General features: G+C 43.3%; 4 protein-coding genes across 4 annotated transcripts in view; 2 read left to right on the top strand and 2 right to left on the bottom strand.

Moving 5' to 3' along the window:
* The window catches only part of LOC118389986 (frizzled-9), a 2,968-nt gene extending 666 nt beyond the window's left edge, over positions 1-2,302 (bottom strand). The window contains exon 1 of the mRNA XM_035780074.2: positions 1-2,302. This exon is cut by the window's left edge and continues 666 nt beyond it. Coding sequence (XP_035635967.1) covers positions 1-1,641 — 1,641 coding nt within the window. The 5' untranslated portion in view covers positions 1,642-2,302.
* Positions 2,303-40,066: 37,764 nt separating this feature from the next.
* LOC118389985 (E3 ubiquitin-protein ligase rififylin-like) lies at positions 40,067-56,123 on the bottom strand. The gene is made up of 6 exons (XM_035780071.2): positions 55,980-56,123; positions 47,468-47,646; positions 46,534-46,671; positions 43,947-44,273; positions 43,436-43,646; positions 40,067-41,515 (listed from the first exon to the last, which is right to left on the bottom strand). Exons 2-6 carry the CDS (start codon positions 47,636-47,638, stop codon positions 41,334-41,336), a joined length of 1,029 nt encoding a protein of 342 aa, XP_035635964.1. The 5' UTR covers positions 47,639-47,646; positions 55,980-56,123; the 3' UTR covers positions 40,067-41,333.
* LOC127933111 (uncharacterized) lies at positions 51,051-52,078 on the top strand (the record flags this gene model as incomplete). Its single annotated transcript, XM_052529819.1, has 1 exon — positions 51,051-52,078. A coding segment is annotated over one exon (894 nt), but the record flags the coding sequence as incomplete, so codon positions are not given.
* A 75-nt stretch (positions 56,124-56,198) lies between the features above and the next one.
* Positions 56,199-62,590, top strand: rfc2 (replication factor C (activator 1) 2). Its single transcript, XM_035780070.2, has 11 exons — positions 56,199-56,350; positions 57,003-57,072; positions 57,175-57,216; positions 57,359-57,465; positions 57,618-57,719; positions 57,819-57,919; positions 58,184-58,341; positions 58,597-58,662; positions 58,769-58,849; positions 61,807-61,920; positions 62,087-62,590. Exons 1-11 carry the CDS (start codon positions 56,241-56,243, stop codon positions 62,195-62,197), a joined length of 1,062 nt encoding a protein of 353 aa, XP_035635963.1. The 5' UTR covers positions 56,199-56,240; the 3' UTR covers positions 62,198-62,590.
* Positions 62,591-72,089: the final 9,499 nt, after the last annotated feature.

Here is a 72,089-nt window from a genome sequence, read left to right as displayed (position 1 = left end):
CCTGCTAGTCCGCACCGCCAGCTTCCTGTTGCACAGACCCTGCCAGGTCTGCAGGGTCTTGGAGCTCCACACCCACACACCGCTGGTGATGCCCACCACCAGAGACATAAAGATCTTCAGCATGAACACCGCCACGGTGGGCACCGACTCCTCCAGGGAGCAGTCCTCGTTCCGGCGTCCAGGGAATGAAACACACTTGCTTTCCAGAACACGGAACTTCCAGTAGTCCATGTTGAGCCTCTCATAGAAGTAGCATATGATGACGCAGGTGGCGGGCACCGTGTACAGGATGGAGAACACACCGATCTTCACCATCAGCTTCTCCAGCTTCTCCGTGTTAGTGCCGCCTGTCTTCATTATCTTGCGGATGTGGAAGAGCGCTACGAAGCCTGTGAGGATGAAAGAGGTGCCAATGACCAGGTAGCAGGACAGAGGGATGAGCACGAAGCCAGTCAGGGCGTTGACATCCATGCTGCCTACGTAGCACAACCCTGTCAGCTCGTCCCCAGCCACCTTCCTCATGGTGAGGATGACTATGGTCTTCATGGCTGGGATGCCCCAGGCGGCCATGTGGAAGTAGCTGCTGTGGGCCTCGATGGCCTCGTGGCCCCACTTCTTACCAGCGGCCAGGAACCAGGTGAGGGTGAGGATGACCCACCAGATGGATGAGGCCATACCAAAGTAGTAAAGGATGAGGAATACGATGGTGCAGCCCGTGGACTCCAGCCCCTCCTGGATGATGTAGAGCTCGCCATTCTCCCGGTCACAGGCGATGTTCTCGGCCCCGGCCACCGAGCGGATGACGAAGGCCACCGAGTAGACATTGTAGCACATGGAGAGGAAGATGATGGGCCGCTCCGGGTACTGGAAGCGCTGCGGGTCCAGCAGGAAGGTGAGGACGGTGAAGGCAGTGGAGACAAAGCAGAGTGTGGACCACACCGCCATCCAGATGAAGGCAAAGTCCTTGTCCTTCTTTGACCAGAACACGTCTACTGCAGAGGAGCAGCGTGGGGCGCACGACTGGCTCTTCTCCACGTACTGGAACTTCTCCGGGTTCTCGCAGGAGCCCAGGCTGGTGCCAGAGCGTCCGCTGGTACCTGAGCTGGGCTGCCTGGGTCTGGGGGGCACCGGGAGCATGCCCTCCCCCTTCTTGGTCTCCTGCTTTGTGTCATTCTCAGGTGCCTCCATGCACAGGGAGTTGGGGTCATTTTTAGTGGGAAGCTTGGAGCAGTCCAGTGAGTCAGGCCAGCCGAAGCTGAACTTCTCCATGATGGGAGAGCACTTCTGCCTGGCCTGCTCACACATTGGTCGGCAGGCAGGAATGGTGGTGGACACTTTGTCAGTGCACATGGGGACGTAGAGGGAGCAGAGGAAAAAGCGCAGGTGAATGTCACAGCCATATTCCACGAGAGGGGAAAACTCATTCAGTTTGATGCTGGCCTCTGCTTGGCTTGCATATTTCATGAAGTTGGGCATTCTTGTCATATTGTAGCCAATGCCCTGGCACATGGGGATGGTGATGGGTTCGCATTTTGCATGTCTGCCTCTCTCTAGATCATAGGCTCCGATCTCCAAGCTGGATGCAACAATAACAAATTGGCACCACAGTAAAATGGCAATCCTCAAATTAAAAACATTCATGGTGATATCAGGAAAGTGTATGTATCACGAAATACTTAACGTATTAAAACAGAAAATAGAAGTTAAATATTTCATCCCATGAGAAAAATTGCTTGGAGGAAAAAAACTGGTGCCCAACGTGTAAATTTCCCCACTGTCAAATCTGATGAAACCATTGTAGCATATCCGTGAGTTCCAAGTTGGCGAGATAACTTTAATACTGATTAAAGTTATCTCCTATGGTCAAACCCCGCAAAACGTTTTTCCTGTGAACAGTATGCGAATTACAAAGGGGGATAAAAAATGTGCTTGTTACAGTTCCAAATCTAGTCGATTTTTTAAAAGCACGATACGCTTCACATGTTTACCAAATTGAAGGCAACAATGTTATGAAAGTTAGAATGGAAAACAATGAGTCTATAATTTACCACTGGTAGCACGCATATTAAAATATCAAACCAGGCAGTTGAGTTGAACCGTTATTTGCCGTAATAATCCTCGGTAATGTCCTTATTTTCCGAATAGATTTTTAGTTGACAGGCAATTCAGAATCCCATGTTAGTAGGCTCCTGTTTGTAACCACACACGCGCACAGCACGGAGGGATACTGTCTCGTTTAAAAATAGTCAAGTTGTTCAGCTCTGTCTGTCTTCCTCTCCCTCAATCGCTTGAGTGCATTATCTTTTTCTGTGCTCGCACTCTGCCTCTTCAATAACGGGGCGGGAATTAAGTGACGAGCTTGTGTCGCCCCGCCTAAAAAAACTCATTCTCAAATGACTTTTTCTTACTGGCTTTACGCAAAAATTACGAGATGGGAATTCAATCATGGGCCAAATTCATCTATTGGTCACCTAGCGCGGTTGATGTAATGAAAGTGCGTATATTACTCCCGGTTAAAAAATATTTTTATCGACATTCCACGCGGTGGCCTTAAGTGAAAATAGCTTAGGTTGTTGTCACAAGCTTAGGTTTTGTGCATCCTGATGGTGAACATGTACTAATATTGAGAGCCAATCAATCTATGGTTCAGTTTATTTTCACCATTAAAATCAATAACAACAATGATATAATCTACATTTCAATTAGTTTCAATAGGAATGTGTGGGACAAGGACTTTTTGGGGGACAAGAATGATATATATCATAGGCTATGTAATAAGCATGTTCCATAATGCTTATAAAACAACAAGCTTTGGTCAAGCATAAGTAGTCCATCACCTGAACTATGTCTTCATGAAACATGACCTTTCATAACATACAGAAGACATTAGCATTCCAGTCAATATGAACTATTTTGTACCATGTTTTGTGCTGCTACCATTTTGTGTTGCCACCATTTTGTTGTCATGTTGTGTTGCTACCATGCTGTGTTGTCATGTGTTGTTTCCATGCTATGTGGTTGTCTTAAGTGTCTCTTTGTGTAGTGTTGTGGTGTCTCTCTTATCGTGATGTGTGTTTTGTCCTATATTTTTTAAAGCTTTTTGTTTAAATGTAATCCCAGCCCCTGTCCTCATCAAAATAGATTTCAATTAGCATAGAGCCTGAAAAAGTCCTTTCTTAGGATACTGGGCCATTCCCTATTATCAAGGGGCAGATGATTGCAATCTAAATGTAAATAAGGTGTAAGCTCAATGAACTTTGAACTTTAATGATGGCTCTTTCTATTTTCTCCATGTCAGATAGCTGTGTCTCTCTTACTGAGCAGTGGCTGTACAACATGGGTATAATTGGAACAGTTAGAGTTGAAGACCTGATAGGCTATTGTTCCCATCTAGTGGTCACTTTCCACACAGCATCCATCCATGGTGCATTGCACACATAGAAGAAAGAGGAGTCATAGGCTTCCACTAGTCATTGATCAATTTCTATAGTTAACCCAGTGTATGAACTGCAGCATAAGGCCTGCTTTGTATGAATTTGTAAATACTTTTGTGCTTGAACTCAAATGCCATCTCATCTATCAGTTTCTCAAAAACAATTGAGAAAGTGATAGTTGCTTATTGTGGTCGTGCAAAACCATCTGTTTGCAACAACATCACCGTCTGCCTAGTACTGAGAGACTCTGAAGGGGAAACAGAATAACCCATGATGTTCTCCATATAGGCTCAGTCAGAACCCCCTCATCTCTCCTCCTCCTCCTGAAGCATACAGCCTTGTGTTTTGACAGTTTCCAATTAATGGTACAGTAACAAAACCTATAGAAGGTCCTTCTATACACAGGGTTATTCGATTGTCTGTTTTGTTTGGACAAAATCACTAGGGCCATGTTTTCCATATGAAAACCTCTCCATCTCTGGGCCTAGGCCTACATGAGGCCAGGGTACCTCTCTATTAGGCTAACCCATATCAATTCCCCTCTTGACCAAACTGCGGGTCGGAGGGGTGACAAGAGCGGCACCTGTTTCCCAGAACCCATCTCTCAGCTCCATTGTCATGCTAAGCAGCCTTGCACAGGAGAGTGCACTCTGAGTGCCAGAGCTAGACTCCCCAAAAAACGTCCCCGTTCCTGAAGGCACTTAGGAAAGCAGGCCCACTTGTCACGTTCCCACAGACTACAGGATCGGTTCACCACTCACTGGCTTTTTTTTTCTTTCTTTCTCCGACGGGTCAATTTCCTGCTCATTTAAATGAAATGGGATTCCTTTTGGCGGCTGTTTTTGTTTTGGCTGAGAGCTGTTTAAGCAGAGCTTTCCACGTACTCCGCAAGTCTTCTTCAGCCTGCCATGAAAGGGGCTATTCTTTGCGCTTGCTGGATGAGGAGAAAATAAAGAAAGGGAAACCACAGCTACAAGAGCAATCAGCCAATGTTAAAATTGTAGGTATCAGGATGGGGAAGAGCTTTTTCATAAACTTCACCATTAGCTAACTTATTTAAACTAACAGGCTGATGCACTGACACAAAGGGTGTGTGTGTGCGTGTGTGTTTCAGAGGACTAATCTACCATGTTGGTCAAAGTCACAAACTGTGGGGGCACTGACTGATGATTCTGTAGTTCAAGAGAAGTTTGGGTTATATACGCAGAGAATAAAAAATTAAAACATGTATATTTTGATGTGGTGCTAGAGCCTGGGTCAGAGACCACATAATTTACTCATCTCTGATTGTGTTACTATTAGTAGGTCTGCCTTTATGGTTGTGGTAGAGTTAAGAAATATAACACACAAAAAAGCCATACATAAGTGAGGGAACAATTTTGACAATGTCAAAATGACATGTTATATGACATGCTTAAAGCTAGAATCTTTCATTTAAAGAGAGAAATGTAGCGACTCTCAAATCCATAGACAGAGCTATGGATGCAAGAACTGACCATCCATTATATCAACATTATAGTTTAACCATGTTTTGAGACTATACAGTGCTTGTTCACATTTACATAGTTGTCATGACTGGCCTGTTTGGGTCAGGTTACTGTGGACCACACCCACCAGAGTGGGAGAGATCGAGAGGTATGGAGGTGGGGGGGGTTTATGACACCTCACGCCCATTGTAAATCTTAAGGAAGCAGACAAAATCCCTTTGTCCTCTCACTGTGGAGGAATGGAATGTATGATTGGCCTATGGAGAACCTACCTCCGAACAGTAACATGCAATAAATGAACTTTCGGACAATATGTTTCGTCAGCCAAAATGGTAGTAATGACGATAGATGGCATATGAAAATGAATGTCGTTTTTGTTATGTTATTAAATGTTAAATGATGACGTTATAACGAAAACATTGTAACTTGGAAGAGTTTTCACAATATACACATGATGTTTGCATAATGTACGTTGTGTGAAAATGTCCAGATCAAAGAGGAAGTTTTTGTAAAGATGAAATGTGATGTTAGTTGTCTAAATTGGATCTGAGTAAAATCCAGACCTTGCCTCGTAACTAGTTACGCCCAGAGAACTTGCCATAAAGGCAGAAACGCCAATTTCTGCCCCGAGGGTACAAAACATGTGCGTTAAGAATTAACATTATGACAAGGTGACCTCGGGCTGCAGTCAAGGTCTGATTATTTGTAACCCCAAAACATGGTTGAAGAAGACAAAGGAACCGTTTAACAGTCTGTGTTACGGATGAGTAGCTGTGTCTAAGACGGTGAATTCAAGCAGGACCACCCTGTTATTCTCTCCAAGGTATCGTGTGTCTACACTGCTTTCATTCCCACGCTGGAACCACCTATATGGCTGATTAGCTGTCCTCAGAAGACCCCTCTTTCAGAACAAGGGCGAAGAAACAGGCCACTAAAGACAAAGGACACTGACATCGTGAGGACAATCAGAGAGTTAGACCCGGTAACCAAAGAAGTGCCGTCATCAGAGAAGAAGGCGAACCCGGTCCACGAAGAGATACCCCATCAGAGACCTTCGACACGTAATTACATCATTATATTCTGACCCATAAGAGCGGCAGTTCAGGGCAAGGTTAGGGCTAAACTAAACATAGTTTTAAAATGTACCCAAGTGTGCTTTTCTCTCTTTTGAAATCACCATTTTGTGTAACATGTGTCATATTGTGTTGGCCTGCTAGGGACCTGTTTCATTGTACTAAGTTCTAATCAATAGCCCAGACTGTGTGTTTGTGTATCTTATATTATCATTTTAGCTTGTTAGTAAATAAATAATCAACTCAATTGGTGTGCTACGGACTTATTTAGTGGGACTCGCGTTTGTGCAGACTCCCGGATTATGAGACGTTCAGAATGAGACTGTAGAGGAAATTAATTCATTAGCGGCTGTTGTAAAATTGATATTCTGATATTCTTTGAGTTCATTTGGGAAATAGAAACTCAATAAAGCCAAACTTTCCCATGGTGCCGTAGTTTACTGAGTTAATAATTACCTGATTCATTTAACCATTGAATTATAAACAGTTAATCATTCGATGAACAGCAGTCGTCACACTCAATCCAACGTCACTACGTGGTTTACAAACATTGGAGTAAAACAAGCTAATATTTTGGGTTCTGATGGGCTATGACAGTTGAACTAAGCTCATGAGGCATTTACAAGTTATATTCTTCAAGAATCAATGGGTAGCCTACACAGTATATCATTAATTTAAAAGTAAAAACATTGATGTAGCAACTAAGGATTCTAGCTTGAATGGAAATGTTAAAAATCCTACATCTACACTCCATAAATTTTAGGAGTAGCAGTTGGAACCATAACTTTTTTTAAACCTAGAGAAATGTGACATTCTAATTGGTTGACACCCATGGTAGCCACTAGGATTTCAAAGGTTAATCTTTTCACCACCCCATTACCCATCTGCCAGCTGTCATACTCTCAAACACTAAAACACAACTGTACTCACAGCAGAGCACAACGCTGCCCTCACAAAAGACCTACTGTCTCGTCATAATAGTTGGAATTAGTTCCAAGACAGGTAATTGGTCAGATTCATGAGGTAGACATGAGAACAATGTACTATTCTATACCAAAGCTTGGTGAAACAAGGCTATAATGTTGTATCAGATCTTAGCTTTAGGGTGCATACATGAATATGAATGAAGAGAATCGATAGTAGCCTAGTCATTTAACTTCTTTCAGTAAAATTAAAACTACTTGGTTGGAGATTCAAAGCCAGATTTGCACAATTAGCCCTGACCACATTTTGTCTAGGTTTCAGAAGATGAAGGTTTCACACAGTTTCAAGGAAAAACCATTTCAAACCAAGAACATACAGGAAATATTTGACAAAGGCTAATTGATCTGTTCAGAACCTATTTAGGAAGACTGCTCCACCCAGAGACAAAGTTTAAACAAGATAGTTTCCATCTTGGCTCAGTGAAAACTCAATACCGGTATTCTGACTTGAAAAGAACATGTTACTTTTACATTGTGTCTCCAGACAGACCTGCCTTTTACAACATTTGTGGTGTCTTTCCCCTGGCACTTATTTTCATTAAGGACGAGCGTGTTTGTGTAGCGTCTCGCTCTAAATGCTTTGCACATAAGTCATCAATTTTCCTAATGAGTGACAGGCCACAAAAGCGTCCAATTCTTTTGCTTGGAAAACACATCTGTCTTCTCAATCAAACCTGGTGTGGTACCACAGTGACCTGTATGCCTTTAGGGGCAGATGGTGAATATGCCTATTTCAACCACAGGCCAAGACGACATGGTGTTTGCGGTCTTCTGTTGGCTTCTGCCCTGAAATAGTGCAAACCTGGCAGTAGCTGCACGCGTTTGGCCTCCTTAGAACTATGAACAGAATGCAGGATGCCAAGGAAAGCAAATATTTTGGGAAATTTGAACAGAAATTGTCAGAAGGAGTCTGGGCTCTAGATGCAGCAGACTCCATTAAATAGTCTCCCTCTTGTTACTAGAGAAATCAGACATGAGAGGGAAAAAATCTTCAAATGTGAGACTTATACCAGCACAGTGTGGAATATAGGCCTACAGCCTCCTTCTTCTTCCCATTTGCTACAAACTCAGTTTAGGTAAAGGAGGGGGCAAAACATCTCAGCCCAAGAGGTCTCTACTAAGCAAACAGACACTCACTCTCATGTCCCACGAGGACCTGAGGGATGGAAACATACGTATGTGGCAGCAGGAGTTAAGGCATCCATAGTTTCCCAGACTAAACTGTTCGGGAAACAGGTTGTGCATAATGTATATTATGACTACATTTTGTGACATTTTTGTTTGTTTTGGTCTTCGGCAAGTTTTTTTTTGCTTGTTCGTGCACAAATGTTACTCGAGGCATTCTCAAGTCTACGGCCCTTCGTCTGTGATTGGTCAACAGTAGGGATTCTTCAACAAAGTGTTTCTTGTCATTCAATGTGAGACAAATAATTTATGTACATTTTTTCACTTAAGAAATACTTCCCCAAACATCTTAGTTAGATTTAAAATTGCACAACTAAGATCTCATCTGCAGAAGCGGGAAGAATATCTGGAAGGGGTGCTTCCGCCTCACTTGTCATCGCCTCTGGGGCCGCCTCTTTACTCAAGGGCAGTGTCTTTACGGGACACAAACACACACACACAGTCCCGTCTCTCATGCCTGAACAGACAGCAGATATTTATATCACAGCCACGGGAATACATTTAGAGCATGAGCCTGGCTTGTCGACTCCCTAGAGGGGCTAGACGTGTGAGCTGTAAGCTCTTGAGCAGTGCACAGCAAAATAGTTCTTGAGAACAACCTAAAAGAAAGAAACAGTGTAGACAGCTGACTGAGCATGCCCGTGCAAGTTAATATAGATTATAAAAGTATTCCGATAATTATCCTAATTTGTAAAGTGTAGTCTTGCCCACAATGATCAAAAATAAGCCACTTCCCACCATCAATGTTGAGACTATCAGTAAACCACAGCTATAAACCCTATAGACCTATATTGCTATTCAAATAAAGTCAATTGATTAGACATGATTTGGAAAGGCACACACCTGTCTATATAAAGGTCCCACAGTTGACAGTGCATGTCAGAGCAAAATCCAAGCCATGAGGTCGAAGGAATTGTCCGTAGAGCTCAGAGATTTGTTTCGAGGCACAGATCTGGGGAAGAGTACAAAAACATTTATTGATGTTCCCCAAGAACACAGTGGCCTCCATCATCCTTAAATGGAAGAAGTTTGGAACCACCAAGACTCCTCCTAGAGCTGGACTGCTTGACCAAACTGAGCAATCGAGGGAGAAGGGCCTTGGTCAGGGAGGTGACCAAGAACCCAATGGTCACTCTGACAGAGCTCTAGAGTTCCTCTGTGGAGATGGGAGAACCTTCTAGAAGGACAACCATCTCTGCAGCACTCCACCAATCAGGAATTTATGGTAGAGTAGCCAGACAGAAGCCACTCCTCAGTACAAGGCACATGACAGCCCGCTTTGAGTTTTCCAAAAGGCACCGAAAGACTCTCAGACCTTGAGAAACGAGATTCTCTGGTCTGATGAAACCAAGATTGAAGTCTTTGGCCTGAATGCCAAGTGTCACGTCTGAAGCGTGGTGGTAGCAGCATTATGCCGTAGTGATGTTTTTCAGCGGCGAGGACGGGGAGACTAGTCAGGTTTGAGGGAAAGATGAGCAGAGCAAAGTACAGAGAGATCCTTGATGAAAACTTGCTCCAGAGCGCTCAGGAGCTCAGAATGGGGCGAAGGTTCACCTTCCAACAGGACAACGACCCTAAGCACACAGCCAAGACAATGCAGGAGTGGCTTCGGGACAAGTCTCTAAATGTCCTTGAGTGGGCCAGCCAGAGCCCGGGTTCTGAACCCGATCGAACATCTCTAGAGAGACCTGCAAAAAACTTTGCAGCGACGCTCCCCATCCAACCTGACAGAGCTTGAGAGGATCTGCAGTGAAGAATGGGAGAAACTCCCCAAATACAGATGTGCCAAGCTTGTAGCGTCATACACAATAAGGCTTGATGATGTAATCGCTGCTAAAGGTGTTTTAACAAAGTACTGAGTAAAGGTTTGACTACTTATCTAAATGTGATACTTCAGTTTTTTTAAATAAATTAGCAAACATTTATAAAACCTGTTTTTGCTTTGTCATTATGGGGAATTGTGTGTAACGTAACAAAATGTGGAAAAAGTCAAAGGGTCTGAATACTTTCCGAAGGCACTGTACATGTACGTAAGGGTAAAAGTGTCTAAGCAATCAGGATATATAATAACCAGAGTAGCAGCAGCATGTGTAAAGAGTGTGAAAGTGTGTCAATATGCATGTGTGTGTGTCTGTATTGCTGTGTCAGTATGGTATGTGTGTGTGAGTAGAGTCCAGTGAGTGTGCATTCAGCCAGTGCAAGAGAGTCCATGCAACAACAAAAAAAGCGGGTCAATGGAAACAGTCCGGAAAGCCATTTGATTCATTGTTCAGCAGTCTTATGGCTTGGGGGTAGAAGCTGTTCAGGAGCCTTTTGGTCCCAGACTTGGCACTCCAGTACCACTTGCCCTGCGGGAGCAGAGAGAACAGTCTATTTGTATTTGCATTTATTATGGATCCCCATTAGCTGCTGCCAAAGCAGAGGGTAGTGCGGGCCGTACGCACTACCCTCTGTAGCTCCTTGTGGTTGGCCAAGCAGTTGCCATACCATGCGGTGATGCAGCCAGTCAAGAGGCTCTCAATGGTGCAGGTGAATAACTTTTTGAGGATTTGAGGGCCCATGCCAAATCTTTTCAGTCTCCTGAGGGGGAAGAGGCGTTGTCATGCCCTCTTCACAACTGTGTTGGTGTGTTTGGGCCATGATGTGTCCTTAGTGATGTGGACACCGAGGAACTTCAACCTCTCGACCGGCTCCACTACAGCCCAGTCGATGTGAATGGGGGTGTGCTCAGCCCTCCATTTCCTGTAGTCCATAATCAGCTCTTTTGTCTTGCTGACGTTGAGGGAGAGGTTGTTGCACTAGCATCACACTGCCAGGTCTCTGACCTCCTCCCTGTAGGCTGTCATATCATCGTCGGTGATCAGGCCTACCACAGTTGTGTCATCGGCAAACGTAATGATTGTGTTGGAGTCATGCACGGCCACGCAGTCGTGGGTGTACAGGGAGTACAGGAGGGGACTAAGCATGCACTCCTGAGGGGGCCCCCGTGTTGGCGGATGTGTTGTTCCCTACCCTCACCACTTAGGGTCGGCCCATCAGGAAGTCCAGGATCCGGGTGGAGAGGGAAGTGTTTAATCCCAGGGTGCTTAGCTTAGTGATGAGGGCACTGTGGTGTTGAAAGCTGAGCTGTAGTCAAGCTGTAGACAGCATTCTCAGGTTCCTTTTGTCCAGGTGGGAAAGGGCAGTGTGGAGTAGATGTCTTCATGGATCCACCTGTACCCGAATACACGAGACCCGATCTGGGACCCGAGCGTGTCCGGATCCAGAATCCTAAACAACGTCACGGGTCTGGGTTGGGGATGATATGATAGTCACAGGTCTCAGGTATGTGTCATTTTAACTGACTTGTCCGAAAGGGCCTTACACATTCAAAGGCAACTGCTGCAGTTGAGAAATATATATTTGAACATTTATGCTGGTGCTAATGCTTTTCACAAGAATGGAGAGTAGCTTGTTGTTGGCCAATCATAAGTCATCAAAGCGGCAATAGGCTACAGTCATAGAGACTCCATGTGTTAGAATACCAGCAGCATACCACCCTGCATCCCACTGCTGGCTTGCTACTGATGCATAGCAGGGTAAGCCCTGGTTGGTCCTGGGATGGGAGACCAGATGCTGCTGGAAGTAGTGTTTGGGGACCAGTAGGAGGCACTCTTTCCTTTAGTCTAAAAAAAGATCTCAATGCCCCAGGACAGTGATTGGGGACATTGCCCTGTGGGGCTGTCTTTCAGCTGGGACGTTAAACGGGTGTCCTGACTCTCTTTGGTAACTAAATGATCCCAAGGCATTTATTGTAGGGGTGTTAACCTTGGTGTCCTGGCTAAATTCCCAGTCTGGCCCTCATACCATCATGGCCACCTAATCATCCCCAGCTTCCAATTGGTTTACTCACCTCCTCTCCCCTGTAACTATTCCCCAGGTTGTTGCTGTAAATGAGAATGTGTTCTCAGTCAACTTACATGTTAAAATAAAAAAGTAGATATCTAATAGATGGAATGAGAAGGGTAGGCTAAAACGACCAAGAGCTAATAGGTAGGCTGTTACTCAATACTCTGAATGGAGTTGTTATCTGTAACGGTAGAATGAGGAAGTGCATGCACTGTAGCCTAACTAGCTTCTCCCGGTTTGATGCAGTCAAGACAGGTACTACCTAATCATATTTGATGATAAATAACCTAATTATTGCAGCTATTAGTCCACTCTAGTGTGAGTCGGCTTGGTTGGTTGCTGTCCCTGCTCACAGTATGGCCCCTCTCCCATCTGATAGAGCTGCACCTCTCTCCTCAACCTGGTCTCAGAGCATTTTGTATTATTCTTTCCTTAATCCATGACACTGCATTTAGCATGATATCTTACATTTTGTATGGTATGTATTAATTTGTGAATCTCCAGCACCCATTTTGTATGATATGTTACAAATTACAATTCATATTATATGTTACTAATTTTCAAAAAGTACAAAAGTAGTAAGTAGTTGAAAAGTTACTAGTTAGCTAAAATGATAAAGTTGTCCATGATGAGATTCGAACTTGCAACCTTTAGGTGGCTAGACGTTCGCATTATACACCCACCAATCACCCTTCTTTCGTTTTTGCTTTAAGTAACCATCTGTCTCATGTAACCACACCAGACGTAACATAGCATACTAATTTGAGTGTCCCGGATTTACATGTACTATGTTATGTCTGCTCTCCCTCATCTTGCGCTTTATCAGCTCCAGTTTATAAAGTAGCTTACTTTAACCCTCCAGTTAATAAATTAGCTTATTTTAACCCTCCAGTTAATAAAGTAGCATACTTCAACCCTCCAGTTAATTAACCCTCCAGTTAATAAAGTAGCTTACTTTAACCCTCCAGTTAATAAAGTAGCTTACTTTAACCCTCCAGTTAATAAAGTAGCTTACTTTAACCCTCCAGTTTATTAACCCTCCAGTTAATAAAGTAGCTTACTTTAACCCTTCAGTTAATTAACCCTCCAGTTAATTAACCCTCCAGTTAATAAAGTAGCTTACTTTAACCCTCCAGTTAATAAAGTAGCTTACTTTAACCCTCCAGTTAATAAAATAGCTTACTTTAACCCTCCAGTTAATTAACCCTTCAGTTAATAAAGTAGCTTACTTTAACCCTCCAGTTAATTAACCCTCCAGTTTATTAATCCTCCAGTTAATTAACCCTCCAGTTAATAAAGTAGCTTACTTTAACCCTCCAGTTGATAAAGTAGCTTACTTTAACCCTCAAGTTAATAAAGTAGCTTACTTAACCCTCCAGTTAATAAAGTAGCTTACACTAACCCTCCAGTTAATTAGCCCTTCAGTTAATAAAGTAGCTTACTTTAACCCTTCAGTTAATTAACCCTCCAGTTTATTAACCCTCCAGTTAATTAACCCTCCAGTTAATAAAGTAGCTTACTTTAACACTCCAGTTAATTAACCCTCCAGTTAATAAAGTAGCTTACTTTAACCCTCCAGTTAATAAAGTAGCTTACTTTAACCCTTCAGTTAATTAACCCTCCAGTTTATTAACCCTCCAGTTAATAAAGTAGCTTAATTTAACCCTCCAGTTAATTAACCCTCCAGTTTATTAACCCTCCAGTTAATAAAGTAGCTTACTTTAACCCTCCAGTTAATTAACCCTCCAGTTAATGAACCCTTCAGTTAATAAAGTAGCTTACTTTAACCCTCCAGTTAATAAAGTAGCTTACTTTAACCCTCCAGTTAATAAAGTAGCTTACTTTAACCCTCCAGTTAATAAAGTAGCTTACTTTAACCCTCCAGTTAATAAAGTAGCTTACTTTAACCCTCCAGTTAATTAACCCTCCAGTTTATTAACCCTCCAGTTAATTAACCCTCCAGTTAATTAACCCTTCAGTTAATAAAGTAGCTTACTTTAACCCTTCAGTTAATTAACCCTCCAGTTTATTAACCCTACAGTTAATTAACCCTCCAGTTAATAAAGTAGCTTACTTTAACCCTCCAGTTAATAAAGTAGCTTACTTTAACCCTTCAGTTAATTAACCCTCCAGTTTATTAACCCTCCAGTTAATTAACCCTCCAGTTTATTAACCCTCCAGTTTATTAACCCTCCAGTTAATTAACCCTCCAGTTTATTAACCCTCCAGTTAATTAACCCTCCAGTTAATAAAGTAGCTTACTTTAACTCTTCAGTTAATTAACCCTCCAGTTTATTAACCCTCCAGTTAATTAACCCTCCAGTTTATTAACCCTCCAGTTAATTAACCCTCCAGTTAATTAACCCTCCCGTTTATTAACCCTCCAGTTTATTAACCCTCCAATTTATTAACCCTCCAGTTAATTAACCCTCCAGTTTATTAACCCTCCAGTTTATTAACCCTCCAGTTAATTAACCCTCCAGTTTATTAACCCTCCAGTTTACTAACCCTCCAGTTAATAAAGTAGCATAAATCAACATTTATGCATATTGAGTTTGGGTGAGAAAGTCCCAGGTACATTTCGTTCCAACTTTTTGGACCCGTGAAGACCTCTAGTGTGGAGTGCAGTAGAGATTGCGTCATCTGTGGATTTGTTGGGGCACTCGTCCTATTGTTTTATTCAGCTTGGGGCCCAGCAGGGGATAAAGATGGGAGCAGAGGTGAGAACAGGGGTTGTGGAGACAGGGGGGCTTATATTAGCCCCAGCTGAAGGAAAGGCCACTGGCACATGAGACTGACTGCTGGAGGACAAGAGAAGCCTGACGCGACAGTGGCAGATTAAGATATACTGTATCGCCCGCCTCTTCCTCCCATTTACTCTCTCCTTCTCCCTCCCCCTCTGCTCTGGTTCTCCCTTTTTCTCCCCCTCCTAACCCTATCACCTCCCTCCCCGGCTTGGGTTACCAGCAAGGCAGGCATGCCAAACAAGTCCTATTAATACAGTGTGGACGGACAGAGGGGCCAGGTGGCATCTCCATGACCGGCAGTGAGTGGCTGGTTTTGACTAGATGGTATACAGCTTACAATTCTGTATGTCAGAATGGACTTTTCAGGTAAGGAGAGGAGAACGGGTAAGGAGAACATACACAGCAGGATAGGAAAATTAGGTTAAGGTTAGGAAAAGGGTAAGGGTTAGGTACAAGAACAAAAAATTTGACATGAACTGTATGTCATAGAGACATGACCGGAGTGGCTGGGCCAGGGCGTGGCAGGCAGCAGGGCCCACTAAGGGGGCAGATGGTAACAGGGGGGCCAGATATGTGTCACAGAGGACACGCACAGCTCAGGCCAGACGGACTGTCACTGGGATGTGACATTTATTAGAGAGAGGTGTAAATGGGTATAGACCTAGACTCACATGAAGCGGGGAGACACAAACACAAGTCCACAGCCCAATATCAACTCCATCTCAATGTGTTGTCCAAACTGACAGATTCATTCAAATTAGAAAGCTAAATATCAATCATGTAAAGCTCAGTTCACATTGATTAATTTTCAACTGATAAAATTGTGCAAAATCAAACTCAATCTGTCAATTCAAAAACTTTCAGATCATGTGATGAATGTTTTATATTATCTACACATAGAAAGACTGATGGACACACATGCACACACTGTACACACACACACCAATGCACAGTGTACAGTAGAACCAGTGTCTGTTTCCTATCCCTACTACAGTGTTCCTCTCAATGATGTCTTTGACTTGAGCCTCGGCGCCATCACCCCTGCTCTCAGGGTTTTTTCCTTGGAGCTACAGGCTCCAACACACCGCTCCAGGTTCCCAATGTCCTGTCACTCAAAGAGGTCTTTCTCTCCCACGTCCTCTCTCTTTTTCGTCCCTTCCTAAACGCGATCCCTTTTTCTCACCTTCCTTTCTCTCCTAATGCTGTCCCATTTGTTCCCCCTCTACCAGTGCTTTTGCATAAACACCAGGCCCTCACTAGCATAAAGTTCTGATCCTTCTCCTCCATATTGAAAAGAGGGGGTACAATGAGGAAAAAGAAAACATAAACTGTGGCCAAAAGTATGTGGACACTGCTCGTCGAAACTCTCATTCCAAAATCATGGGCATTAATAGTGAGTTGGTCCCCCCATTGCTGCTATAACAGCCTTCACTCTTCTGGAAAGACTTTCCACTAGATGTTGGAACATTGCTATGGGGACTTGCTTCCATTCAGCCACAAGAGCATTAGTGAGGTCAGGCACTGATGTTGGGCGATTAGGGCTGGCTCGCAGTCGGCATTAAAATTCCTCCCAAAGGGGTTTGATGGAGTTGAGGTCAGGACTCTGTGCTGGCCAGTCAAGTTCTTCCACACCGATCTCGACAAAACATTTCTGCATGGACCTCGCTTTGGGCTTCCGAGCCATTGGACTCAGTGGCACAGTGGAAACACGTTCTCTGGAATGATGGATCACTCTTCACTATCCAGCAGTCCGATGGATGAATCTGGGTTTGACGGATGCCAGGAGAACGCTACCTGCAACCAATGCATAGTGCCAACTGTAAAGTTTGGTGTAGGAAGAATAATGATCTGAGGCTGTTTTTCATGGTTTGGGCTAGGCCCCTTAGTTCCAGTGAAGGGAAATCTTAATGTTACAGCATACAATGACATTCTAGACGATTCTGTGCTTCTAACTTTGTGGCAACAGTTTGTGGAAGGCCCTATCCTTTTTCAGCATGACAATGCCCCCATGCACAAAGCGAGGTCCATACAGAAATGGTTTATCAAGATCGGTGTGGAAGAACTTGACTGGCCTGCACAGAGACCTGACCTCAACCCCATCGAACCCTTTTGGATGAATTGGAATGCTGATTGTGAGCCAGGCCTAATAACCCAACCTCACTCGTGCTCTTGTGGCTAAATGGAAGCAAGTCCCAGCAGCAATTTCAAAACATATAGTGGAAAGCCTTCCCAGAAGAGAGGAGGCTGTTATAGCAGCAAAGAGAGAACAACTCCAAATTAATTCCCATGATTTTGGGATTAGATGTTTGATGAGCAGGTGTCCACATACTTTTGGTCATGTAGTGTAACTTAGTTAAAGTAACACGAAGATATTTACCTAAACAACTTATGGTGCTCTTAGTTATTGTGTATGGTTCAAATCTTACCTTTCTGACCAACTATCATTTGTGTGGGGGTTTAAAAATACTAATGCCAAGAAAGGTCATTTAAAAATAAAACCACAGCCTTGCAGGTCACTACAACTGGACATGTGATTGGAACAATTATTTATCTTTTTATTAAGTGGCCCCTTTTTATAGGTCTATTGAATACAAAGTGTGTATTCAGTTGGAGCCAGCAGAAATGGGGCATTTATGCTGCAGGGGGCATGTAAAATCAGAAACTTGTGTTTCTCTTTTAATTGTTCTAAATACTGGGGACTAGAGTGGGCATTTAAGGGAGAATGGAGGCGCAAACATCGGAAACAGACCTGGGGCTATGTTTCGCCATGCTGTTTGCTACATATCCCATGAGAAAATGTTGCATTTTCATGTCTCCACACAGAGGCTGGAGCTGCATCAAGTGGTCTCAGAGGGCCAAGGGAAGCTATGCGGGGTAGCTTTGGCATGTGGGAAAATGACCTCTCTGTAGGCCAATCAAAGGTTGATTGAGATGAGGACCATATACAATATTTTTCCTGCCTTGAAGGGTACATTCAACCCCCCTGATTCATTGTTTTACTTAAAACCAACCTCTTAGCCTTAGGACAAATATAAATTCAAATGCAGCATATTGTATCATTAGTCGCAATTTCTCAACAAAAAAACAATTCAACTCCTTGATAATATTGGTGATAAGATTGACAGTAGGATGTCAAAATCGACCCAGCAATAACCTTTATTTGTTATATCCTTTCTGCCCATCTCATCCATCAACCTTCTCCTCCTTCTGTATCACTCCATCCATCCACAGTCTGGCAAGGGACTGTGCCTGTGCCATTTAACCCTGCTCTGCAAGACCAAATAGCTCACCACACCAGAGAAAGCAGGAAGCATAATATTTACATCAACAATGACCCTCTGTGCCCAACAAGGTAACCATGTCGGCATTAGACTACCCAAAAACCAATCACCCATTTGAAAAATAATGTTCAAGATGAAAATGTTGTAGTCTTTGGAAGAACTCGCTTCAGCTCCATTTGAAATCCTTCTAGAAAAACATTGGGGGAAAAGCTGAGCTGTCAAGTCTGCAAGTAATTATACAGAGGGTCCGAGAGAAAAAAAAGGCCCCTTCGCTTTATATGCAAGGAAAGAGGCCTGAACAAAAACACCACTGTTTTTATGACGTCCCCTTGTAGGTTTCTCCGCCCCTCGACATATAAGCCTACATATACTTGACCCCCAACAGAGAGAGGAGCTCTCATACCCTGAGGAGGAGCCCTCATACCCTGCTTGTGGTGGCAGGAACCGAATCTCCAAGATATGGTGATAAGCAATCAGCTCCTTAACAAAGCCACTTCTGTATTGGAGGGGAAAAGAAAGGAAACATCCTCCTTCTCTCTATCTTCAGAGCGCTGCAATTCCAAACAGCAGGGAGTGTGTTTAATCAGAGGGAGAGCAGCGAGAGGAAAAGAAAACACAACCTTTCCTAAACCTGAAAAAAATGGGGGGATGGCGGCACCACTTTAGATGTTATGAATAGGACATTGATCCACCAAATGGGGCTGAGAGGAGGGGATCGAATGTACGCAAACGGCCTAGGAGTGTTTTCATAAATTATTACTCTACGAATCATAATAATGCCAGGCAGAGTTGATTTAAGAGTATGGTGTGTTTCTTCTTTCTCCTCAGCATGTTCCCTATGTGCCTGGTTAGACATGTTTCAGAGGCTATAGCGTGGCTTTCGTCTTGGCCCTGATGCTGGCTGGGGCTGAATTGGCTAGCTTACTTGGCTGGTTCTCTCACCCAGTGTGTGCCGCAACCATAATGCTCTCTATGGCTCATTGACACCTGGGGAGTGAGGGCTGACACACACACACACACACGCCAGTGAGCGCTTGCGCATCTCAAAGGCCATGTTTCTGTCAGCACCACTGGTATATTAAAGTAGACCCAGCAGAACAGGCATGGTAGGTAGACTGTGCCCCTCTGGTCATCCAACTCCCAGGACACAACTAATCTTAGACGTTTCTTGGAGCTCCGTTTGATGTGCCATCATCACCTGAGTGATTTTGACCGTACCTCCACCTACCCCAAGAGAGCATTGGCACCCATGGGCTGTGTAACTAAAAGCATAGGCCAACAATTACTTCTGATGTTGCTGTAGGTTTGGGAGTGTTTTTAACCCACTGCATCCTCTTCATCTTTAAGTACATACAAACTGTCAAGTGTGTCAAGCCCCTAACGTCATCGTCTCAGCTCAGTGTGGTCTACCTCACCCAGAGAGTAAATGGTATCACAGTTTCTGATAATATCTTCATTGTTGCTGGGTGGCTCCGTTGGTCCTGCCTCTCTGCAGACTCCATGGCAGCGCTATCTTATCTGGCTGGCCTTCCTCTATGGATCCTCATTGAGTTCCATCGTCTCCTCCTCAGGAACAAACTAGAACTCAGGCATAGAGCTGATCCCTTTGTGTAGACCTTATCGGCTTGTTCCATCTGAAGGCGCTATCTGCTCAGAGTTTGCACGAAGGCCTGTGTACACAAACATAACTGCAATGGGCTTGTACTGTCTAGACATGCAATGGGCTTGCATTGTGGTAGGTCGAAAACTTAAGTAGGCGTTTAAGCATCTTCATTCTTAAAACCTTTTTACACTGCTCTGTGTAGGTTGCCATCTTTCGGATGGGACGTTAAACGGGTGTCCTGACTCTCTGAGGTCATTAAAGATCCCATGGCACTTATCGTAAGAGTAGGGGTGTTAACCCCGGTGTCCTGGCTAAATTCGCAAGCTGTCCCTCATACCATCATGGCCACCTAATCATCCCCAGCTTACAATTTGCTCATTCATCCCCCTCCTCTCCCCTGTAACTATTCCCCAGGTCGTTGCTGTAAATGAGAATGTGCTCTCAGTCAACTTACCTGGTAAAAAAATATATATATAAATAAATAACTTGAATGTAAGCACAATGAGTGGATAAAACATGCCTGATAGACTGACCAATCCTTTGACAGGGTGTCAGCCTGAAGAGAACTACTGTATCAAGACAAAAACACACTGCTCTTTGCTGCCAACCGTTGGCACGAAAAAGAAGACAAAAAGAGGACAAAACTTTGGGACCGAGTTATATGGATGTGGTGAGAGTTCAGACACACTCTCCAGCGGGCTTAACATACAAACCCTCAGTGTATCTAACTCATATAATTGGCAGTCTGCTTCTCAACTTAAAGGGGAACTTATTAGGGGACTAATTGACTTTGACAAATCTTGGATGATAGGTTGATAGGTTAGATGGAGCGTCTCAAAAGTTTGAAAAGGAACGTAGCCAGCGGTTGGGTATACATAGGCACTGAGCCTTTTGCACAGGAAGAAGTCTTCAGAGAAAGGGGGGTGACAGGTGAAAACTGCCTTTGTACAACATTACATCAGGTTATTTTATCAACTTAAACTAGAATGTGTATTTTCAGGAAAATATATAAAAAAATATCAGAAGTTAAATCATCTGAAAATGAGCACATTCTGAATGTTTCTGATACTGATATTGTGGGTGTGCAGTTATGCCTTTAATGTGGATAGGGTGAGAGGGCACAAAAAGTGGAGGGGTACGCATTTTACCTTCATAGGATGCCAACAAAGAAAACTAAACCGCTCCATTCATTCAGCAAGCCTAAAATATCCAGTATTTATTTTGAATCAATTGCAATTACGACCCCAAGGAAAACAGGGTTAAGTTTACCTCAGCTTCAAAACCTTGGGTAGGATAAGCAGTTTCTTCAGCCCTCTGCAAAACAGCCTCAGGGAACCCCAAGGAACTGAAGAGGGGCTTGTCTGACTGGGTTTACAACGATGACCTCCAATGCTGTGCTTTGCGTGAGTGAGAGTATCCAGTTTATAAAGGCAGCATTATATGGTCTGACCTTTGCTGAATGTGTCAGAAAGGACATTATCACACACCATACATGACTGTAGAGCAACCTAAATGAGAGGTTTCACACCCGCACTGGCTAATGTAATGGATGCAAATATATTCACACCAGACTAAAAACTCTCCACGCACAAAATACCTAAATCCAAGCCTTTCAAGTCCCAAAGACGAGAGTACAAAGCCTAGTGTTCCGTCTTTATCACTCAAAGACAAGCACTTCAGATACTTTAGAGGAAATGTTAATGGTTAGACTTCCCAAATCCTAACTAATTCCCCAAACCCTACCTCAACAACACTCCTCCGCCATTCATTACTCAATATATATTCTCAATAAATATAATGTAGTCATCAACCCCAAATAATTACTCTAAACCCATTACTTGGATGTGATATTTCAGATTCCATCCTGTATCTTCATACATGAACAATAACAAGTCTAAATATTACACTTTCAATACAAGGTAAATGGATACTCTTAGCAAAAAGGGTTCCAAAAGGGTTCTTTGGCTGTCCCCGTAGGAGAACCCTTTTTGGTTCCAGGTAGAATCCTTTTGGGTTCCATGTAGAACCAAAAATAGTTATTCAGAAGGTTCTCCTATGGGGACAGCTGAAGAATCCTTTTAGGTTCTAAATAGAACATGTTTTTCAAGGGGGTAGACTCAGTGCAATCCAAAGCACTTTAGATGCTGACTGAATCACGCTCAAAACATCTTTTATTTTATTACAGACTATACTGTAAACATAATTACTCAACAGCATTCATGGATTCTAAACAAATGTGGTTGCTCACCCTCTAGCATAAACAAATCTTAAAATATCATAACTTTGCAATTGGACAGACTTTTGAAAGTCATAGTAAAAGGAATTTGGATGTCCTGATTCAAATATAAGCCTGCACTCATTCATTTAAAGTCAAGAGGACAGGATCACAGAGGGAATGACAACTAAAACGAGAGGCAGAGTACATCCCTGTGGACCAGAGCAGGAGTCTCGGTCTTGCATCTGTGTATGATGGAAATACATAAATACCCACACAGATTCCACATTTAGCCAGAAGTGCACAATTTACACAGCAACAACCACGTTTAAATTATTGCTACTGATTTTCTTACTGGGACTCAAAAGGAACCGGGGATGCCCTGCAAACACAAACGTCCAAATTAACACCTAAAATGACAAATGCTCGAGCTGCTGCCTTTGATGACGTGTTAAACGAGTAGCTGTCTTTTCTACATGCAATATGAAGATGGCCGTTTTGTGTCTACTGAACATGACCAGAATAGTTGAAATATGAAGCATAATAGCCAGCGATAGCATTAGCACCAGACACTTAGTCTGCAAAGCCTCAAACAGCCAGAGCATGGAATGGCGACACCAGCAAAACGGCATCAACCAAAGCCACTCAACACATCTGTCACGTTCTGACCTTAGTTCTTTTATTATGTCTTTGTTTGAGTATGGTCAGGGCGTGAGTTGGGTGGGTTGTCTATGTTCCTTTTTCTATGTTTTGGGATTTCTGTGTTTGGCCTGGTATGGTTCTCAATCAGAGGCAGCTGTTTATCGTTGTCCCTGATTGAGAACCATATTTAGGTAGCCTGGTTTCACTTTTGAGTTGTGGGTGATTATTTTCCGTGTTAGTGTTTGTTACCACACGGGACTGTTTCGTTTGTTTCACTTTGTTATTTTGTATTTTTGTAGTGTTCAGTTTGTCTTATTAAAATGGACACTTACCACGCTGCAAATTGGTCCGACCTCTCTTACTCCTCATCAGAGGAAGACGACGAACGTTACAGAATCACCCACCACCAAAGGACCAAGCAGCGTGGTATCAGGCAGCAGCAGCAGCAGCAGCAGCGATCTCAGGACTCCTGGACATGGGAGGAGATTCTAGACGGAGAGGGACCCTGGGCACAGGCTGGGGAATATCGCCGCCCCAAGGCAGAGCTGGAGGCAGCGAAAGCCGAGAGGCCGTGGTATGAGGAGGCAGCACAGCAGCGCGACTGGAAGCCCGAGAGGCAGCCCCAAAAATGTATTGGGGGGGCACACGGGGAGTGTGGTGAAGTCAGGTAGGAGACCTGCGCCAACTCCCCGTGCTTACCGTGGCGAGCATGGAACTGGTCAGGCCCCGTGCTATGGGGTGATGCGCACGGTACCACGACGGAGTATTCACAGGCCAGTATGCTCAGTGCCAGCGTCCCGCATTTGCCGGGGGAAGCTGGCATCCAGCCAGAACGGGTGGGGCCAGCTCTGCGCTCGAGACCGCCAGTGTGCCTCCACGGCCCTGTGTATCCGGTGCCCCCACTACGCACCAGGCCTCCGGTGGCAGCCCCACGCACCAGGCTGTCTCTCAGTCTCCTCCCTCCCGCCTGTCCGCCCGGAGCTGCCAGAGTCTCCGAGCCGCCTGTCCGGCTGGAGCTGCCAGAGTCTCAGAGCCGCCTGTCCGCCCAGAGCTGCCAGAGTCTCAGAGCCGCCTGTCCGCCGGACAGACACCCACCCAGACCCTCCCCTATAGGTTTAGGCTTTGCAGCCGGAGTCCGCACCTTTGGGGGGGGATATACTGTCACGTTCTGACCTTAGTTCTTTAATTATGTCTTTGTTTTAGTATGGTCAGGGCGTGAGTTGGGTGGGTTATCTATGTTTCTTTTTCCACAAAACACAGGTGGGTGGGGAAATAGCTACCTAAATATAGAATATAGAATAGAACCAAGGGCTCTCTATGGTCAGGGCGTGACAGCAACTGCACTGGGTGTGGGCCACACCATTGAAAAGGCCTGAAAACCTACAGAAAGGTAAACTGTGGTCGTTCTGTAGCTCAGTTGGTAGAGCATGGCGCTTGTAACGCCAGGGTAGTGGGTTCAATCCCTGGGACCACCCATACGTAGAATGTATGCACACATGACTGTAAGTCGCTTTGGATAAAAGCGTCTGCTAAATGGCATATATTATATTATTATTATTATATTATAACTGTAGTATGCAGTAATGACAGAAAATGAACCAAGTTAAGACCTAGATGTGATAAAGCCTGAAAATGATTTGCAAAGCATGATCTTTTAGCCATATACAATCCCATCAAAACATGTTTTAAAACGTTTTGCAACAGAAAACAAAAATAAGCCTTTCTTATTGAACAGATAGGCGTACACAACTTCCCGGCTTGTTTTTCTGTCAGGTCAGGTGTTCTCCGCTGGGAATGATCTAATTGTAGTTAGTGTTGTTGTGGATGTAACAGTCAGAGAGGAGAGTTGCTGCTCTCCACATGATCTTCCCACCCTATTTCAAACACCTGATTGCATGGGCCTTTTCTCAATTAGACTTGCTCAACTCTTGTGTCCTCTCTCTTCTCCATCCTCTCTGTCCTCTTTTTGAAAAAGGTCAAAGGTAATTGAGGAGAGGCGGCAAGGAGTGTGAAAGTAGACAAAAATGTGCTTGTATGAAATGACTACTCCAATCACGTGTTACAGGGTGGAATCCCAAAATAATTCTAAAGTAATTAAAAACTAAATGTGCAAGACATTTTATAGAGAAAGGGATAAGTAACATAGTTTTTAGCCAATGTTTGCAATGATAATGAAAAAAATAACATTCAATTGCTCATTAGATTGCGAGGCTGTCTTGCTTGTGTTTGATATGCTGCCTAGATAGCTGCATGTAACTCCCCACTTGAGTATTGCACTGGGACAAAAAACTATCTGCGAGTTTGTACAAACATGATGACCATGTCTTTTGTGTACAACATGAAGTTTATAGGCTGCACCAGACAAAGTGTTCATTGCTGATCAAGGAGGGGGAAGCTGCAGTGTAACACTGAGCAGCAGCTACGTGAAAAAAAACCCTGCAAATGTCTTTAGCCATGGCTAAATCATCGGGTTTACAGAAAATCCGGAACCACAGCCAATCCGTACATAATAATGGGTTGCCTCCAACCTGCACCAATGACTATAGACCTCGACATTGAAAAATGAGTGCCTCTAGCCTATTAGACTAAATTGACTAACTCCTTTAGCAGTAAAAACATGGTTTCCCTTCCAATCATAATACAGAGTAATTGGAATGGCTCTGCGTCCGTTATAATGAGCGAGCTATCTCGTGATCATCTACCACTTTAAACAAACACCGGGTGGGAGAGTTTCTCTGCCTCACTTGTGGTTAAAAGCCAAACACTGTTTAGCTGAGGGTCTCCGACAAAGATCTTTGGTGAGGCACACTCGCTAAACACACATGGAAGGCTCACTCCTGGACAATGATGGTAGGCGGAAATCACATTGCCTGCAGAGTACCCGGCAAGCATGCCCCACGGTCAGCTAAGCAGAACAGGTGAACATTTAGGATAGATCTCGGGTGTAATTTGGCTTCTTCCCCTTCTTTCCTACTCCATCTACACACATCTGAAAACACAGGTAAAAGCAATATGGCAGACACCCTACAGGAATTTACGTTCACTTGTCCAGTTCTTTCACACCAGTCTAAATAGCAGGTGAGTGCTGGTAGGGTAGACCGAGCAGGTGAGTGCTGGTAGGGTAGACAGAGCAGGTGAGTGCTGGCAGGGTAGACAGAGCAGGTGAGTGCTGGCAGGGTAGACAGAGCAGGTGAGTGCTGGCAGGGTAGACAGAGCAAGTGAGTGCTGGCAGGGTAGACAGAGCAAGTGAGTGCTGGTAGGGTAGACAGAGCAGGTGAGTGCTGGCAGGGTAGACAGAGCAGGTGAGTGCTGGTAGGGTAGACAGAGCAGGTGAGTGCTGGTAGGGTAGACAGAGCAGGTGAGTGCTGGTAGGGTAGACAGAGCAGGTGAGTGCTGGTAGGGTAGACAGAGCAGGTGAGTGCTGGTAGGGTAGACAGAGCAGGTGAGTGCTGGCAGGGTAGACAGAGCAGGTGAGTGCTGGTAGGGTAGACAGAGCAGGTGAGTGCTGGTAGGGTAGACAGAGCAGGTGAGTGCTGGCAGGGTAGACATAACAGGTGAGTGCTGGTAGGGTAGACAGAGCAGGTGAGTGCTGGTAGGGTAGACAGAGCAGGTGAGTGCTGGTAGGGTAGACAGAGCAGGTGAGTGCTGGTAGGGTAGACAGAGCAGGTGAGTGCTGGTAGGGTAGACAGAGCAGGTGAGTGCTGGTAGGGTAGACAGAGCAGGTGAGTGCTGGTAGGGTAGACAGAGCAGGTGAGTGCTGGTAGGGTAGACAGAGCAGGTGAGTGCTGGTAGGGTAGACAGAGCAGGTGAGTGCTGGTAGGGTAGACAGAGCAGGTGAGTGCTGGTAGGGTAGACAGAGAAGGTGAGTGCTGGCAGGGTAGACATAACAGGTGAGTGCTGGTAGGGTAGACAGAGCAGGTGAGTGCTGGCAGGGTAGACAGAACAGGTGAGTGCTGGTAGGGTAGACAGAGCAGGTGAGTGCTGGTAGGGTAGACAGAACAGGTGAGTGCTGGTAGGGTAGACAGAGCAGGTGAGTGCTGGTAGGGTAGACAGAACAGGTGAGTGCTGGTAGGGTAGACAGAACAGGTGTTTGGTGGTTGCAGCCCTGTTCCACCCTTTTATGTTAATGTGTTAATATATTCAAATACACCCGGTGTATTTTTGTGCAATAGTTCAGTCAATATCTGATGAATTACAACAATGGTATCAAGAGATTTAAACAAAGAGAAGTATATCAACTCTGCCTTGTAAAACCAGAGTTTTGTTTATTCAGACAAGACAATGGTATGTTTTGGAGAGGCTTTACCTCTTGAATATATCTCAATAAACAACAATGGCCCTTGAAAATATTGTAACAAGATGAACACAAACACATTTTTTATTATTAAGACATTTCACTGTGTCCCAACTGCAGTTGGATTTAGTGTACAGAATAGCTTTGTAAATGTTGGTACATAATGAACAAAAACACTTGAAATCAAAGTGAACATATTTACATAATATATTAAGGCTTGTGTGAGTCTTCGGTGTTGACTTTAAGTTATCCTTACACCATCACCTGCAACAGAATGTGAGTCCAAAATTTAGCTTCAGACATTGCTCCTCTCTCTCTCACTCTCTCTCCTGGCAGGCAAACAGGGCAGATCCCACCTTGTGATACAGGGAGGATACCTCAGCAAAACTGGAGTGTCCTAAAGCTCTGTAGAACGCCCAGAGCATGTAGGCAACATGATTCCCAAATTACACTCAGAAGCCTTTGATCTTGAGAGAGCGCTGCCATTTGAAGATGAGAGTCTGGAGTTTGGATCCTTGCATAGGCAAATATTTATGTACCTCTGGAAAAAAACAGGTTCTGACAAATCACACTGAAGTTTTGGTTGGTCATCCATTTGGGAACAGATGACTGCAATATCTCTGTGAGCTGCCTGTGGATATAATATTGCATCTTCCAATTCCACATGAAAACATGACTATACAAATATGCTAGATGATTGCATTGTCTTAGATGGGCACTGATGGCACTGCCTATCTTATTAAAACAAAGTGAAAAGGGGCAACTATCTGAACTGGATACAGATAGTTAGCAATGTATGTGGCAAACATCAATCAATGCTTTGAATCTGTTCATACGGCGCCCTCCTGTGGCTTGCACAGAAATACAAGGTTACCATCCGGCCTTTTTACGCGAGTAAAGTACGTCAGATAAAAAAAAGTCACGACAGGCCTGATGGAAACAGAAAATGTGTCCGTAAACGTTCCAAATGTCGACAAAACAAAATACACTAGACAAGGTGGGCTCCCCGTGTTGGTAAAATTAATTATGTGAGAACTTTTCAAATGGTGGTGGAAATGCCTTTATGCGCAATGGACTTCTGTGGGCAAATGTTCACCTTTGACAGCCACTGGCACACTGGAGATGAATCTCAGTTTCAACTGTACCGGACAGATGGCAGACAGTGTAGTGTGTATGGTGTCATGTGGGCAAGCGGTTTGCTGATGTTAACGTTGTGAACAGAGTGCCCCATGGTGGCGGTGGGGTTATGGTATGGGCAGACAAGCTATGGACAACGAAACCAATTTCATTTTATTGATGGCAATTTGAATACACAGAGATACCATGACGAGATCCTGAGGCCCATTGTCATGCCACTCATCTGTTGCCATCACCTCATGTTTCAGCATGATAATGCACGCAAAGATCTGTACACAATTCCTGGAAATTGAACATGTCCCAGCTCTTCCATGGCCTGCATACTCAGACATGTCACCCATTGAGCATGTTTGGGATGCTCTGGATCAACGTGTACGACAGCGCGTTCCAGTTCCAGCCAATATCCATCAATTTCACACGGCCATTTGAAGACGAGTGGGAAAACATTCCACAGGCCACAATCAACAGCCTGATCACCTCTATGTGAAGGAAATGTGTTGCGCTGCATGAGGCATATCGTGCTCACACCAGATACTGACTGGTTTTCTGATCCAAGCTCCTACCCTTTTAAGGTATCTGTGACCAACAGACGCATATCTGTATTCCCAGTCATGTGAAATCCATAGATTAGGGCCTAATGAATTTATTTCAATTGACGGACTTCCATATATGAACTGTAACTCAGTAAAATATTTGAAATTGTTGCTTGTTGCGTTGAGTGTATTTGGGATTTGATTAAATCATGGTGAATCAAATCATGTGAATCAAAATAATCTTTTGTGAAACACTTACAGTAATTTTCATAGACTTCCTTTGGGATTATGTGGCTGCAAAACTTGTTTTGTAGATACTACAAATTGATTTGGACATTTCATTTATGGGACATTTAAACTCAATAGATGCTAGTCAGCCTGCAAAGTAACTTCTAAGGTAAGATAAATATGACTAAACTAGAAAAGGTACATTTCTCGAAGAAAATCTGTGTGCTTGCCTGTCTAAAAATATTTGTTAAAATGTAGAATTCAAGCTGAATAGAAAGTGAAACGGTTCATCATAGTAAGAATAGGTCTGATTACTTAAGTATATACACTCGGTGGCCAGTTTATTAGGTACAACAGACTAGTACTAAGTTGTACCCCCCTTTGCCTCCAGAACAGTCGGAAATTCTTTGGGGCATGGAAACATAACGTGTGCCAGGAAAACATTCCCCACACCATTACACCACCGCCATAACGTGTGCCAGGAAAACATTCCCCACACCATTACACCACCGCCATAACGTGTGCCAGGAAAACATTCCCCACACCATTACACCACCGCCACCAGCCTGTAATATAATAATAATAATATATGCCATTTAGCAGAACCAGGTAGGACGGGGCCATGGACTCATGCTGCTTATGCCAAATCCTGACTCTGCCATCAGCATGACATAAGCCTGTAATGCTGGAACCGGGACGCAACAGGAACTGGGATTCGTCGGACCAGGTACATTTTTTCCACTCCAAAATTGTCCAATGTTGGTGATCGCGTGCCAACTGAAGCTGCTTCTTGTTTTTAGATGAGGAGTAGAACCCGGTGTGGTCGTCTGCTGCAATAGCCCATCCGTGACAAGGACCCGCCTATTAGTTTGCACGATTCTTGCCATTCTCCTTCGACCTCTCATCAATTAGCTGTTTTTGCCCACCACACTCAAAGTTGCATAGGTCACGAATTCTTCCAATTCTACCGTTCAATTGAAGAGTAACAGAATGCCTCCATGCCTGTCTGCCTGCTTTATATAGCAAGCCACGGCCACGTGGCCACGTGACACAGTCTGTAGGGGCGAACCATTTTTGTGAACGGGGGTGGTGTAGCCACTGAGTGTATTTCAGCTAGCAAAGTTTTAGGCAATTAACTCTGCCTAAAACTCCGCTGAGACAGGCTTTTAAACTGTGGTCCCTGTGTCTGTCATTCTAAAACTATTATAACATCTCTTGGCACTGGTGGGCCTTTCCAGGTTGGACCACTTCCTTCTTGATCCCGCCATCGCCCAAGAGGTCCTGCATCTGCTGGCCCAGGCGGTGGAAAGGGCTCTGACAAGGATATAGAAAAGTTAACACCTTTGTAAATGTGTTTGCAGTCTTGCCAAAACACCGTTTTATATCTTAGTTAGATATCTAGTAAGTTGAAACGAAATTCTGCAAGGTGGGACGCGAAGCAAAAATACTTTTGCGTGACAGGATCAAGCTCGCGAGGCTGAAGCATAGTGTCTTGGTTAGTTAGCTAGCTATCTAACAAATGAGCAAATTATGCACAAACATTTGTATACATTGTAACCAGTGAGCAATACATTTTGGTTTATGAAACAACCCTATTAATATGGTATAAAGTTGAGCAAATAATAGTTGTGTTAAAATGTTGACATCACATGTAACGTTAGGTTAACTAGGGAACGTTAACTCGCTGCTGGCAATAGACAGCCTCCCATCCACCTCTTTACCTGAGTACCTGCCATTAGCCGCTCGTGGGGATCCAACAATTGCTGAATTCTGGTTGACAGTCCGTTTCCTGACATGTTGTCGAAAGATGATTGCAAATTTCAATTGCACTAGCAAGCTATGATAATGTAACGAGCCAGGGTTTATAAGCGCGAAAATCGACCTTGCCGCACGAGCATGCTTTTGCGGCACAGTCGATAGCGCGCCGGACCTCGGGCTCGAAGGTCGAGGGTTCGAGACCTGCTCCCTGCTGTTTCATTACACTGGTCTCAGAAGTGACCGAACAGTGTGTGTGTGCTTGACCGGTGAGCGCGTTCCTGTAGTAAGACGTAGAGTCGCAAGCTAGCGCGAGGACGCGCTCTTTGAAAGGAGGGAGTAGTGTAAACCTGCTCCCTACTCTTTCATTACAATCATATACATTTCTATGAATAATGTGTGTTGCTAGTTAGCTTGCGTTAACAGATTTCCCGCGGCGAACGTAGCCAAGGGTGCGTTCAGTTCAATCGAACGTTTGCTACGTTTCCCCAAAACGTTCAGGTCGTTACAATACTTTGAGGTACGTTCTCTACGTTTGGCGGGTGTGTCCTTTTAGCAATTAGTGACGTTTTAAAGGGCAGCGGTGCATTTTAGAACCCACAACCCAACCCACAAGTGGTCCTTCAGAACAGCACCGTTCGTACTATTTCCCCTTTTGCACAATTCTTATTTTTCATCTTTGTCATAACAGTCTATTGGACATAGATACGCCTACTGTACACATTTAGTTTGTAAGTCTGTTGGAGTACTTTATATTTTTATCAATGTAAAAATGTCAAACAAAACATGTGCACAAGAACATCAATAGCATAATACATTTTCAAAAATATGTTTTTCTGAAAAATAAATGCTATTAGCTTCCTTTGTAATTAAGAACTGATCCAGCAATTAGCCTATACCACTGAACACATTTAAAAAATGTTTAAACTACAAAAGGCAATAGTCCATGCTAGTAATTTGACAAATGTACAACACACTCAAACATATTTAAAATTATACTGTGGCATGGGACTATTTTATACAATTTCACAGTTTAAGATAAAGTTAAATCCTCAGCCTATACCAAACACAAACAAAGAATTTCACACATACGTGTCACGGTCGTTCGTAGAATTAACGGACCAAGGCGCAGCGTGCATAGAGTTCCACATGTTTAATTAAAGAAACTCGCCAAAACAATTTAGAACCAAAACTAAACGTGAAGTCAAATGCAGTAGTGCACACTGGCAACTACACACAAACAAGATCCCACAAAAGCCCAGTGGAAAAAGGCTGCCTAAATATGATCCCCAATCAGAGACAATGATAAACAGCTGCCTCTGATTGGGAACCATACCCGGCCAACATAGATATATAATAACCTAGATAACCCACTCTAGTTACACCCTGACCTAACCAACATAGAGAATAAAAGGCTATCTATGGTCAGGGTGTGATAGTACCCCTCCCCAAAGGACCCTCCCCAAACCTGACTCAATAGGGGAGGGTCCGGGTGGGCATCTAACGTCGGGGGCGGCTCCGGTGCAGGGCGAAGTACCCACTCCGCTCGCGGAAACGTCCGCTTCGGTGGCAGCTCTGGTGCGGGGATCGTCGCCAGAGGAACCGGACCGTAGGTCGTCGCCGGAGGAACCGGACCGTGGATCATCATTGGAGGCTCCGGACCGGGAACCCTCGCTGGAGGCTCCAGACCGGGAAACCTCGCAGGAGGCTCCGTACCGGGAACCCTCGCTGGAGGCTCTGTACCGGGAACCCTCGCTGGAGGCTCTGGACCGGGAACCCTCGCTGGAGGCTCTGGACCGGGAACCCTTGCAGGAGGCTCCGGACCGCGAACCCTCGCTGGAGGCTCCTGCCTTGGCACGGGACTGGACACTGTGCCTTGACTGGATATCGGCTCAGAGGAAGGCTCCAGCCTTGGAGATGGAGGTTCTGGACCGTGAACCGTCGCAGGAGGTTCGGGACCGTGGACCGTCTCAGGAGGTTCTGGACCGTGGACCGTCTCAGGAGGTTCTGGACCGTGGACTGTCACCGGAAGCTCTGGACTGGGGAGGCGCACTGGAGGCCTGATGCGTGGGGCCGGCACAGGTGGCACCGGACTGGGGACACGCACTTCAGGGTGAGTGCAGGGAGCAGGCACAGGACGTGCTTGACTGGGGACACGCACTTGAGGGAGAATGCGAGGAGCAGGCACAGGACGTACCTGACTGGGAAGGCGCACTTGAGGGAGAGTGTGAGGAGCAGACACAAATGGTGCCGGAACGATGACACACTCCACACGGTGAGTGCGGGGAGCTAGCACAGGACGTACAGGGCTGTGGAGGCACACTGGAGACCTGGTGCGTAGAACCGGCCCGCATGGTACCGGACAAATGGCACGCTCCTCAGGACGAGTATGGGGAGCTGGCACAGGTGGCATCGGACGGCTAACACGCTCCTCAGGGCGAATGCCGTGCATACTATACCAAACCAACAGCTCTCTCGCTTCACTCTCCTCCAATTTGTCCAATAACTCCTCGACGGTCTCTGACTCACACCTCAACTTCGCTGACCACCCCGTGTCCCCCCCAAAAAACATTTTTTAAGGCTGTTTCTTGGGCTTGCGTTGTGCCCGCGAACTCCGCCGTTGTCGCTGTCCCTCCTTCACCACTTGTGTCTGCTTCCATGGAAGGCTTTTGTCTCCCGCCATTGTCTTCTCCCAAGTCCAGGATGTCTTTACCTCCTGGATATCTTCCCAGACCCAGGATACCCTCTCTGTGCACGCTGCTTGGTCCGTGAGTGGTGGGCTCTTCTGTCACGATTGTTTGTATAGAATTAACGGACCAAGGTGCAGCGTGCATAGAGTTCCACATGTTTAATTAAAGAAACTCACCAAAACAATACAGAACCAAACGAAACGTGAAGTCAAATGCAGTGCACACTGGCAACTACACACAAACAAACAAGATCCACAAAAACCCAGTGGAAAAAGGCTGCCTAAATATGATCCCCAATCAGAGACAACGATAAACAGCTGCCTCTGATTGGGAACCATACCAGGCCAACATAGACATATAATAACCTATATAACCCACCCTAGTCACACCCTAACCTAACCAACATAGAGAATAAAAAGGCTCTCTATGGTCAGGGCGTGACAATACGGTTATACTGTATACGAGTCATTCCAAGTGTTTTCAAACAGACTTTTGCCAGAGCAGTCTTCCATCAAAGTTTTACTTCATATGCTAATAATTAATCTTTCCCCCCCAGGGTGGGTTAGTGCAGACTAATTTACCTGTTCTAATCTATTTACTGGTGGGGGTGTTAAGCTTTTAGCGCAACACTCCATAGCAAGACATTTGCAAAGATTTTGACTGTTAGAGCATCAAATATACAATAATTTTAGTCTGATAGTCTTCAGAATACGTCCATCATTTAAGAATAGTACATTGATTTGTCTTCAAAAATACCTACGTTTTAATGTCACCCATCACAGTTTCACATGGATATCTACACTCTTAGAAAAAAGGGTTATTCAACTATCCCCATTTTTATTTATTTTATTTCACCTTTATTTAACCAGGTAGGCTAGTTGAGAACAAGTTCTCATTTGCAACTGCGACCTGGCCAAGATAAAGCATAGCAGTGTGAACAGACAACACAGAGTTACACATGGAGTAAACAATTTAGCAAGTCAATAACACAGTAGAAAAAAATGGGCAGTCTATATACAATGTGTGCAAAAGGCATGAGGAGGTAGGCGAATAATACAATTTTGCAGATTAACACTGGTGATAAATGATCAGATGGGCATGTACAGGTAGAGATGTTGGTGTGCAAAAGAGCAGAAAAGTAAATAAATAAAAACAGTATAAAAACAGTATGGGAATGAGGTAGGTGAAAAGGGTGAGCTATTTACCAATAGACTATGTACAGCTGCAGCGATCGGTTAGCTGCTCGGATAGCTGATGTTTGAAGTTGGTGAGGGAGATAAAAGTCTCCAACTTCAGCGATTTTTGCAATTCGTTCCAGTCACAGGCAGCAGAGTACTGGAACGAAAGGCGGCCAAATGAGGTGTTGGCTTTAGGGATGATCAGTGAGATACACCTGCTGGAGCGCGTGCTACGGATGGGTGTTGCCATCGTGACCAGTGAACTGAGATAAGGCGGAGCTTTACCTAGCATGGACTTGTAGATGACCTGGAGCCAGTGGGTCTGGCGACGAATATGTAGTGAGGGCCAGCCGACTAGAGCATACAAGTCGCAGTGGTGGGTGGTATAAGGTGCTTTAGTGACAAAACGGATGGCACTGTGATAGACTGCATCCAGTTTGCTGAGTAGAGTGTTGGAAGCCATTTTGTAGATGACATCGCCGAAGTCGAGGATCGGTAGGATAGTCAGTTTTACTAGGGTAAGCTTGGCAGCGTGAGTGAAGGAGGCTTTGTTGCGGAATAGAAAGCCGACTCTGGATTTGATTTTTGATTGGAGATGTTTGATGTGAGTCTGGAAGGAGAGTTTGCAGTCTAGCCAGACACCTAGGTACTTATAGATGTCCACATATTCAAGGTTGGAACCATCCAGGGTGGTGATGCTAGTCGGGCATGCGGGTGCAGGCAGCGATCGGTTGAAAAGCATGCATTTGGTTTTACTCGCGTTTAGGAGCAGTTGGAGGCCACGGAAGGAGTGCTGTATGGCATTGAAGCTCGTTTGGAGGTTGGATAGCACAGTGTCCAATGACGGGCCGAAAGTATATAGAATGGTGTCGTCTGCGTAGAGGTGGATCAGGGAATCGCCCGCAGCAAGAGCAACATCATTGATATATACAGAGAAAAGAGTCGGCCCGAGAATTGAACCCTGTGGCACCCCCATAGAGACTGCCAGAGGACCGGACAGCATGCCCTCCGATTTGACACACTGAACTCTGTCTGCAAAGTAATTGGTGAACCAGGCAAGGCAGTCATCCGAAAAACCGAGGCTGTTGAGTCTGCCGATAAGAATTTGGTGATTGACAGAGTCGAAAGCCTTGGCGAGGTCGATGAAGACGGCTGCACAGTACTGTCTTTTATCGATGGCGGTTATGATATCATTTAGTACCTTGAGTGTGGCTGAGGTGCACCCGTGACCGGCTCGGAAACCAGATTGCACAGCGGAGAAGGTACGGTGGGATTCGAGATGGTCAGTGACCTGTTTGTTGACTTGGCTTTCAAAGACCTTAGATAGGCAGGGCAGGATGGATATAGGTCTATAGCAGTTTGGGTCCAGGGTGTCTCCCCTTTGAAGAGGGGGATGACTGCGGCAGCTTTCCAATCCTTGGGGATCTCAGACGATATGAAAGAGAGGTTGAACAGGCTGGTAATAGGGGTTGCGACAATGGCGGCAGATAGTTTCAGAAATAGCGGGTCCAGATTATCAAGCCCAGCTGATTTGTACGGGTCCAGGTTTTGCAGCTCTTTCAGAACATCTGCTATCTGGATTTGGGTAAAGGAGAACCTGGAGAGGCTTGGGTGAGGAACTACGGGGGGCGGAGCTGTTGGCCGAGGTTGGAGTAGCCAGGCGGAAGGCATGGCCAGCCGTTGAGAAGTGCTTATTGAAGTTTTCGATAATCATGGATTTATCGGTGGAGACCGTGTTTCCTAGCCTCAGTGCAGTGGGCAGCTGGGAGGAGGTGCTCTTGTTCTCCATGGACTTCACAGTGTCCCAGAACTTTTGGAGTTGGAGTTACAGGATGCAAACTTCTGCCTGAAGAAGCTGGCCTTAGCTTTCCTGACTGACTGCGTGTATTGGTTCCTGACTTCCCTGAACAGTTGCATATCACGGGGGCTATTCGATGCTATTGCAGTCCGCCACAGGATGTTTTTGTGCTGGTCGAGGGCAGTCAGGTCTGGAGTGAACCAAGGGCTGTATCTGTTCTTGGTTCTGCATTTTTGAACGGAGCATGCTTATCTAAAATGGTGAGGAAGTTACTTTTAAAGAATGACCAGGCATCCTCAACTGACGGGATGAGGTCAATGTCCTTCCAGGATACACGGGCCAGGTCGATTAGAAAGGCCTGCTCACAGAAGTGTTTTAGGGAGCGTTTGACAGTGATGAGGGGTGGTCGTTTGACTGCGGCTCCGTGGCGGATACAGGCGATGAGGCAGTGATCGCTGAGATCCTGGTTGAAGACAGCGGAGGTATATTTGGAGGGCCAGTTGGTCAGGATGACGTCTATGAGGGTGCCCTTGTTTACAGAGTTAGGGTTGTACCTGGTGGGTTCCTTGATGATTTGAGTGAGATTGAGGGCATCTAGCTTAGATTGTAGGACTGCCGGGGTGTTAAGCATATCCCAGTTTAGGTCACCTAACAGAACAAACTCTGAAGCTAGATGAGGGGCGATCAATTCACAAATGGTGTCCAGGGCGCAGCTGGGAGCTGACGGGGGTCGGTAGCAGGCGGCAACAGTGATAGACTTGTTTCTGGAGAGAGTAATTTTCAAAATTAGTAGTTCAAACTGTTTGGGTATGGACCTGGAAAGTATGACATTACTTTGCAGGCTATCTCTGCAGTAGACTGCGACTCCGCCCCCTTTGGCAGTTCTATCTTGACGGAAGATGTTATAGTTGGGTATGGAAATCTCTGAATTTTTGGTGGCCTTCCTGAGCCAGGATTCAGACACGGCAAGGACATCAGGGTTAGCAGAGTGTGCTAAAGCAGTGAGTAAAACAAACTTAGGGAGGAGGCTTCTGATGTTGACATGCATAAAACCAAGACTTTTTCGATCACAGAAGTCAACAAATGAGGGTACCTGGGGGCATGCAGGGCCTGGGTTTACCTCCCATAGGAAAACCCTTTTTGGTTCCACATGTTGTGGAAAGGGTTCTACATGGAACACAAAATGGTTCTACTTGGAACCAAAAGGGTTCTACCTGGAACCAACAAGGCTTATCCTATGGGGTCAGCCGAAGAACCCAGCTCTCTTGTTTGGAGAGCTCCTTAGTCTTCATGGTGCCACTTGCTTGCTAAGCCCTTGCTTAGTTGCATTGTAGACTCTGGGGCATTTCAGAACAGGTGTATATATACTGAGATCAGGTGACAGATCATGTGACAGATCATGTGACACTTAGATTGCACATGGGTGGACTTTATTTATCTACTTATGTGACTTCTGAAGGGAATTGGTTGCACCAGATCTTATTTAGGGGCTTCATAGCAAAGGGGGTGAATACATACAATTGAAGTCGGAAGTTTACATACACCTTAGCAAAATACATTTAAACTCAGTATTTCACAATTCTTGACATTTAATCCTAGTAAAAATGCTTAGGTCAGTTAGGATCATCACTTTATTTTAAGAATGTGAAATGTCAAAATAATAGTAGAGTGATTTATTTCAGCTTTTATTTTTTTCAACACATTCCCAGTGGGTCAGAAGTTTACATACACTCAATTAGTATTTGGTAGCATTGCCTTTAACTTGTTTAACTTGGGTCAAACGTTTTGGGTAACCTTCCACCTGCTTCCCACAATAAGGTGGGTGAATGTTGGCCCATTCCCCCTGACAGGGCTGCTATAACTGAGTCAGGTTTGTAGGCCTCCTTGCTCGCACACGCCTTTTCATTTCTGCCCACACACAGTGTTGGCCACTCCAATACCTTGACTTTCTTGTCCTTAAGCCATTTTGCCACAACTTTGGAAGTATGCTTGGTGTCATTGTCCATTTGGAAGACCCATTTGCGACCAAGCTTTAACTTCCTGGTGGCTTGAGATGTTGCTTCAATATATCCTTCCATAGGATGCCATCTATTTTGTGAAATGTTCTTTGGCTTGCAAGCCTCCCCCTTTTTCCTCCATACATAATAACAGTCATTATGGCTAAACAGTTCAATTTTTTTTTTTTCATCAGACTAGAGGACATTTCTCCAAAAGTACGATCTTCGTCCCCATGTGCAGTTGCAAACTGTAGTCTGGCTTTTTTATGGCGGTTTTGGAGCAGTGGCTCCTTTCTTGCTGAGTAGCCTTTCAGGTTATGTCGATATAAGACTCGTTTTACTATGGATATAGATACTTTTGTACCTGTTTCCTCCAGCATCTTCACAAGGTCCTTTGCTATTGTTATTATTCTGGGAATGATTTGCACTTTTCGCACCAAAGTACATTCATCTCTAGGAGACAGAACACGCCTCCTTCCTGAGCGGTATGGCGGCTGCATGGTCCCATGGTGTTAATACTTGCGTACTATTGTTTGTACAGATGAACGTGGTACCTTCAGGCATTTGGAAATTGCTCCCAAGGATGAACCAGACTTGTGGAGGTCTACAATCTTATTTCTGAGGTCTTGGCTGATTTCTTTTGATTTTCCCATGATGTCAAGCAGAGGCACTGAGTTTGAAGGTAGGCCTTGAAATAAATCCACAGGTACACCTCCAATTGACTCAAATGATGTACATTAGCCTATCAGAAGCCATGACGTCCTTTTCTGGAATTTTCCAAGCTGTTTAAAGGCACCTCTGACCCACTGGAATTGTGATACTGTGAATTATAAGTGAAATAATCTGTCTGTAAACAATTGTTGGAAGAATTACTTGTGTCATGCACAAAGTAGATGTCCTAACTGACTTGCCAAAACTATAGTTTAACAAAAAAAATTGCGGAGTGGTTGAAAAACAAGTTGTGACTCCAACATAGGTGTATGTAAACTTCAGACTTCAAGTGCACGCACCACTTTCCCATTTTTATCAGTTTTATTTTTCAAACAAGTTCTTTTTTTCCATTTGACTTGACCAATTTGAACTATTTTGTGTCTGTCCATTACATGAAATCCATTTCAATTCCAGGTTGTAATGCAACAAAATAGGAAAAACGCCAAGGGGGATGAATACTTTTGCAAGGCACTGTATGTTATCATTTGTGCAGAAAACACTCCTCAGAAAGAAGGAGTGACTTGACTGACAACCTGGCTTGTATAAACTGATATCCAGGATAAAAACGAGAAGTTTGTAAAAAAAATTAAAAAAAAAAAATTAGATCCAGTTGTCTCATGACACTGACATATCTTATTTCACCTGCTCTCTGCAGATTACACGTGAGATTGTTAAAATTGTTGCATGATATTATAATAGTTATTGACAACAGGCATATCAAACAGATTGGTGTAAAAATCTATTTGCGATATTGGCAGTCACAGTAAGAAATGGTTTTGTTATTGTAGCTGAACAACTTAAAACCCGTACATTCATTTCAGACAGACTGGGTATCTGGGATGAACAGAGTCTATCCCAGCGGATTTGAATTCACTAAAACAGACATTAATTAGTTTAAGTGCATTTTCCTTATATGACCAGTTTTATGGTACATTCATTACCTATAAAACAAGATGTACAGTAGAAAGACCATTTAAAAGTGAACCGTTATGTTTCTCTATGTTTTTAAAACAACATGTTCCATAAATGTTAGTTGCAGAGATGGCTGGCAAACCATTTCAATTACAGGAAATCTGACAAATGCATTCCAATTAACATTACTGAAAATAGCCCCTAATTTTAAAAAATTCAATCCCAATAAATTTACTGAATTGCCTAGTTGGAATAGAATGAACCCCTCCTAAAAAACACTCAACACAAACAAAAGTACATTTTCAGAAAACTTCTAGTTTATCAAAACATACGTTAACATAATACATCAACTTGTCATTAGGAAACGAGTGCATTCAGTGCACTGCGTAGTCAATGAGCATTCCATTCTGGGGCACTTGCTGATAAGAGGGGGATGGTGAGCGCCTTAGAATGTAGACATACTGCCAAACGATGTCAGCTCTATTTACCTCAAATCTAATTTGGGTTAAGGTCACAGAACCAACCTCAAACAGCAGCAAACAATTGACAACATCCAGAGAATTTGTATAAATGCATATCTACCGTACTGTGCATGGTTTACATTTCAGAAAATGTTCCCATTGTGGCTCATTTACAGAACTGTATATTAACTGTCAAGTCAATGTGTGTTCTTTTCCAGTTTTGATAAAATATCTACAAGTTAAAGGGTATTTTGACCATAAAAGGGCAAATTAACCCAAGCTGTATGCCTCCTTGACCCTCAAGTACTTTCGGTGAGCTACATGCAGACAATTGCATTTAAAGGGCTGTTTCCACTCCTAGGATGCTATGTTCAACCACCACACATCTCTGTGTCTGAAGGATCGCCAATAAGACAAATAAGGCCTGGGTTCTATGCTTAGCAAGTGCACTGCAACCTAAAGATAGCTCTGGACCACAAAACCAATTAACAGATCAGCTGGGTTGCAGGTACTGAAGTCAGAGAGTGTCATTTGGAGGACGCAAAACAGACCTTAGCACTTTATATATTCTGTGCGCCACTTATTGCACTAATTACACAACTACTGCATTGCCTGCATTAAATATCCACACCGTCATATTCAAGCCTGCTTTTTCCAAGGCTTGCTTGAGGCGATAAGGTTGGAAATAAACTGTTTTGAGGTTTTCCAAATTTTGGTCTCTTACATTACCGCCGCTTATTCGCATTCTCAAAATGGGGCCCTGAGTGTTGTTCACCATTGGTCAAATAGCACCATTCTGGCCACTCTCTCTGTTTTGCTATTGATATGAACAAGAGTAAAACTAGTTGAATAACAAGATTATTGTACTGAAATCTTGAGTTCTTGTAAGACACTGAAAGATCAGAAACAATAGGTTCAGGTAGAGTAGAGAACACAGAAAAGTTGAGTCAGGTTATTTCTCTGGAACCCCAGTATGAAGAAGACTGTTTGAATGAGTGAGTGTGCACATTTATATAGTGTATTCTTGTAAGCTATGCTATCACTGAGTAGTGGTGGCAGCAATGCCATTTTGTCCATTGTGTCCCTCCCTGTGGCAATGCATCAGGACCTGAAGACATGTACCGCCCGTACCACATACTGCCTACAGATGGGGCACTCGCTCATGCGTTTGCCGCACTTGCTGCAGGTGACCATGTGGCCGCACTCCAGCAGAACACAGTCAATGGGAGAGTCCATGCAGATCCGACAGAGGTTCTCCTCCTGGCTCTTGGGAGCCACAGGGTCTATGGTACAACGACAGGGGAAAGAGGAGAGGTCTCTATTAAGTGTATTCTAAATAACTACTTGGGTCATCTTTCATTGTTTCATATTTGGCAGGTTGCCCATAAAAGGATACATTTAAGCATTGGGAACAAATATTTCCATTTGGATTAGTGGATGATTTAAGTGATCTTCAAGTACTTCTCAAAATGCTTTTGATCATGCATCTCTTGTCTTTAGAACTTGATACAATACCCTTACTTGTTGTATTTGAAACTGAAAAAATGAAAAAAAGAATTGAACTGAATTGAACGATATACAGTGAGTGCCGTGCGAAAGTATTCGGCCCCCTTGAACTTTGCGACCTTTTGCCACATTTCAGGCTTCAAACATAAAGATATAAAACTGTATTTTTTTGTGAAGAATCAACAACAAGTGGGACACAATCATGAAGTGGAACGACATTTATTGGATATTTCAAACTTTTTTAACAAATCAAAAACTGAAAAATTGGGCGTGCAAAATTATTCAGCCACTTTACTTTCAATGCAGCAAACTCTCTCTAGAAGTTCAGTGAGGATCTCTGAATGATCCAATGTTGACCTAAATGACTAATGATGATAAATACAATCCACCTGTGTGTAATCAAGTCTCCGTATAAATGCACCTGCACTGTGATAGTCTCAGAGGTCCGTTAAAAGCGCAGAGAGCATCATGAAGAACAAGGAACACACCAGGCAGGTCCGAGATACTGTTGTGAAGAAGTTTAAAGCCGGATTTGGATACAAAAAGATTTCCCAAGCTTTAAACATCCCAAGGAGCACTGTGCAAGCGATAATATTGAAATGGAAGGAGTATCAGACCACTGCAAATCTACCAAGACCTGGCCGTCCCTCTAAACTTTCAGCTCATACAAGGAGAAGAGATGATCAGAGATGCAGCCAAGAGGCCCATGATCACTCTGGATGAACTGCAGAGATCTACAGTAGAGGTGGGAGACTCTGTCCATAGGACAACAATCAGTCGTATATTGCACAAATCTGGCCTTTATGGAAGAGTGGCAAGAAGAAAGCCATTTCTTAAAGATATCCATAAAAAGTGTTGTTTAAAGTTTGCCACAAGCCACCTGGGAGACACCCCAAACATGTGGAAGAAGGTGCTCTGGTCTGATGAAACCAAAATTGAACTTTTTGGCAACAATGCAAAACGTTATGTTTGGCGTAAAAGCAACACAGCTCATCACCCTGAACACACCATCCCCACTGTCAAACATGGTGGTGGCAGCATCATGGTTTGGGCCTGCTTTTCTTCAGCAGGGACAGGGAAGATGGTTAAAATTGATGGGATCCAATCGAGAATCTGTGGAAAGAACTGAAAACTGCTGTTCACAAATGCTCTCCATCCAACCTCACTGAGGTTGAGCTGTTTTGCAAGGAGGAATGGGAAAAAAAATTCAGTCTCTCGATGTGCAAAACTGATAGAGACATACCCCAAGCGACTTACAGCTGTAATCGCAGCAAAAGGGGGCGCTACAAAGTATTAACTTAAGGGGGCTGAATAATTTTGCACGCCCAATTTTTCAGTTTTTGATTTGTTAAAAAAGTTTGAAATATCCAATAAATGTCGTTCCACTTCATGATTGTGTCCCACTTGTTGTTGATTCTTCACAAAAAAATAGTTTTATATCTTTATGTTTGAAGCCTGAAATGTGGCAAAAGGTCGCAAAGTTCAAGGGGGCCGAATAATTTCGCAGGCTAAAATTCCACACCAGTCATCCCCAGATATAATATATGCCATTTACCAGACATTTGTAGTAGTCTACAGTGAGTGCGTACATTTTCATATATGTGACCCCAGCGGAAATCGCACTCACTTCCCTGGGATTGCTAGCGCCACGCTATTACCAACGTAGCCTAACAGGACCACACACTGGAAATGCTCACCTTGGTTCTGGAGGTCCTTCTGGTTGTTGTAGAGGCGGGTGACCCTCTCCATCAGCTCCCACTTCTCGCAGCAGCCCTTGTAGTTGACAAAGTTGCGGGCCAAGATCTCCTTCAGCTGGCGCACGCTCAGGCCCTCGATGTCCTCAACGCAGCTCAGGTCAGACAGAGAGGCCCTCCGGCCGGGGATCAGGGTCTCCTCGTTGTCTGACGACTGCAGCAACAGGACAATCATGGAGGTGGGTAAAAATAATAATGTATATTTTGTCTGGTCTGTTTTTTTGGTTTGGCCAGTGTGTATTTTGTCTTGTCTTTGTCAACAACAGTGGTTTGCTAAACAAAAAAACAACAACCTTTATGAATTTTATTTTGTCTGGTCTACGTGTATTTTGTCTGGTCTTTGAGTCCGTCTCTGCTGCTGTCTGACATTGATTATCCCCTTGGTGGTGATAGGTATCCATTTATCTAACAGCTACTGATTAATCAATCCCAAAACCTTGAACTTAGCAGTTACCTCTTCACCTTCGTCCTCCTCTTCTTCATCATCCTCCTCATCAGATATCTGCTCTGACTCTGGCTCTGCCTCGGGGGCTGATTGTTCTGGCTGCTCTGGGCTCAATGTGTCGGGGCTGATAGGGCCCTGTGTCTGGGGAGGGGATGGTGTGCCTGGGGAAGGGACGTTGTTGTGAGCCGTGGGCTGGGAGGACACGGTCTCACTGCTGGTGCTGGTGCTGGTGCTAGGGGTCTGCTGGCCCAAGACCAGCTCAACCAGCTCCTCCTTTTCCCGGCACGTCTGGGTGGGCACCTCATGCAGGTGGAGGTAGTCGCGCAGCTCCCGCACCTAGTTTTTGGGGTTATTGTTGAATTCCATCTAACACTATTTAGATATTCCCTATTCGTCTGTGTAATTACAAAAAAAACTAAAACTCCATTACTATGCACCTAAAATGCAGTTACTAAAACATCATGTCATCTTGACATCTTAACACAATGTCTAACTAATGTAATTAGTGTTATTACACAGATATACGAATAACAGAATGAAAAGTGTTATTGCTTTAGCTTTCACTTGACTTAGCTACAATATACACTACTCAAAAAAATAAAGGGAACACTAAAATAACACATCCTAGATCTGAATGAATGAAATATTCTTAAATACTTTTTTCTTTACATAGTTGAATGTGCTGACAACAAAATCACAACAATTATCAATGGAAATCAAATTTATCAAAATTAAAGTGGAAAACCACACTACAGGCTGATCCAACTTTGATGTAATGTCCTTAAAATAAGTCAAAATGAGGCTCAGTAGTGTGTGTGGCCTCCACGTGCCTGTATGACCTTCCTACAACGCCTGGGCATGCTCCTGATGACGTGGCGGATGGTCTCCTGAGGGATCTCCTCCCAGACCTGGACTAAAGCATCAGCCAACTCCTGGACAGTCTGTGGTTTAACGTGGCGTTGGTGGATGGAACGAGACATGATGTCCCAGATGTGCTCAATTGGATTCAGGTCTGGGGAACGGGCGGGCCAGTCCATAGCATCAATGCCTTCCTCTTGCAGGAACTGCTGACACACTCCAGCCACATGAGGTCTAGCATTGTCTTGCATTAGGAGGAACCCAGGACCAACCGCACCAGCATATGGTCTCACAAGGGATCTGAGGATCTCATCTCGGTACCTAATGGCAGTCAGGCTACCTCTGGCGAGCACAGAGGGCTGTGCGGCCCCCCCAAAGAAATGCCACCCCACATCATGACTGACCCACCGCCAAACCGGTCATGCTGGAGGATGTTGCAGGCAGCAGAACGTTCTCCACGGCGTCTCCAGACTCTGTCACATCTGTCACGTGCTCAGTGTGAACCTGCTTTCATCTGTGAAGAGCACAGGGCGCCAGTGGCGAATTTGCCAATCCTGGTGTTCTCTGGCAAATGCAAACGTCCTGCACGGTGTGGGACAGTAAGCACAACCCCCACCTGTGGACGTCGGGCCCTCATACCACCCTCATGGAGTCTGTTTCTGACCGTTTGAGCAGACACATGCACATTTGTGGCCTGCTGGAGGTCATTTTGCAGGGCTCTGGCAGTGCTCCTCCTTGCACAAAGGCGGAGGTAGCGGTCCTGCTGCTGGGTTGTTGCCCTCCTACGGCCTCCTCCACGTCTCCTGATGTACTGGCCTGTCTGCTGGTAGCACCTCCATGCTCTGGACACTACACTGACAGACACAGCAAAACCTTCTTGCCACAGCTCGCATTGATGTTCCATCCTGGATGAGCTGCACTACCTGAGCCACTTGTGTGGGTTGTAGACTCCGTCTCATGCTATCACTAGAGTGAAAGCACCGCCATCATTCAAAAGTGACCAAAACATCAGCCAGGAAGCATAGAAACTGAGAAGTGGTCTGTGGTCAGCACCTGCAGAACCACTCCTTTATTGGGAGTGTCTTGCTAATTGCCTATAATTTCCACCTGTTGCCTATTCCATTTGCACAACAGCATGTGAAATGTATTGTCAATCAGTGTTGCTTCCTAAGTGGACAGTTTGATTTCAGAGAAATGTGATTGACTTGCGGAGTTACATTGTGTTGTTTAAGTGTTCCCTTTATTTTTTTGAGCAGTGTATATAGTTAGACATGTAACTTAACCTCATGCATTTGTCCTTGTTTATTTGCCATCAACTGTTTAAAAAAAAAGAGCAGCGGGCCTCCCGGGTGGCGCAGTGGTTAAGGGTGCTGTACTGCAGCGCCAGCTGCGCCACCAGAGATTCTGGGGTCACGCCCAGGCTCTGTCGTAACCGGCCGAGACCGGGAGGTCCGTGGGGCGACGCACAATTGGCCTAGCGTCGTCCGGGTTAGGGAGGGCTTGGCCGGTAGGGAAATCCTTGTCTCATCGCGCACCAGCGACTCCTGTGTGCGCTAACCAAGGTTGCCAGATGCAATGGTGTTTCCTCCGACACATTGGTGCGGCTGGCTTCCGGGAGACAAGATAGTAGCCACTAAACAATTGGATACCGTGAAATTGGGGAGGGAAAAAAAAGGGGTAAAATTAAAATAAAAAATAAAATTAAAATAAATGTAAAAAGAGCAGCGGCACGGCACACCTTGAGTCGCATCAACTGGGCGCGGTCAAATAGTGTTCCGTGAAAGTGCTGACATGTGTGGCAGAGGCGCGGGCGTGGCGGCTCCAGCTGCACAGAGCAATGGCCGCAGAAGTTCTTCTTGCAGTCCACGCAGACATGCTGGGTTAATGAGAGAGGAGGACAGGACACAGTGAGGGTGAAACTTACCAAGGAATGAACGGTCACAGTAAGGGGTGTGAAAGAATAACAGTGCGTGTGGAATGTGCAGGCTGCCTGAGCTCTAGACTAGAACCTTATTGATGGGTAGTTGAGTAGTTGAATCAAGTATGATAGCCATACTGTACAAAAACTTCAACTTTTCTCACCGAAATAATTAACCTCTGGCCAACAGCTGTTGGCACATTTATAGAAAAGATGATAAGAACTTACTTCCATGCACGTTCAGTAATAACTAATATAAAATGCAATTAAAAAGTTGCTGTTTACTTTGCAGGTGAGATTGTGTGTGGCAACTGGCAGGCAAACATGTCAGGAGGGCAAGGCCTGTTGGAGAAATAACTGACCTACATTTGCTAGTCATTTAAACAGCCTTCTAAAAAATATAGTCACTATTCTAGAGGTGTAGCCTACTGTTTAGGATTTTCCAGAACATGAGCATCTCTGTGTTGTAAGACTGACTAGTACAGGGTCAGCTACTGTCAGCTACTAATGAATTACTTACCGACATAGTGAATCTAAGAATTGTAGTGAATCACAGAAGTCTAAATTCTAGTAACTCTGTTGACAATCAAATCTGTTACTTTGGAGTCTGTAGCAGCTCATATGTATCAAATCCTCTTGGGTCTATGCTGTTCCAGACTTTCAAGTCACACTCTGTTACACAAATTTCAGATGAGAGCTGACCAGCCAGCCCTCCTTTACAATATTTATCAAGGTATTACCAAGTGCCTCTTACCTTCCGAGCGATGGTGTCGAATTGGCCTCCGCAGGCCTTGCACATATGTTCGGGAGAGGTCAGGGATTGGCTGTAGACCGAGTTTGTGTAGGCCTGGCGCCAGGAGCTGACGTTTTCTTCCACTGTGGCGGTGGGTTCTAAACAAAACCAGCTACAACAGGATGTCCACATGCTCCTGCCTGTTCACACAAAATACATCAACAGGAAATTACATCACTTTCTCATGGAAAGACTTGCACATGGAATTAGAATCTTAATTCTAGTTCTATGGACTTACATCACAAAGGTGCATAGAAAAACAGAGTTGCCTAGTAAGGAAATGTAATTGCAGAATAGTGAAGCATGGCTTTCAGATGAATTGTATAGATATTAGTGATGGGGGAGCAAATCGAAACAGTTACATATCGGGATATTATTTGACAATATATTGTATCGTATTGACAATATCGCAATATTATTTTGTTCACTAGTTGGCTGTACCGGACCCAAAACTTTTCCTTCATAGCTTGTTCTCTGTTTTCAGCACCTTTATTTCCCTGACTGATCAAAGCTAATTTTCTCATAGCTCTCTCTTGTCCCTCGGCAGCAGACATATGGTGAGCAATATGTTTGGATCATCGAAACGCAACAAAATCACAGTATCAAATCACAATACATATAGAATAGCGAGAATCGCAAAACATATCGTATCGGCACCTAAGTATTGTGATAATATAGTATTGCGAGTTCCCTGGCAATTCCCAGCCCTTGTAGATACAGTTGAAGTCGGAAGTTTACATACACCTTAGCCAAGTAAATTTACACTCAGTTTTTCACAATTCTTGACATTTAATCCAAGTAAAAATTCCCTGTCTTAGGTCAGTTAGGATCACCACTTTATTTTAACAATGTGAAATAATAATAATAGCAGTGATTTATTTCAGCTTTTATTTCTTTCATCACATTCCCAGAGGGTCAGAAGTTAACATACACTAAATTAGTATTTGGTAGCATTGCCTTTAAATTGTTTAACTTCGGTCAAACATTTTGGGTAGCCTTCCACAATAAGTTGGGTGAATTTTGGCCCATTCCTCCTAACAGAGCTGGTGTAACTGAGTCAGGTTTGTAGGACTCCTTGCTCACACACGCCTTTTCAGTTCTGCCCACAAATTCTCTATAGGATTGAGGTCAGGGCTTTGTGATGGCTACTCCAATACCTAGACTTTGTTGTCCTTGAGCCATTTTGCCACAACTTTGCTTGCAAGTAAGCTTGGGGTCATTGTCCATTTGGAAGACCCATTTGCGACCGAGCTTTAACTTCCTGACTGACGTCTTGAGATGTTGCTTCAATATATTCACATAATTTTCCTTCCTCATGTAACCATCTATTTTGTGAAGTGCACCAGTCCCTCCTGCAGCAAAGCACCCCCACAACATGATGCTGCCAACCCGTGCTTCACAGTTGGGATGGTGTTCTTCAGCTTGCAAGCCTCCCCCTTTTCCTCCAAACAGAACAATGGTCATTATGGCCAAACAGTTCTATTTTTGTGTCACCAGACCAGAGGACAAACCAGAGGACAAAAGTACAATCTTTGTCCCCATGTGCAGTTGCAAACCGTAGTCTGGCTTTTTTTATGGCGGTTTTGGAGCAGTGGGTTCTTCCTTGCTGAGCGGCCTTTCATGTTATGTCGATATAGGACTCGTTCTACTGTGGATATACAGTGGGGTAAAAAAGTATTTAGTCAGCCACCAATTGTGCAAGTTCTCCCACTTAAAAAGATGAGAGAGGCCTGTAATTTTCATCATAGGTACACTTAGACAAAATGAGAAGTACTTTTGGGTCAAGTCTGGCTGAGACGTGTGAAACAATATAATTTAAGCCGTCTTTTTTTGCATCATCAAGGCGCTGAATAACCTACAGTCCACAAACTCTGGGTTTGGCTACATTAACAGTGAGAATGTGTTCAAGGTACAGTTCTGTTTCCAAACCTGTCTTTTTCAGTCATTTTAGAACAAAGTTGACAAATGCCTAGCTCTGTTTCGAATGAAAGAAAAGTAAAGAATTGTTTTTCTCAGGTGTGTGATGAGCCACATCCCCTGTTGGTGAAAAGCATGCTCGAAAACAGTGTCGATGCAAACATTGATGAGGCTTACAAGGTATTGCAATCCACATTCAATAATAGTAGACATAGTTTTGTCCCATGGAATAAATGTTGTCGATCTTAATGTTTTTCCTCATAATCCTGGACTATCGGACCACCATTTTATTACGTTTGCAATTGCAACAAATAATCTGCTCAGACCCCAACCAAGGACCATCAAAAGTCGTGCTATAAATTCACAGACAACACAAAGATTCCTTGATGCCCTTCCAGACTCCCTCTGCCTACCCAAGGACGCCAGAGGACAAAAATCAGTTAACCACCTAACTGAGGATCTCGATTTAACCTTGCGCAATACCCTAGATGCAGTTGCACCCCTAAAAACTAAAAACATTTCTCATAAGAAACTAGCTCCCTGGTACACAGAAAATACCCGAGCTCTGAAGCAGGCTTCCAGAAAATTGGAACGGAAATGGCGCCACACCAAACTGGAAGTCTTCCGACTAGCTTGGAAAGACGGTACCGTGCAGTACCGAAGAGCCCTTACTGCTGCTCGATCATCCTATTTTTCTAACTTAATTGAGGAAAATAAGAACAATCCGAAATTCCTATTTGATACTGTCGCAAAGCTAACTAAAAAGCAGCATTCCCCAAGAGAGGATGACTTTCACTTTAGCAGTGATAAATTCATGAACTTCTTTGAGGAAAAGATTATGATTATTAGAAAGCAAATTACGGACTCCTCTTTAAACCTGCATATTCCTCCAAACCTCAGTTGTCCTGAGTCTGCACAACTCTGCCAGGACCTAGGATCAAGAGAGACGCTCACGTGTTTTAGTACTATATCTCTTGACACAATGATGAAAATAATCATGGCCTCTAAACCTTCAAGCTGCATACTGGACCCTATTCCAACTAAACTACTGAAAGAGCTGCTTCCTGTGCTTGGCCCTCCTATGTTGAACATAATAAACGGCTCTCTATCCACTGGATGTGTACCAAACTCACTAAAAGTGGCAGTAATAAAGCCTCTCTTGAAAAAGCCAAACCTTGACCCAGAAAATATAAAAAACTATCGGCCTATATCGAATCTTCCATTTCTCTCAAAAAGTTTAGAAAAGGCTGTTGCGCAGCAACTCACTGCCTTCCTGAAGACAAACAATGTATACGAAATGCTTCAGTCTGGTTTTAGACCCCATCATAGCACTGAGACGGCACTTGTGAAGGTGGTAAATTACATTTTAATGGCATCGGACCGAGGCTCTGCATCTGTCCTCGTGCTCCTAGACCTTAGTGCTGCTTTTGATACCATCGATCACCACATTCTTTTGGAGAGATTGGAAACCCAAATTGGTCTACACGGACATGTTCTGGCCTGGTTTAGATCTTATCTGTCCGAAAGATATCAGTTTGTCTCTGTGAATGGTTTGTCCTCTGACAAATCAACTGTAAATTTCGGTGTTCCTCAAGGTTCTGTTTTAGGACAACTATTGTTTTCACTATACATTTTACCTCTTGGGGATGTTATTCGAAAACATAATGTTAACTTCCACTGCTATGCGGATGAGACACAGCAGTACATTTCAATGAAACATGGTGAAGCCCCAAAATTGCCCTCGCTAGAAGCATGTGTTTCAGACATAAGGAAGTGGATGGCTGCAAACTTTCTACTATTAAACTCGGACAAAACAGAGATGCTTGTTCTAGGTCCCAAGAAACAAAGAGATCTTCTGTTGAATCTGACAATTAATCTTAATGGTTGTACAGTCGTCTCAAATAAAACTGTGAAGGACCTCGGCGTTACTCTGGACCCTGATCTCTCTTTTGAAGAACATATCAAGACCATTTCGAGGACAGCTTTTTTCCATCTACGTAATATTGCAAAAATCAGAAACTTTCTGTCCAAAAATTATGCAGAAAAATTAATCCATGCTTTTGTCACTTCTAGGTTAGACTACTGCAATGCTCTACTTTCCGGCTACCCGGATAAAGCAGTAAATAAACAGTTAGTGCTAAATACGGCTGCTAGAATCCTGACTAGAAGCAAAAAAATTGATCATATTACTCCAGTGCTAGCCTCTCTACACTGTCTTCCTGTCAAAGCAAGGGCTGATTACAAGGTTTTACTGCTAACCTACAAAGCATTACATGGGCTTGCTCCTACCCATCTCTCTGATTTGGTCCTGCCGTACATACCTACACGTACGCTACGGTTACAAGACGCAGGCCTCCTAATTGTCCCTAGAATTTCTAAGCAAACAGCTGGAGGCAGGGCTTTCTCCTATAGAGCTCCATTTTTATGGAACGGTCTGCCTACCCATGTCAGAGACGCAAACTCGGTCTCAACCTTTAAGTCTTTACTGAAGACTCATCTCTTCAGTGGGTCATATGATTGAGTGTAGTCTGGCCCAGGAGTGGGAAGGTGAACGGAAAGGCTCTGGAGCAACAAACCGCCCTTGCTGTCTCTGCCTGGCCAGTTCCCCTCTTTCCACTGGGATTCTCTGCCTCTAACCCTATTACAGGGGCTGAGTCACTGGCTTACTGGGGCTCTCTCATGCCGTCCCTGCAGGGGGTGCGTCACCTGAGTGGGTTGATTCACTGTTGTGGTCATCCTGTCTGGGTTGGCCCCCCCCTGGGTTGTGCCGTGGCGGAGATCTTTGTGGGCTATACTCAGCCTTGTCTCAGGATGGTAAGTTGGTGGTTGAAGATATCCCTCTAGTGGTGTGGGGGCTGTGCATTGGCAAAGTGGGTGGGGTTATATCCTTCCGTTTGGCCCTGTCCGGGGGTGTCCTCGGATGGGGCCACAGTGTCTCCTGACCCCTCCTGTCTCAGCCTCCAGTATTTATGCTGCAGTAGTTTGTGTCGGGGGGCTAGGGTCAGTTTGTTATATCTGGAGTAATTCTCCTGTCCTATTCGCTGTCCCCAGTCCACCTGGCCATGCTGCTGCTCCAGTTTCAACTGACCTGAGCCCTAGGACCATGCCCCAGGACTACCTGACATGATGACTCCTTGCTGTCCCCAGTCCACCTGACTGTGCTGCTGCTCCAGTTTCAACTGTTCTGCCTTGTTATTATTCGACCATGCTGGTCATTTATGAACATTTGAACATCTTGGCCATGTTCTGTTATAATCTCCACCCGGCACAGCCAGAAGAGGACTGGCCACCCCACATAGCCTGGTTCCGCTCTAGGTTTCTTCCTAGGTTTTGGCCTTTCTAGGGAGTTTTTCCTAGCCACCGTGCTTCTACACCTGCACTGCTTGCTGTTTGGGGTTTTAGGCTGGGTTTCTGTACAGCACTTTGAGATATCAGCTGATGTACGAAGGGCTATATAAATAAATGTTGATTGATTGATTGACATAAATATAATCATATGGCTCTCAATGAATAACCCTAATTTCTGTAGCCTTTAAGCATGGTTCTTGAAGTGACCAATAACTGATTAGTTAGAATATAGTATGAGCATATAGCTGATATACAGTGGGGCAAAGTATTTAGTCAGCCACCAATTGTGCAAGTTCTCCCACTTAAGATGAGAGGCCTGTAATTTGTCATAGGTACACTTAACTATGACAGACAAAATGAGAGACAGAGAAAATCCAGAAAATCACATTGTAGGATTTTTAATGAATTTATTTGCAAATTATGGTGGAAAATAAGTATTTGGTCACCTACAAACAAGCAAGATTTCTGGCTCTCACAGACCTGTAACTTCTTCTTTAAGAGGCTCCTCTGTCCTCCACTTGTCACCTGTATTAATGGCACCTGTTTGAACTTGTTATCAGTATAAAAGACACCTGTCCACAACGTCAAACAGTCACACTCCAAACTCCACTATGGCCAAGACCAAAGAGCTGTCAAAGGACACCATAAACAAAATTGTAGACCTGCACCAGACTGGGAAGACTGAATCTGCAATAGGTAAGCAGCTTGGTTTGAAGAAATCAACTGTGGGAGCAATTATTAGGAAATGGAAGACATACAAGACCACTGATAATCTCCCTCGATCTGGGGCTTCACGCAAGATCTCACCCCGTGAGCAAAAATCCCAGAATCACACAGGGGGACCTAGTGAATGACCTGCAGAGAGCTGGGACCAAAGTAACAAAGCCTACCATCAGTAACACACTATGCCGTCAGGGACTCAAATCCTGCAGTGCCAGACGTGTCCCCATTGCTTAAGTCAGTACATGTCCAGGCCCGTCTGAAGTTTGCTAGAGCATTTGGATGATCCAAAATATAACTTTTTGGTAAAAACTAAACTCGTCATGTTTGGAGGACAAAGAATGCTAAGTTGCATCCAAAGAACACCATACCTACTGTGAAGCATGGGGGTGGAAACATCATGCTTTGGGGCTGTTTTTCTGCAAAGGGACCAGGACGACTGATCCGTGTAAAGGAAAGAATGAATGGGGCCAAGTATCGTGAGATTGAGTGAAAACCTCCTTCCATCAGCAAGGTCATTGAAGATGAAACGTGGCTGGGTCTTTCAGCATGACAATGATCCCAAACACACCGCCCGGGCAACGAAGGAGTGGCTTCGTAAGAAGCATTTCAAGGTCCCGGAGTAGCCTAGCCAGTCTCCAGATCTCAACCCCATAGAAAATCTTTGGAGGGAGTTGAAAGTCCATGGTGCCCAGCAACAGCCCCAAAACATCACTGCTCTAGAGGAGATCTGCATGGAGGAATGGGCCAAAACACCAGCAACAGTGTGTGAAAACCTTGTGAAGACTTACAGAAAACATTTGACCTCTGTCATTGCCAAAGGGTAGTATAGAGATAGTATTGAGATAAACTTTTGTGATTGACCAAATACTTATTTTCCACCATAATTTGCAAATAAATTCATTAAAAATCATACAACGTGATTTTCTGGATTTTTTTCTCTCATTTTGTCTGTCATAGTTGAAGTGTACCTATGATGAAAATGACAGGCCTCTCATCTTTTTAAGTGGGAGAACTTGCACAATTGGTGGCTGACTAAATACTTTTTTTGCCCCACTGTAGATACTTTTGTACCCATTTCCTCCAGCATCTTCATAAGGTCATTTGCTGTTGTTCTGGGATTGATTTGCACTTTTTGCACCAAAGTACGTTCCTCTCTAGGAGACAGAACGCATCTCCTTCCTGAGCGGTATGACGGCTGCGTGGTCCCATGGTGTTTATACTTGCGTACTGTTGTTTGCACAGATGAACGTTGTACCTTCAGGCATTTGGAAATTGCTCCCAAGGATGAACCAGACTTGTGGAGGTCTATTTTTTTAAATCTGAGGTCTTGGCTGATTTTCCCATTATGTCAAGCAAAGAGGCACCGAGTTTGAAGGTAGGCCTTGAAATACATTCACAGGTACACCCTCCAATTGACTCAAATGATGTCAATTAGCCTATAAGAAGCTTCTAAAGCCATGACATAATTGTCTGGAATTTTCCAAGCTTTCTAAAGGCACAGTCAACTTAGTGAATTTAAACTTCTGACCCATTGGAATTGTGATACAGTGAAATAATCTGTCTATAAACAATTGTTGGAAAAATTGCTTGTGTCATGCACAAAGTAGATGTCCTAACCGACTTGCCAAAACAATAGTTTGTTAACAAGAAATGTGTGGGGTGGTTGGAAAAACTAGTTTTAATGACTCCAACCTAAGTGTATGGAAACTTCCGACTTCAACCGTATGTATGTTATGAAATCCTGAATCACCTGAAAATGTTGGGGTGGGGGAACAAGCAACATTGAAGGGTTAATATTCCATTCTCTAAAGAAGTAATACACTGAGTATATAAAACATAAAGGAACACCTTCCTAATACAGTGGGTCATTCTGTCTGTTTTCTATACAGGTGCCTACCGGTGTCTGGTGCACACGGCATCTTATTGAGAGAAGCTCAAATTAAATATTATAAAAACACAGCAATGAATGACTGTATGTCTTGTCTAAGCCAACAGCGGGTGCTTGGTGTAATACAATCGATACTAATTGTGGTTTTAATTAGCCCACAACGTGCCTCTGTGGTGGTCACGCCTAGAATAACTTGGACATTGCATGGGAGGGGCACCTTGCAAAATGCAAATCAAACAATCAGTTGATTTTTGGATTCCAAAAAAATGGATAAATAAATCAAGGCATGCACAATACAGAGATATTTAGCCTACATTAAACTATCCCTGTGATTGACGCAAGGGCGTGTGATCGAATGGCCTTGATGCTGCATGATGTTTCATTCCACCCAGCCATTTCGAATGGGATATCCCAGATCCTTGCCAAGATAGGAAAAAATTAAGGATTGCATCTTCGAACAATAAAGGGGATAAGCCTCCATTTTGAAATTATTTGACATCATACAACTACTAACTGAGATTTGGACATAAGCTACCTCACTCTAATTTCTTAGACCCGCCGGCTTGTCTGATCACACTGATGCGCAAGCGACCTTACCTGTGTGACCCGGAGCAAATCCTCTTTGTAACGGCCATCTCGGATTGCTGAAACAATCACACACATGCAAGGTCTCAAAGCCAGGATTTTGTCGTAAGCATAAACTTGGTCCACTGTGTTGTTCAATGTCTGGCCATACAACCAACTGGCTGGTATGAAAATCTACGGTTGGAAGACTGTTCGCATCTTCAAGGAAATGACGTCAGTTTAGCGCCAGCTGTTTGGTTCCTGTCTTGGCGGGAATTTTGTGCACCCGAAAACATGGACGTGGCGATGAATGAGGTAGATTCTGAACAAATTCAAACAGAAGTTCAACTGAAGAAAGATGAGTCCCCTGCGAAGTTGTCTAGTAGTGGATATGAGCTGCCATGGTAAGGTTTACTAGCTAGACTAGTTGGCTAATTGCAGTATTTCTGTATTTCTTAGCGGACTGAAATCGCTCAGCACAGCTACTAGTGCTAATGGCTAATTAGCTAGCTAACATTAGCAAGCCAGCACAAGCATGAGTACAGATGCTAGCATTGTACTTAACTACGCAAGGCATACTATTAGCTATGAAAACAAACCCATTCTGCATGCCTCTCAAAAAGTAAGTAGATAGCTTGCTATGTAATGTTATGTCAAATATACTGGTAACTAGCTATCTTTTAAGCATCTCATAGAGCAACAGCTAGCTAGTGCAAGTTATAGCAATAATAATTTGATGGGTGCTAATTTGTCCTGTTTTGCACATGTACACGTGTTTTATACACATACGTGAATTGGAAATGTGTGTTTTTATTGCATATCCCAACCCTGCCTGACACCCTCGCGGAGAGTACGGTCACAGCCCGGCCCTGCTAAAGGGCACAATGACAGATTGTCACCTTGTCGTTTCGGGGATTTGAAATGGCAATCTTTCAGTACTGGCCCAACAATCCAACCACTAGGCTACCTGCCGCCCATATCTACCCTCTATATATCGTGTGAATCACTATGAATTGCTTGTTGCTGATAGCTATGCGTGTTCTGAATATCTCACAGGGTTGAAAAATACAGACCCTTGAAGTTGAATGAAATAGTAGGCAACGAGGAGACTGTTAGCAGATTGGAGGTAAAGTATCCTCTATTTTATTACAGTAGTTTGACAGTTTCAATACATTTGATGCTAAATAATAGCTACTTGTATGAATTATTGTTCCATTCTTTCTTACAGGTGTTTGCCAGAGAGGGAAATGTGCCGAACATCATTATTGCAGTGAGTGACTGAAATAATTAATTCTTAAATCATAACTATATGATATTACATACTGAGATGTTGGCGCAGCAGAGTAATAGTATGCAAGTTATGCCATATTTCATATGCCATCTCTTTTTAAACACAATGATCAATATTATAGGGTCCCCCCGGTACAGGAAAGACCACCAGTATTCTGTGTTTGGCGCGAGCTCTTCTGGGCCCAGCCATGAAAGATGCTGTCCTGGAACTGAACGCCTCCAATGACAGGTGAGTAAGTGAAGTCTACCATGAAAAATGTTACACTGGAATACTTAAGTGCACAACATGTGAGTCCAGGAGCTGCATTTTGAGTTAAAACCACGTTGTGTTTCTTTAGAAAGTGAAGCCTACACTAACACATTGTCATCCACCTTCCTCAGAGGCATCGATGTAGTTCGAAACAAGATCAAGATGTTTGCCCAGCAGAAAGTCACCCTCCCTAAAGGGAGACACAAGATCATCATCCTGGATGAGGCTGACAGGTAAGTCAACTGAGGGTCACGACAGCTAAGCTGAAAGTTGATCTAGTGTACCTGTACCTATAACGACTGTGTCTGTAACGGCTGTGCTTGTGCCACCAGTATGACAGACGGAGCCCAGCAGGCCTTGAGGAGGACCATGGAGATATACTCTAAAACCACACGCTTCGCTTTGGCATGCAACGCCTCCGACAAGATCATTGGTGACTGTCCTTTTTAATTTATTTTTGAGAAAATATTTAACATTTCTGCATTGTTGGTTAAGGACTTAAGTAAGCATTTCATGGTAAGGTCTACTCCGGTTGTATTTGGTGCATGTATCAAATAACATTTGATTTAACAGTTCAACACCGATACTGTCGTATTGAATAGAGACCCTTGTGTAAGCGACAGTCGCATTACAAAACCAACCTGGCTTTTTCACTGTTGTGATGGTCTTCCATGTTGCTGTGCCCCCTCCTCCACAGAGCCCATCCAGTCACGTTGTGCAGTCCTGCGCTACACCAAGCTGAGGGACGAGCAGATCATGATGCGTCTGCTGGAGGTGGTGGAGAGGGAGAACCTGGTCACCAGCAACGACGGCCTGGAGGCCATCATCTTCACCGCCCAGGGAGACATGAGACAGGTGGGGGAAAGGGCCAACTGTCCTCAACCTCCATGTTGGCACTAAGGGTTCCATGAGAATAGCATTCTTGTTACCATTGACTAGATTGGGAATGTCTTAGGCGGTTTGGGTGTAAACATGGCACCCTTTTAAAAATCTGTAGTTTGTTGAACAATGTATATCCATGGCTCCTCATAGTGCCTTGTACTTTTGGGCCAAGTCTGGCTGAGACGTGTGAAACTATATAACTTAAGCTGTCTTTTTTTGCATCATCAGGCGCTGAATAACCTACAGTCCACAAACTCCGGGTTTGGCTACATTAACAGTGAGAATGTGTTCAAGGTACAGTTCTGTTTCCAAACCTGTCTATTTCAGTCATTTTAGAACAAAGTTGACAAATGCCTAGCTCTGTTTCAAATGAAAGAAAGTAAATAATTGTTTTTCTCAGGTGTGTGATGAGCCACATCCCCTGTTGGTGAAAAGCATGCTCGAACACTGTGTCAATGCAAACATTGATGAGGCTTACAAGGTATTGCAATCCACATTCAATAATAGTAGACATAAATATAATCATATGGCTCTCAATGAATAACCCTAATTTCTGTAGCCTTTAAGCATGGTTCTTGAAGTGACCAATAACTGATTAGTTAGAATATAGTATGAGCATATAGCTGATATACAGTGGGGCAAAGTATTTAGTCAGCCACCAATTGTGCAAGTTCTCCCACTTAAGATGAGAGGCCTGTAATTTGTCATAGGTACACTTAACTGTGACAGACAAAATGAGAGAGAAAATCCAGAAAATCACGTTGTAGGATTTTTAATGAATTTATTTGCAAATTATGGTGGAAAATAAGTATTTGGTCACCTACAAACAAGCAAGATTTCTGGCTCTCACAGACCTGTAACTTCTTCTTTAAGAGGCTCCTCTGTCCTCCACTCGTTACCTGTATTAATGGCACCTGTTTGAACTTGTTATCAGTATAAAAGACACCTGTCCCCAACGTCAAACAGTCACACTCCAAACTCCACTATGGCCAAGACCAAAGAGCTGTCAAAGGACACCAGAAACAAAATTGTAGACCTGCACCAACTGGGAATACTGAATCTGCAATAGGTAAGCAGCTTGGTTTGAAGAAATCAACTGTGGGAGCAATTATTAGGAAATGGAAGACATACAAGACCACTGATAATCTCCCTCGATCTGGGGCTCCACGCAATATCTCACTCCCGTGGGGTCAAAATGATCACAAGAACAGTGAGCAAAAAACCCAGAACCACACGGGGGGACCTAGTGAATCACCTGCAGAGAGCTGGGACCAAAGTAACAAAGCCTACCATCAGCAAGGGCATTGAAGATGAAACGTGGCTAGGTCTTTCAGCATGACAATGATCCCAAACACACCACCCGGGCAACGAAGGAATGGCTTCGTAAGAAGCATTAAAGTCCTGGAGTGGCCTAGCCAGTCTCCAGATCTCAACCCCATAGAAAATCTTTGGAGGGAGTTGAAAGTCTGTGTTGCCCAGCAACAGCCCCAAAACATCACTGCTCTCGAGGAGATCTGCATGGAGGAATGGGCCAAAATACCAGCAACAGTGTGTGAAAACCTTGTGAAGACTTACAGAAAACATTTGACTTCTATATACTCTTTGTTGGTAATGACAAAAGTATTGAGAAACTTTTGACCAAATACTTATTTTTCCACCATAATTTGCAAATAAATTCATTAAAAATCCTACAATGTGTTTTTCTGGATTTTTTTTCTCTAAATTTGTCTGTCATAGTTGAAGTCTACCTATGATGAAAATTACAGGCCTCATCTATCTTTAAATGGGAGAACTTGCACAATTGGTGACTGACTAAATACTTTTTTGCCCCACTGTATAATATACACACGCACACACAGTACCAGTCAAAAGTTGACACCTACTCATTCAAGGGTTTTTCTTTATTTGCATTGTTTTCTACATTGTGGAATAATAGAAGACAGAAAAAAACATGTAATTATGTAACCAAAAGTATAAAATAGATTTAGTCTTCAAAGTAGCCACGCTTCTCCTTGACCGCTTTGCATTTTCTCAACCAGCTTCACCTGGAATGCTTTTCCAACAGTCTTGAAGGAGTTCCCACGTATGCGGAGCACTTGTTGGCTGCTTTTCCTTCACTCCGCGGTCCAACTCATCCCAAACCATCTCAATTTGGTTGAGGTTGGGACATTGTGGCGGCCAGGTCATCTGATGCAGCATTCTATCACTCTCCTTGGTCAAATAGCCCTTACACAGCCTGGAGGTGTGTGTTGGGTCATTGTCCTGTTGAAAAACAAATGATAGTGGGACTAAGTGCAAACCAGATGGGATGACATATCGTTGCAGAATGCTGTGGTAGCCGTGCTGGTTAAGCGTGCTTTGAATTCTAAATGAAAAACCAAACGAAAGAAATCACCAGCAAGGCACCCCCACACCTCCATGTAACACGGTGAGAAATTTGGGCTGCAATCGGAGGTGCAGTTAACGCTAAGGAACTTATCCTCTGCAGCAAAGGTAACTCTGGTTCTTCATTTCCTGTGGCAGTCTTCATGAGAGCCAGGTTCATTATAGTGCTAGATGTTTTTTGAGACTGCGGATAATAAGTTCATTAGAGTTAACTACACCTCCGATTGCAGCCCAAATATCTCACCGTGTTACATGGAGGTGTGGGGGTGCCTTGCTGGTGATTTTTTTCGTTTGGTTTTTCATTTAGAATTCGAAGTACGCTTAACCAGCACGGCTACCACAGCATTCTGCAACGATATGTCATCCCATCTGGTTTGCACTTAGTCCCACTATCCTTTGTTTTTCAACAGGACAATGACTCAACACACACCTCCAGGCTGTGTAAGGGCTATTTGACCAAGAAGGAGGATGGAGTGCTGCATCAGATGACCTGGCCTCCACAATCACCCGACCTCAACCCAATTGAGATGGTTTGGGATGAGTTGGACCGAAGAGTGAAGGATAAGCAGCCAAAAAGCGCAAATATATAATGATTTTGTTTAACTTTTTATTTTTTTGGTTACATGATTCCATGTGTTATTTCATAGTTGTCTTAACTATTCTACAATATAAAAAAAACCTTGAATGAGTAGGTGTCCTAACTTGACTGGTACTGTGTATGTATACTAACGTTCTAAAGTTTGGGGTCACTTAGAAATGTCCTTGTGCTTTAGTTGTTTTGTCCATTAAAATAACATCAAATTGATCAGAAATACAGTGTAGATATTGTTAATGTTGTAAATGACTATTGTAGCTGGAAACAGCTGATAAAAAAAATACCTACAGAGGCCCATTATCAGCAACCATCACTCCTGTTTTCCAATGGCATGTTGTGCTAGTTAATCCAACTTTATAATTTAAAAGGCCAATTGATCATTAGAAAACCCTTTTGCATTTGTTAGCACAGCTGAAAGCTGCTCTGAATAAAGAAGCAATATAACTGGCCTTCTTTAGATTATTGAGCAGCTGTGGGCCCTGGGTTACTCCCCTGAGGACATCATCGGTAACATCTTCAGAGTGTGTAAGACCTTCCAGATGCCGGAGTATCTCAAGCTGGAGTTCATAAAGGTAAGAGACAAAACAAGTCTGCAGTTGTATATTGTTATGTATGTCTCTTATGTCAGATCCTTTCCTGTGTTTTCTTTTCTGAAAGGATTTATTTGGCTGAAAAGTGCCAAAATGTAAGTCATATCCCCTCTTAATTTCTCTCCCTTTCTACTGTCCCTTTTCTCAGGAGATAGGCTACACCCACATGAAGGTGGCAGAGGGCGTGAACTCCCTGCTGCAGATGGCAGGCCTCCTGGGTCGACTGTGCAGCAAGACGGCCACCCCGGATACCAGCTAACACCCCACCCATGCTGCCACCCATCTCAGCACTGTCTCTCCTCCCACCTGTCTGTCTCGCCGGGGTTGTGTTCATTAGGGGAAACACTTTCCACGAAATGCAAATTTACATTTTTCGTTATTGTCCTTCCATGTTTGGCTGGTTTCTGTTTCGTTCATAATGTACACGACTTTGCTTCAAAACGCTGACTAAGAGTCCTGGGGAGTTTTCTGTTTAGACATTTCTGGATGAAATACATTTTGTATTTTATACAAGTTAGTTAATGTAAATACTATTGTAAGTCACTTCTGTAATAAATCAGTGTTGTAATTATGACTTAATGGAATCTAAAGAGGTTGTAAACTTAAGTTTTGAATTAAGGATTTATTATTACAGACTGACATGTTATCTACATTTTAACTGTTTCTGAGCTCTTTTATTCATTTTGTAACACTCCAAAGTACTGTACATGGCTCCCCTACATTTTTAGACTCAAGGGAATTCATTATGAAGTAACACTGTTTGGGTGTTTACCCTTATGGCATTGCTCTGGTACAGCACATTGAAATTTGTATCACTTAGCATTTATCCAAGCATCTCAACAAAGATGGTAAGAACATTCCATTCCCATAGTCATCTACTCGTTGAGCATGTAGTTTCCATATCATGCCGTTTTGTTCACATAAACTGGTTCATCTGTGACAAATAAAAGTTAATTACATGTAAGCAATCATTTAGCACAGTGTTTCCCAACTCCAGCCCTTGAGCATCTCCAACAGTACACATTTTGTTGTAGCCCCAGCCAATAACACTTGATTTAATAAGTAGAATCAGGTGTGCTTGTCTGGGGCCACAACAAATATGTACTTTTGGGGGTACTGGAGGACCAGAGTTTGGAAATGTGGATTTAGCAGACAATCTTACCCAAAGTGACTTACAATTAGTGCATTCATCCTACGTTCATAGCAATTATTATAAAGCACTATGGTGACTTACCGTCCTCTGACCCCATTTTCATTTGGTCCAGGAATCCAGTGTTCTGGTAATCTGATCCATCTGTTAGTTGTAAGGTGTGGGGAGAATAATCTTAGTTAAATATCAAATGTAATTCAAAGTTCAAAACTAAACTTTTCCAAAAGCAATCTTCATAAATATGACTTAATTCAAGGGATGGATAGGCCTAGATGTACTCCTTTTAATGTGCATACCAGAGTCATGGCTGATTGTTTTTCCATCTAGTGATACATTCTCATATGAACATTGATCATCATCTAGAAAGAAGACATTTTTTAATCAAATTACATTGACATCCAAATAAGGCAAGTGACAATCAAATAAGTGTGTTAGTCACGTGCACGGGGTTGCAGATGTAATTGCAGGGAACAGTGACATTTTTATGCTCTTGAGCTCCAACAGTGCAAGTCAAAGAGCAGTGAGTTGCAATTACTAATTGGATATCACGAAATTGGGCAGAAAACAAAATAGAAAAGTGAGTGAAACAAAAATACTAAGTAAGAATAGAAAAAGATCACAAGACATACACACGTTTAATATATATATATATATATACACACAAAATATACAGAGTGTACAAAACATTAAGAACATTTTCTTACTATTGAGTTGCACCCCCTTTTTCCCCCAGAACAGCCTAAATTCATCATGGCATGGACTCCACAAGAGGTCAAAGGGATTCTGGCCCACGCTGACTCCAATGCTTGCCACAGTTGTGTCAATTGTGCTGGATGTCCTTTGGGTGGTGGACCATTATTTGATACACAAGAAAATGTTGAGTGTTGCAGTTCTTTACACAAACCAGTGCACCTTGAATGTCCATGTCTCAATTGTCTCAAGGCTTAAAAATCCTTCTTTAACCAGTCCTCTCCTCTTCATCTACACTGATTGAAGTGGATTTAACAGGTGACATCAATAAGGGATTATAGCTTTCACCTGGATTCACCTGGTCAGTCTGTCATGGATAAAGCAGGTGTCCTTAATGTTTTGTATGTGCAGTGTATATATACATATTTTCAACAAGTTTGCTGCAGTTAAGTGGCAAAGTATGTAAACAAGGATACTTGTCCATAGAGTGATGAGTGAGCAACAAGGATAAATATCCTTTGCGGGGTGGAGGGAGGGCTGATAGTCTGGAGGAAGAAGCTATTGGCCAGTCTGCCTATACTGTGCTCTGAGCACATCAGAGCACATACAAAGAAGTTATCTAGAATGTTTTAGTCCAGTGTAGGTAGACTGCCATGTATTGTTGCCTGTACCTTTTGATGTGGTTTTTACTGAAGCTTGACATGACTTTTAACTGCAGCAGACTACATTATCTGAGAGGATATCACCTGACCCACCCACTTGCCTCCCCTCCTTTAGGTGTTGCATGTTCTTTCCATTAGCCTTACAATAAATGGCTCTACTGATCAAAATGCATAAATGGTGGGCCGCCCAACTTTCTTTTCATTATGTTTTGGATTCATAAAAAGGCTCAGGGAGTGGGCGAGAGGTAGGGGGTTGTTTATTTGTTCCTTTTGAGTGTTTTTTTCCCCTCATTCCACCTGGTTCCATCTGATAAAACCATAGGCATACAAGTTGTATTCATGTCATTGGATAAATCATACTTACCACTTTCAGAATGTCTGGTCTCTGCATTTGTACTCTCATCAACATTCTGGTACACTAACACTGGGATTGGATCACTGTAAAAACAATAGGCAAGTGTATTATTATTCACAGAAAAAAAATACAGATTAATTGTAAGTATATAACGTTTTACATGGAAATCAAAACATTAGCAGATAGATACTTACACATATGTTGCTTCAAAGTTTCCCATCGGAGCTAAAATGACACAATTGAAAAGGCAGTTAGTGCTGAGGAATTTGGTCGTGTGAATTGGCCTATTAATAGTGTTACCACACTAACCACGTTTCCATCCACAGTTTTTATGAGATGTAAAGTCATAATGTATATACAATAAAGTCACAACAGCTGTGATGGAAACAGGAAGTTTCGGTACAATTTTATGAATGCCAACAGATCATTGAGATCTTGTGTTGGTGAAATACATTATGAGAGAAATGGTAGTGAAAACGCTTTTATGCGCAAGGTAAACTTGGAGTCATGCGACAATATTGTGTGTGGTCCTCTTTACTACTGTGGAAGCTTTACTACCATTTAAAAAAATAATAATTATGGAGTTGGTCCCCCTTTGCTGCTATAACAGCCTCCACTCTTCTGGGAAGGCTTTCCATTAGATGTTGGAACATTGCTGCAGGGACTTCCACACCGATCTTCCACACCGATCTCGACAAATCATTTCTGTATGGACCTCACTTTGTGCATGGGGGCATTGTCATGCTGAAACAGTAAAGGATCTTCACCAAACTGTTGCCACAAAGTTGGAAGCACAGAATCATATAGAATGTCATTGTATGCTGTAGTGTTAAGATGTCCCGTCATTGGAACTAAGGGGCCTAGTCCGAACCATGAAACACAGCCCCAGACCATTATTCCTCCACCAAACTTTACAGTTGACATTATGCATTGAGTCAGGAAATATCCTCCTGGCATCCGCCCAACCCTGACTTGTCAGCTGGACTGCAAGATGGTGAAGCGTGATTCATCACTCCAGAGAACGCGTTTACACTGCTCCAGAGTCCAATGTCGGTGAGCTGAGCTCTTCAGTAAAGCCATTCTACTACCAATTTTTGTCTATTGAGAATGCATGGCTGTGTGCTCGATTTTATACACCTGTCTGCAACGGGTGTGGCTAAAATAGGTAATCAACTAATTCTATCGGGTGTCCACACACTTTTGTATATATATACAGTAACAGTCAAAAGTTTGGACACCTACTCATGCAAGGGTTTTTCATTATTTTTTACTATTTTCTACATTGTAGAATAATAGTGAAGACATCAAAACTATGAAATAACACATATGGAATCATGTAGTAACCAAAAATAAGTTAAACAAATCAAAATATATTTTATATTTGAGATTCTACAAAGTCACCACCCTTTGCCTTGATGACAGTTTTGCACACTCTTGGCATTCTCTCAACCAGCTTCATGAAGTAGAATGCATTTCAATAAACAGGTGTGCCTTCTTAAAAGTTCATTTGTGGAATTACTTTCCTTTCCTTCTTAATCCGTTTGAGCCAATCAGTTGTGTTGTGACAAGGTGGGGGAGAAACGACAGTCCATCGTTACCCTAAGACGTGAAGGTCAGTCAATCCAGAAAATGTCAAGAACTTTGAACGTTTCTTCAAGTGCAGTCGCAAAAACCATCAAGCGCTATGATGAAACTGGCTCTCATGAGGACTGCCAGAGGAAAGGAATACCCAGAGTTACCTCTGTAACTGCACCTCAGATTGTAGCCCAAATAAATGCTTCACAGAGTTCAAGTAACAGACACATCTCAACATCAACTGTTCATAGGAGACTGCATGAATTAGGCCTTCATGGTTGAATTGCTGCAAAGAAAACACTACTAAAGGACACCAATAAGAAGAAGATACTTGCTTAGATTAAGAATCACGAGTAATGGACATTAGACCAGTGGAAGCATTCCTCATGAAACTGGTTGAGAGAATGCCAAGCGTGCAAAGATATCATCAAGGCAAAGGGTTATATTCTTCCTGTTTGGCCCTGTCCGGGGGTATCATCGGATGGGGCCACAGTGTCTCCTGACCCCTCCTGTCTCAGCCTCCAGTATTTATGCTGCAGTAGTTTATGTGTCGGGGGGCTAGGGTCAGTTTGTTATATCTGGAGTACTTCTCCTGTCTTATCCGGTGTCCTGTGTGAATTTAAGTATGCTCTCTCTAATTCTCTCTTTCTCTCTTTCGCTCGGAGGACCTGAGCCCTAGGACCATGCCTCAGGACTACCTGGCATGATAACTCCTTGCTGTCCCCAGTCCACCTGGCCGTGCTGCTGCTCCAGTTTCAACTGTTCTGCCTGCGGCTATGGAATCCTGACCTGTTCACCGGACCTGTCCCAGACCTGCTGTTTTCAATTCTCTAGAGACAACAGGAGTGGAAGAGATACTCTTAATGATTGGCTGAAAAGCCAACTGACATTTACTCCTGAGGTGCTGACTTGCTGCACCCTCGACAACTACTGTGATTATTATTATTTGACCATGCTGGTCATTTATGAACATTTGAACATCTTGGCCATGTTCTGCTATAATCTCCACCCGGCACAGTCAGAAGAGGACTGGCCACCCCTCATAGCCTGGTTCCTCTCTGGGTTTCTTCCTAGGTTTTGGGCTTTCTAGGGAGTTTTTCCTAGCCACCGTGATTCAACACCTGCATTGCTTGCTGTTTGGGGTTTTAGGCTGGGTTTCTGTACAACACTTTGAGATATCAGCTGATGTACGAAGGGCTATATAAATAAATTTGATTTGATTTTGCTACTTTGAAGAATCAGTAAACTTTACAAAGGTGGGATATTTTTGTGTCATAAAATGATCTATCCAAGACATTTAGGTGGAAACGCTTTTATGACGAAATATTGATATAAAAAACAATCATATAGAAGTAAACTTGGAGCCACGCGATGACTCCCACTACGACTGCAGATTATTAGTGTCACGCCCTGACCGTAGAAATCCTTTTATTCTCCATGCTTGTTTGGTCAGGGTGTGACTCGGGTGGGAAAGTCTATGCTTTCTGGTTCTTTGTTTTTGGCCGGGTATGATTCTCAATCAGGGACAGCTGTCTATCATTGTCTCTGATTGGGAATCATACTTAGGCAGCCTTTTTTCCTTTTCTCATTTGTGGGTTGTTGTCTCGTTTGATGCATGTATAGCCTTACGGAACATCGTGTTTGTTGTTTATTGTTTTGTTGGCGACATTTAAAAAATAAAGAAAAATGTACGCTCACCACGCTGCACCTTGGTCCGGTCATTTTCAAGACGACTCACGTGACAATTAGGCTACAGATTAAATAAATTATGATGAACTTCACAAGGTGTTTAAAATGCAAAGTGATGAGCTTGATGCTTCTTTTCAATAAATATCGAGGGTCTTATTCTGGTGACATAATTATAGATGCTTGACTACTGTTGACTAAGAAAAATAATCTGGATCTTTTGTCCATAATAGTATCGTCATGTTGGCTATACCCGCACTGTATCTGCAAGCTGCTGGCTAGAGCGCATGTGCCAACATCACAGTGGGAGCACTCGCTATATAAAGCAAAACTTTTTTGTGAGAAACCCATCAGTCGAGTTGAAAATGTCATGGAAGCACATATAACTTGTATTTTTTTATTTGGTACATAAGGAATTTAACAGGAAAAGGTATTTTTATGTGCACTATGTCATCAGGCACAGCCTTTTACGCACAGCATATGTTTGTATGTAGAATTTTGAATATTTGCATGAAAATCTGTCTCCAATTAAATGGGAACCTAGCTAGTGTTTCCTAAATTGAAATGTTTGCATTCATATGTACCTAATACAACTACTAACAGATAGTGTTTTTCATTTACAATGTTTTGATACTTGGGTTGCTCCTCATTCACAGCTGTACATATTACAAGATAGTATTACACACATACCACGTTGAAATATATGTAATGGTAGTAATCTTGAATGACTGTTCATATTCTGGGTCCAGTTGTTTCAGTTTTGTCAACAAGTTTTGTCTCTTTGTCAGACTCTTTAGACACTGACACCATAGAAGTCAATGGAAAGGTCTTCATTGTACATTAACAAATACATACAACGTACCTTGTGGTATTGGTTCCCTGTAAAATAAAATACATTCAAGTATTTATTGTGAGTGTAGAGTATCTGTTGTCTGTTACTAGCATATCTGGTGACAATGATAAAGTGCTGAGAGGCCACCGAAGGTAAAACAGACCATAGCTAATATGTGGTCAGAAGTAAATCTGTGGTCATTACATGTAAGAACCAAAAGGGGTGAGCTGGAAGGTAAAAACTGAACTCCAATTTATTTGAAGCTATTGTTTGCTTGTATTCATATTTGTACAGGTATATATTTTGCCACCCATCCGGTTTTAAGGAACATTTCAATTGTCATGTTGAAACAAGACAAAAGCAGGGTGAGCATAAGACCTTCGTGTATGAGTAAAGTTACTTACACTGGTGTTGGCGGCAGCTCTCTTTTAATCTGGTTGGATCGTGTGACTACAAAAGACCAAGACATTCAATAGAGAACGATTCAGTAGTGAGAACATGTCATTTACTGTTGATCAGCACAAAAGCCACATATATGAATTAGATTCATTCAATCATTCAATATGAGACAAGATATCACAATAATTGAGGACAATTGTGAAATGCATTTTTTTAAATTCTGGATTATTTTAAGTAGAATAAGGCTACTCCTGCAGGTGAAACTGACTCAAAAGGTATGATGAATCAAAATGTCAGTTTACCTGTTTGAGATCGCATTACTGCAAATCTGTTACCTTCGCTTTGGCTGTTGAGTGGGTAGAGTTACGGGATGTAAAATCATATTGTAATATATTAGCCAATAATGAGGTTAAATTGTTTTACAACATGTATTTAAACTGTAATGTTAGAATAGAAACAACTATTTTATGAATGATAGAAAATTCCTATTTTATGAATTTCACATTAGAAAATACATACACTAATTTTTCTATTCTTCTATGTAATATTCACCATATCCATAAGATCACAATCGGTCCTATAGTGCATCAATTATTTAATATCTATGTTTATGTTATACTTACAATATTTGAGGGTCATAAATTTGATTCTCTTCATGTATTATTTCTACAGATGAGGAAAAGCAGGACAATTGTATTTAATGGCACTTACACTACACTGACTGATTCTGTACAATTATTTCACAAATCAAAGTGGCAAACTAAGGAATTAAGTATATTGATTTAGCTTTAGTGCTACATGACAAATTGATTTCATGACATTGTACAGGTAGCTTAGTGTAACATGTAATACATTGTAATACATTTCATAATATTTAATACAGTGCTACTCACTGGTTTTCCTCCTGCACCACAGGCAGAAAGCAGAGAAAACACTGAGCGATGCCACAGACACAACGGTGAGGACAGATCCTTGTAGGCTGAAGATGGCTATCATGCTTAAAGGGGAAAAGTAGAACAACAATGCATTTTTCTTTGGGATAATCTAATGTATTTCCTTCATAGTTTTCATCTGTATAAGTAATTCAAGAACAGTTGCTTACTGCTGTTTTTCACTTTACTAAAAATAACTTAGAATATTTGTTTGGTATCACTATTAGAATGTATTACTGCTTTCTCTCTTCCATAGGTGTTGGCCAAACGTGTTCCTTATTCAGCTCTAACGGCACAAATCTCCTGATCACCCAATTTTGTCTTAAAAAGAATGTAGAAAACCCCTCACTTGGTATAAATTGTTGTGTTCATGTGTTCCTTGTGTTCCTGTAAAGAACCTAAGCCTACAGATAACCACAGCACTATAGCCAAATGCCATTGTGTCAAGTCTTGACAGTTTTCAAGAACAAATGATGATGGTATTGTATTCAATACATCTCTGTTAGTTCAGTGATACAGTATCTGCATCAGAAGATAAGAACACTTTCAGCTTTAAAACATTAAACATTAAACACAACAACACTAAACTTTAACATCATACCCTTTTTCACACATTCAGCTGAACATCATCCATGATTGCTGGTTGATCTTTTTGACATTTCAAAACTGAAGTGGTACATTATTGAAAGCTATAATTAAATCAGGATGAAGAGGATGAAAATAACACAACATAATGCGTCTAAAATTGAAGCCCTTCAAATAGTCTATCTTTCTCCAACCAAGTTGCTCCTACACTCTTAAACATGAGACAAAAGAAGTACATGTATTGTGTTGTTCTCACCTTCAGTAAAGCCTCTTCAGGCCACCTCCATCTCACTGACAGCTCCACTTACAGACAGGCTGCTGTGACAGAGCTGTTAAGGGGGAGAGTAGAACGAGCTTCCTGTTTCTAACTGAACTCCACACCACATCCGTTCTGATCAGCAGGCTGGACAGAGAGTCTGGTGGACAACCTCTGAATTATACACTAACACAATCTAACACACAATCTATATATATATATACCTCTGTATTGTATTGCCTGTACCTTTGATGATGTGGTTTTTACTGAATCTTGACATTACTTTTAACTGCAGCAGACTACATTATCTGAGAGGATATCACCTGACCCACTTGCCTCCCCTCCTTTAGGTGTTGCATGTTCTTTCCATTAGCCTTACAATAAATGGCTCTACTGATCAAAATGCATAAATGGTGGGCCGCCCAACTTTCTTTTCATTATGTTTTGGATTCATAAAAAGGCTCAGGGAGTGGGCGAGAGGTAGGGGGTTGTTTATTTGTTCCTTTTGAGTGTTTTTTTCCCCTCATTCCACCTGGTTCCATCTGATAAAACCGTAGGCATACAAATTGTATTCGTGTCATTGGATAAATCATACTTACCAGTTTCAGAATGTCTGGTCTCTGCATTTGTACTCTCATCAACATTCTGGTACACTAATACTGGGATTGGAAACACCCACCAGTTGAAACTAATTTACTGTACTTCTACACAATTTTAAAACTCTAAAATGAAATAACAAACAAAGATGTCCCCCAGACATCATACGTTTGTTTATATTAGGTTTAAAGGTCTGTGGAATGGCGTGTAAAATGTACTACTCAACTTCATCATATATAGGCTGCATTGACCGATTTAGCCTTCTTGTGGAACACTGCATACAGTGCAACAGGAAATAGATTCATAATACATGCTATCAAGGCCAACTTCATATACCGACATCAATGTGAAAGTTACCGGAGCATCATCATGGTTTGGGTTTGGCCGGTGTAGGCTGTCATTGTAAATAATCATTTGTTCTTACTTAACTGG

The sequence above is a fragment of the Oncorhynchus keta genome, chromosome 11, assembly GCF_023373465.1.
Source record: "Oncorhynchus keta strain PuntledgeMale-10-30-2019 chromosome 11, Oket_V2, whole genome shotgun sequence".
Lineage (NCBI taxonomy): Eukaryota > Metazoa > Chordata > Actinopteri > Salmoniformes > Salmonidae > Oncorhynchus > Oncorhynchus keta.
Note: the sequence above shows the minus strand (reverse complement) of the source record. Positions and strands in the feature narration are given on the sequence as shown.

What these genes read in the sequence shown, in the direction of transcription:
- LOC118389985 (XM_035780071.2), bottom strand. Translation starts at nt 47,638, where the DNA reads ATGTGGACATCCTGTTGTAGCTGGTTTTGTTTAGAACCCACCGCCACA. An exon ending in TCGACACCATCGCTCGGAAG is followed by an intron (nt 46,672 to 47,467) that starts GTAAGAGGCACT and finishes TCATTAACCCAG; the next exon opens with CATGTCTGCGTGGACTGCAA. An exon ending in CCCAGTTGATGCGACTCAAG is followed by an intron (nt 44,274 to 46,533) that starts GTGTGCCGTGCC and finishes CCCAAAAACTAG; the next exon opens with GTGCGGGAGCTGCGCGACTA.
- rfc2 (XM_035780070.2), top strand. Translation starts at nt 56,241, where the DNA reads ATGGACGTGGCGATGAATGAGGTAGATTCTGAACAAATTCAAACAGAA. An exon ending in CCCAGGGAGACATGAGACAG is followed by an intron (nt 58,342 to 58,596) that starts GTGGGGGAAAGG and finishes TTGCATCATCAG; the next exon opens with GCGCTGAATAACCTACAGTC. An exon ending in TCAAGCTGGAGTTCATAAAG is followed by an intron (nt 61,921 to 62,086) that starts GTAAGAGACAAA and finishes CCCTTTTCTCAG; the next exon opens with GAGATAGGCTACACCCACAT.